The following is a 72,089-nucleotide window of genomic DNA, read 5'->3' as shown; positions in this document are numbered from 1 at the left end:
AACCCACGAGCACGGGTATGGTGCTGACAAACCTAGAAACATAATCGGGGCGAACCTGGATTCGAACCCACAACCATAGGGACGCAACTCTGCACAGCGAATCGCGGCGCCTTAGACGACTGGGCCACCCGTGCCCCCCGGTTTACAGTAACTGCGGAGTGGACATACAATAATTTCTCCGAAAGTATTATTCAAACAAGTTGTACTGGACATTCAGCAACAGATTCGTTTTTGTTGGCAAATACTTGACAAGAGCTTCTTCTGTTTTCGTGTAAAATTTTGTTTTTGAATTATCAGTACTCCCTCCTAAGAAATTATTGGTCTCTCAATCACTGATGCTGTTTGGAGATGAGCAGGCCTCTATTGATGTGTGATGCGGAAAACACTTGTTAGAAGACTCAGACACTGAGGTTTTAGTTTTGTTCCATCTATTGCACAACATAGTAATTATGACGACTTATGTACGTAGCGATATCGACCTTAATGTACCAATGGACCCTGGTTCCTGGGGCAATAGCCATCTGTTCTCATTGACCTTCGTCACGCGGACAACAGCAATCTTAATGTTCCTACGAACCCTCGTCACGGGGACAACAGCCATCTTAATGTTCCTACGAACCCTCGTCACGGGGACAACAGCCATCTTAATGTTCCTACGAACCCTCGTCACGGGGACAACAGCCATCTTAATGTTCCTACGAACCCTCGTCACGGGGACAACAGCCATCTTAATGTTCCTACGAACCCTCGTCAAGGGACAACAGCCATCTTAATGTTCCTACGAACCTTCGTCACGGGGACAACAGCCATCTTAATGTTCCTACGAACCTTCGTCACGGGGACAAGAGCCATCTTAATGTTCCTACAAACCCTCGTCCCAGGAACAACAGCCATCTTAATGTTTCTGTAGACGCTCGTCACAGGGATAACAGCATATACGCAGTCTGTGGAATCAATCAATACATGCATTTAATCGAAGGGTGTATACAAATACCACATCAGTCGTTTAATGAGTACAGTCATTACACAGCATATAGTGTAGAACAACACAAGCACGTATGTCACGTTTGTCACGTATGTCACGTGTGTCACGTATGTCACGTATATCACAGCTCACTCACTCATCAAACACGCGATACTCGCCCGCCACTATTCGCCATCGGTATTATTCCAGAAGTGGCAATCTGGCCGCCGCCATTGAATCCTGCCTTCAGAGAAGTGCCCGTTAAAGCAGGTAATTGACTGATTTGAAAAGTTTGAAATATGCTGATGTCCGACCACAGAACAGAATGAGAGGGGGGGATTCCGCTAAGCCGACCCTGCAAACGGGAGTGGGGGTAGGGTTGGAGGGGGTTGATTTGCTGTCGAGGTCATTGCGCATGTCTCTACACAACATACGTCATAAATCCACGTAAGTGATGCTTCCATTGTGCCGTATGTCCTCCAATACCAGGAGGAGGCGATTATTCCACCTCGCAGTCAGCAGTTTATCTACTTGCAGAAAATTTAAATTGGCAGCTTAGTATAGAGATGAATGTATGGCCTCGCTGCACGGAGTGTGGCGTGACTTGTGTAATGAAGAGACTCACGTCGATATGACTCGCGCCTTTACCGCGCATACTTCTACATCAGACATGAGTTACAGAAACCATAACCTTCAACTACACACTAGACCTGAACTGACCGTCCAACTTTCCCTCCTCCAGAATAACTGTTCTCTCTTTCGACCCATTATTCCCTTCGTGTTTACATTTCCCTCTTTATAACTTTTGTTTCCCATACTCACTGTTCCCCTCTTTACACCCACTGTTCCCCACTTTACACCCACTGTTCCCCTCTTTAGACCAACTGTTCCCCTCTTTACATCCACTGTTCCTCTCTCTAAACCCACTGTTCCCCTCTTTACACCCACTGTTCCCCTCTTTAGACCCACTATTCCCCTTTTTACATCCACTATTCCCCTCTTTACATCCACTGTTCCCCTCTTTGCATCCACTGTTCCCCTCTTTACACCCACTGTTCCCCTCTTTATACCCACTGTTCCCCTCTTTATACCCACTGTTCCCCTCTTTATACCCACTGTTCCCCTCTTTACATCCACTATTCCCCACTTTACACCCACTGTTCCCCTCTTTAGACCAACTGTTCCCCTCTTTACATCCACTGTTCCTCTCTCTAAACCCACTGTTCCCCTCTTTACACCCACTGTTCCCCTCTTTAGACCCACTATTCCCCTTTTTACATCCACTATTCCCCTCTTTACATCCACTGTTCCCCTCTTTGCATCCACTGTTCCCCTCTTAACACCCACTGTTCCCCTCTTTATACCCACTGTTCCCCTCTTTACATCCACTGTTCCCCTCTTTGCATCCAATATTCCCCTCTTTATACCCACTATTCCCCTCTTTATACCCACTGTTCCCCTCTCTAAACCCAATGTTCCCCTCTTTACGACCACTGTTCCGATCTTTGCATCCACTGTTCCCCTCTTTATACCCACTATTCCCCTCTTTATACCCACTGTTCCCCTCTTTATACCCACTGTTCCCCTCTCTAAACCCAATGTTCCCCTCTTTACGACCACTGTTCCGATCTTTGCATCCACTGTTCCCCTCTTTATACCCACTATTCCCCTCTTTATACCCACTGTTCCCCTCTTTATACCCACTGTTCCCCTCTTTATACCCACTGTTCCCCTCTTTATACCCACTGTTCCCCTCTCTAAACCCAATGTTCCCCTCTTTACGACCACTGTTCCGATCTTTGCATCCACTGTTCCCCTCTTTATACCCACTATTCCCCTCTTTATACCCACTGTTCCCCTCTTTATACCCACTGTTCCCCTCTTTATACCCACTGTTCCCCTCTTTATACCCACTGTTCCCCTCTTTATACCCACTGTTCCCCTCTTTACGACCACTGTTCCGATCTTTGCATCCACTGTTCCCCTTTTTACATCCACTGTTCCCCTCTTTATACCCACTGTTCCCCTCTTTACATCCACTGTTCCCCTTTTTACATCCACTGTTCCTCTCTCTAAACCCACTGTTCCCCTCTTTATACCCACTGTTCCCCTCTTTACATCCACTGTTCCTCTCTCTAAACCCACTGTTCCCCTCTTTACGACCACTGTTCCCCTCTTTGCATCCACTGTTCCCCTCTTTATACCCACTGTTCCCCTCTTTATACCCACTGTTCCCCTTTTCACATCCACTGTTCCCCTCTTTACATCCAATGTTCCCCTCTTTGCATCCACTGTTCCCCTCTTTATACCCACTGTTCCCCTTTTTACATCCACTGTTCCCCTCTTTAGACCCACTGTTCCCCTCTTTACACCCAATGTTCCCCTCTTTGCATCCACTGCTCCCCTCTCTATACCCACTGTTCCCCTCTTTACATCCACTGTTCCCCTCTTTATACCTACTGTTCCCTTCTCTACACGCACTGTTCCCCTCTTTATACCCACTGTTACCCTCTTTACATCCACTGCTCCCCTCTTTACACCCACCGTTCCCCTCTTAACATCCACCGTTCCCCTCTTTACATCCACTGTTCCCCTCTTTACACCCAATGTTCCCCTCTTTGCATCCACTGCTCCCCTCTCTATACCCACTGTTCCCCTCTTTACATCCACTGTTCCCCTCTTTATACCTACTGTTCCCTTCTCTACACGCACTGTTCCCCTCTTTATACCCACTGTTCCCCTTTTCACATCCACTGTTCCCCTCTTTACATCCAATGTTCCCCTCTTTGCATCCACTGTTCCCCTCTTTATACCCACTGTTCCCCTTTTTACATCCACTGTTCCCCTCTTTAGACCCACTGTTCCCCTCTTTACACCCAATGTTCCCCTCTTTGCATCCACTGTTCCCCTCTTTATACCCACTGTTCCCCTCTTTACATCCACTGTTCCCCTCTTTATACCTACTGTTCCCTTCTCTACACGCACTGTTCCCCTCTTTATACCCACTGTTCCCCTTTTTAGATCCACTGTTCCCCTCTTTAGACCCACTGTTCCCCTCTTTACACCCAATGTTCCCCTCTTTGCATCCACTGCTCCCCTCTCTATACCCACTGTTCCCCTCTTTACATCCACTGTTCCCCTCTTTATACCTACTGTTCCCTTCTCTACACGCACTGTTCCCCTCTTTATACCCACTGTTACCCTCTTTACATCCACTGTTCCTCTCCCTAAACCCACTGTTCCCCTCTTTACATCCACTGGTCCCCTCTTTACACCCAACGTTCCCCTCTTAACATCCACCGTTCCCCTCTTTACATCCACTGTTCCTCTCTCTACACACACTGTTCCCCTCTTTACACCCACTGTTCCCCACTTTACACCCACTGTTCCCCTCTTTAGACCAACTGTTCCCCTCTTTACATCCACTGTTCCTCTCCCTAAACCCACTGTTCCCCTCTTTACATCCACTGTTCCTCTTCCTAAACCAACTGTTCCCTTCTCTACACACACTGTTCCCCTCTTTATACCCACTGTTCCCCTCTTTATATCCACTGTTCCCCTCTTTACACCCACCGTTCCCCACTTTACATCCACTGTTCCCCTCTTTAAACCTACCATTCCCCTCTTTAGACCCACTGTTCCCCTCTTTGCACCCATCGTTCTCCTCTTTACACCCACTGTTCCCCTCTTTACATCCACTGTTCCCCTCTCTACATCCACTGTTACCCTCTTTAGACTCATTGTTCCCCTTTTATACCCACTTTTCCCCTCTTTACATCCACTGTTCCCCTCTTTATACCTACCGTTCCCCTCTTTACATCCACTGTTCCCCTCTTTGCACCCATCGTTCCCCTCTTTACACCCACTGTTCCCCTCTTTAGACCCACTGTTCCCCTCTTTGCACCCATCGTTCTCCTCTTTACACCCACTGTTCCCCTCTTTACATCCACTGTTCCCCTCTCTACATCCACTGTTACCCTCTTTAGACTCATTGTTCCCCTTTTATACCCACTGTTCCCCTCTTTACATCCACTGTTCCCCTCTCCACATCCACTGTTACCCTCTTTACATCCACTGTTCCCCTCTTTACATCCACTGTTCCCCTCTTTACATCCACTGTTACCCTCTCCACATCCACTGTTACCCTCTTTAGACTCATTGTTCCCCTTTTATACCCACTTTTCCCCTCTTTATACCTACTGTTCCCCTCTTTATACCGTTGTTCCCCTCTTTATACCCACTGTTCCCCTCTTTATACCCATTGTTCCCCTCTTTATACCCACTGTTCTCCTCTTTATACCCACTGTTATCCTCTTTATACCCACTGTTCCCCTCTTTACATCCACTGTTTTCCTCTTTATACCCACTGTTCTCCTCTTTATACCCACTGTTCCCCTCTTTACACCCACTGTTCCCCTCTTTATACCTATTGTTCCCCTCTTTATACCCACTGTTCTCCTCTTTATACCCACTGTTCCCCTCTTTATACCCATTGTTCCCCTCTTTATACCCACTGTTTTCCTCTTTATACCCACTGTTCTCCTCTTTATACCCACTGTTCCCCTCTTTACATCCACTGTTCTCCTCTTTAGACCCACCGCCCCCTCTCTAGACCCACTGTTCCTCTCTCTACACACACTGTTCCCCTCTTTAGACCCACTGTTCCCCTCTCTACAACTACTGTTCCCCTCTTTAGACCCACCGTTCCCCTCTTTACATCCACTGTCCCCCTCTTTACACCCACTGTTCCCCTCTTTAGACCCACTGTTCCCCTCTATATACCCACCGTTCCCATCTTTAGACCCACTGTTCCCCTTTTATACCCACTTTTCCCCTCTTTATACCTACTGTTCCCCTCTTTATACCGTTGTTCCCCTCTTTATACCCACTGTTCCCCTCTTTATACCCATTGTTCCCCTCTTTATACCCACTGTTCTCCTCTTTATACCCACTGTTATCCTCTTTATACCCACTGTTCCCCTCTTTACATCCACTGTTTTCCTCTTTATACCCACTGTTCTCCTCTTTATACCCACTGTTCCCCTCTTTACACCCACTGTTCCCCTCTTTATACCTATTGTTCCCCTCTTTATACCCACTGTTCTCCTCTTTATACCCACTGTTCCCCTCTTTATACCCATTGTTCCCCTCTTTATACCCACTGTTTTCCTCTTTATACCCACTGTTCTCCTCTTTATACCCACTGTTCCCCTCTTTACATCCACTGTTCTCCTCTTTAGACCCACCGCCCCCTCTCTAGACCCACTGTTCCTCTCTCTACACACACTGTTCCCCTCTTTAGACCCACTGTTCCCCTCTCTACACCTACTGTTCCCCTCTTTAGACCCACCGTTCCCCTCTTTACATCCACTGTCCCCCTCTTTACACCCACTGTTCCCCTCTTTAGACCCACTGTTCCCCTCTATATACCCACCGTTCCCCTCTTTAGACCCACTGTTCCCCTCTCTACAGACACTGTTCCCCTCTTTAGGCCTATTGTTCCGCTTTAGGTTCGCGGCCGCCCTTCTTTAACGCACAACGTTCCCCTCTTAAGGTTTACCATTCCCATTAAGGTACACCGTTCCCCTCTTTAAGTCAAAATGGGATCTTCGAGCAGCCTCGTCTTGTTAAAGTTAGCTCGTCAGTCCAAACATGTGTACATTGGTCACACACTGACTTAAGTGAACGTGTTGAACAGAGGTGTGGCATGTATGTGTGTGATACATTTAAATCTACCCCCACCTACAATTCCTCCCTTTCTTGGTTCGTGCGTTGATGAGATTAATCGAGGGAATCGTTTGTTGCTGTGGGTTTTTTTTACTCCGGCCATCACAAATATTCCAGCTGCATCACGGCAGCCTGTAACATGATGGAGTTTGGACTAGACAAGCCAGTGATGATATCATGAGCAGCATTCCAGTACCTACGTCACTGAGCCTGACCACCCGATCCGTAGGAGTCGCCTGTTTTGACGAGAAGTACTGACGACCCATTGTAAACCGGTCTTAGGGCAATGGTTCCTGGTAACTTATATCCTGGGACAATCGGCCCTTGTAGCTGATGTCCTGGGACAATGGTTCCTGGTAACTAATGTCCTGGGACAATGGGTCCTGGTAGCTGATGGTCCGGGACATTGGTTCCTGGTAACTAATGTCCTTGGACAATGGTTCCTGGTAACTAATATCCTGGGACAATGGGTCCTGGTAGCTGATGGCCCGGGACAATGGTTCCTGGCAACTAATATCCTGGGACAATGGGTCCTGGTAACTAATGTCCTTGGACAAAAGTTCCTTGTAACTTATGTCCCGGAACAATGGGTCCTGGTAACTAATGTCCTGGGACAATAGGCCCTGGTAAGTGGGTCTTTGTAAATAATGTCCTGGGACAATGGTTCCTTGTAAATAATGTCCTGGAACAATGGTACCTAGAAGCTAATGTCCCGCGACAGTAGGCACTGGTAACCTATTTCCTGGTTCCTAGATTGCATTAACCTACCCCAGACATTAAATGCTGGAATATTGCGACTACGACTATAATTCTTAGGCGAACACTGTGTCCACTGCAGGCATTTGAATTGATGCAAAACCCGATACTGACAGTGCCAGGCATCGGACCTTCATTTCGGAGGACCGACAATGTTTCCTGGTACCACATGTCCTTGGACAATGGTTCCTGGAAGCATATGTCCTGGAACAATGGGTCCTGGTTACTAATGTCCTGGTTCTAAAAGTCCTAAGACAGCGACCACTAGGTACAAATGCCCGGAACGACTTATACTAGGACATAAAGTCTGGCGGAATTTGCGTTGCTGTGGCATCCACGACACAGTGTGTGTACAGGGAGATAGTGTCGCGGTCTGTGATAGGTGTTAGAGTATATTGGTGCCATTGTTGGTTCGAGCAGCAATCTTTGCGCCCTTGTAGCCAACGGGCGAAAGCCCAAAATTGTGTTAAACCTGGACCATATTCGGTAAGAGATGCATGTGCTTATTGAAATCCTTCAAAAATCGGAACATGCAATGTTTTGGGCGAGATCAATTTTACTTGATACAAATGTATGTTTCAGGTAGTCCACCATTTGTTTTTATCCGTACCCAGGACCAGAGAATGTTTTGTCTTGTGTCGTCCTGTCGCATCCTATGATGAATCGACAGAAGCCCAATCAAATTTTAGTGGAGGTTCTTTGTTTCAAATTGTTTGAAGCCTTGACAACAAGTCAATGCGTTCCAGAAACTCGGGGCAACGACTGGTCGTTCTGTTCCGACTACAGCAAGGAATGTAATAAACTCTGCTTTGCCAACGAAACTGCTGTTTTCATGATCAGTTCTAATTTCCAGATCTTTTTGTTTCATTACCAGGCAGCATCTATTCAATGTCTTCTTTATTTCCAGTGAAGTTTTCTATCACAAGTGGGTTGCGAATGGTTAATAAGTGTCAGGTCGAGCACTTATTATAAAACTGAAATAACTTCAGTTAAGGGGAAGTGGCGTTAGTGTAGGCAGTGTACAACTCAGTGCCTTGAGGTAGGTGTCGGTGGTGTACAACACCATTGTCTTGAGGCAGCTGTAGGCGGCGTACAACTCCAGTGTCCTCAGGCACCTGAAGGTGGTAGACAACTCCAGTGCCTTCAGGCACATGTTGATGGTTACAATTCTAGTGTCTTCAGTTGTAGGCGGCGTACAACTCCAGTGTCTTCAGGCAGCTGTAGGTGGTGTACAACTTCAGTGTCTTCAGGCACCTGTAGGTTGTGTACAACTCCAGTGTCTTCAGGTCGCTGTAGGCGGTGTACAACTCCAGTGTCCTCAGGCACCTGAAGGTGGTGGACAACTCCAGTGTCTTCAGGCAGCTGTAGGCGGTGTACAACTCCAGTGTCTTCAGGCACCTGTAGGTGGTGTACAACTCCAGTGTTTTTTCAGGCAGCTGTAGGCGGCGTACAACCCTAGTGCCTTCAGGCACATGTAGATGGTTATAACTCCAGTGTCTTCAGACAGCTGTAGGCGGTGTCCAACTACAGTGTCCTCAGACAGCTGTAGGCGGTGTCCAACTACAGAGTCTTCAGGTCGCTGTAGGCTTTGTACAACTCCAGTGTCTTCAGACAGCTGTAGGCGCTGTCCAACTACAGTGTCTTCAGACAGCTGTAGGCGGTGTCCAACTACAGTGTCCTCAGACAGCTGTAGGCGGTGACCAACTACAGAGTCTTCAGGTCGCTGTAGGCTGTATACAACTCCAGTGTCTTCAGACAGCTGTAGGCGGTGTCCAACTACAGTGTCTTCAGACAGCTGTAGGCGGTGTCCAACTACAGTGTCTTCAGGAACCTGAAGGTGGTGGACAACTCCAGTGTCTTCAGGCACCTGTAGGCGGTGTACACCTCCAGTGTCTTCAGGCAGCTGTAGGCGGTGTACAACTCCAGTGTCTTCAGACAGCTGTAGGCGGTGTCCAACTCCAGTGTCTTCAGACAGCTGTAGGCGGTGTACAACTCCAGTGTCTTCAGGCAGCTGTAGGCGGCGTACAACTCCAGTGTCTTCAGGCAGCTGTAGGTTGTGTACAACTCCAGTGTCTTCAGGCACCTGTAGGCGGCGTACAACTCCAGTGTATTCAGGCAGCTGTAGGTGGTGTACAACTCCAGTGTTTTTTCAGGCAGCTGTAGGCGGCGTACAACCCTTTTGCTTTCAGGCACATGTAGATGGTTATAACTCCAGTGACTTCAGACAGCTGTAGGCGGTGTCCAACTACAGTGTCTTCAGGTCGCTGTAGGCGGCGTACAACTCCAGTGTCTTCAGTCATCTGTAGGTGGTGTACAACTCCAGTGTCTTCAGGCAGCTGTAGGCGGCGTACAACTCCAGTGGTGTACACATCTAGGCAGAGGGTGAAGGAGGCCATGGGATGATGATGGAAGTGGACAGTCTGGTCACCGCGGGGCTTGTCCAGTAATCCTGCCACTGTTTCACCGGACCAGCGTCAACATATATTTCCGTCTTTGTGTAAACTACAAGCCCCTAACAAAACACGCGTGGATTTAAACGGCCACTTTGAGACGCAATATGCGGCTTTCCTTCTTGAGAAGGTTTAATCCATATTTATTTTGTACGACCTCCGATGTCGGAAGTAATAGCACGTCCCGAGCGCGCCACGGCTATTGAACCATTCAAACCGACGAATCTACGCGCAGCGAGTTCCTATTAAACTGGATCTCAATTTTTAAGCATAAAAAAGAATTAAAAAAAAGAATAAGAAATTGATACCTTTGCAAGGTTCAATTAAATCTTGCCAGAGCCGATCGATCGGGAAAAGTACTTTGTTATTGTAGGGAAATAAACTGCTTAAGGCCGTAAAAAGGGCATTAATTTTATACAGTAGGTGTAATTGAACAAAATTATTTAGTGGTAAGAAAATTACGTCAAATGTCGTAGCCCAGAGACATACATGAATTAAAGATATGGCATCGTATATAAAATAGCAGGCATGTATCAGTACTGATGGGTATCTTCTGCGGCTTGACTGTCTTGTCCTGGGCTCACACACCGCCACACCACTCAATCAGCCCCTCCCTAATAGCATGCTGCGCCAACACAGGGCCCAGTTTGTTCGTGTGGCAGCTGTAGCCCCTGGCGAGATGCTGAGAAACAACTGTCAGGACGGGTCGGAAACTCCTGGAGTCACCGGCATAATGGTACAGAGAACGTGGAGTTGGTCAACTTTCAAACCAGTGTTGATGATATCCGAACCGTTAGTACCTATTTCGTAGGTTCCTGTGTCTTAGGTACCCGTGCTGTAGATACCTGTGTTGTAAGTATCTGTTGATAACAATCCTGAAGGTATCAGTATTATAGGTACCTGGGTTGTAGATACCTGTGTTGTTTGTAGGTACATTTGTTGTAGGTGCCTGTGTTGTAGATACCTGTGTTGTAGGTACTTCTGTTGTAGATACCTGTGTCGTACAGGACTGTTTTGTAGATACCTTTGTTGTAGGTACCTGTGTTGTAGACACCTGTGTTGTAGACACCTGTGTTGTAGGTACCTGTGTTGTAGACACCTGTGTTGTAGGTACCTGTGTTGTAGGTACCTTTGTTGTACGTACCTGTGTTGTAGGTACCTGTGTTGTAGGTACCTGTGTTGTAGGTACCTGTGTTGTAGGTACATGTGTTGTAGGTACATGTGTTGTAGACACCTGTGTTGTAGGTACCTGTGTTGTAGGTACCTGGGTTGTAGATACCTGTGTTGTAGGTACATGTGTTGTAGACACCTGTGTTGTAGGTACCTGTGTTGTAGGTACTTGTGTTGTAGATACCTGTGTTGTAGACACCTGTGTTGTAGACACCTGTGTTGTAGATACCTCTATTGTAGGTACCTGTGTTGTAGGTACTTGTGTTGTAGACACCTGTGTTGTAGACACCTGTGTTGTAGATACCTCTATTGTAGGTACCTGTGTTGTAGACACCTGTGTTGTAGATACCTGTGTTGTAGGTACCTGTGTTGTAGGTACCTGTGTTGTAGATACCTGTGTTGTAGGTACCTTTGTTGTAGGTACCCGTGTTATACGTACCTGTGTTGTAGATACCTGTGTTGTAGGTACCTGTGTTGTAGGTACCTTTGTTGTAGGTACCTGTGTTGTAGATACCTGTGTTGTAGGTACCTGTGTTGTAGACACCTGTGTTGTAGGTACCTGTGTTGTAGACACCTGTGTTGTAGATACCTGTGTTGTAGGTACCTGTGTTGTAGACACCTGTGTTGTAGGTACCTGTGTTGTAGACACCTGTGTTGTAGGTACCTGTGTTGTAGGTACTTCTGTTGTAGGTACCTGCGTTGTAGACACCTGTGTTGTAGATACCTGTGTTGTAGGTACCTGTGTTGTAGGTACCTGTGTTGTAGACACCTGTGTTGTAGGTACCTGTGTTGTAGACACCTGTGTTGTTGATACCTGTGTTGTAGGTACCTGTGTTGTAGGTACTTGTGTTGTAGATACCTGTGTTGTAGACACCTGTGTTGTAGACACCTGTGTTGTAGGTACCTGTGTTGTAGGTACCTGTGTTGTAGGTACCTGTGTTGTAGATACCTGTGTTGTAGGTACCTGTGTTGTAGACACCTGTGTTGTAGGTACCTGTGTTGTAGGTACCTGTGTTGTAGGTACTTGTGTTGTAGACACCTGTGTTGTAGGTACCTGTGTTGTAGACACCTGTGTTGTAGATACCTGTGTTGTAGGTACCTGTGTTGTAGACACCTGTGTTGTAGGTACCTGTGTTGTAGACACCTGTGTTGTAGGTACCTGTGTTGTAGGTACTTCTGTTGTAGGTACCTGCGTTGTAGGTACATGTGTTGTAGATACCTGTGTTGTAGGTACCTGTGTTGTAGGTACCTGTGTTGTAGACACCTGTGTTGTAGGTACCTGTGTTGTAGACACCTGTGTTGTTGATACCTGTGTTGTAGGTACCTGTGTTGTAGGTATTTGTGTTGTAGACACCTGTGTTGTAGACACCTGTGTTGTAGGTACCTGTGTTGTAGGTACCTGTGTTGTAGGTACCTGTGTTGTAGGTACCTGTCTTGTAGGTACCTGTGTTGTAGACACCTGTGTTGTAGGTACCTGTGTTGTTGATACCTGTGTTGTAGGTACCTGTGTTGTAGGTACCTGTGTTGTAGACACCTGTGTTGTAGGTACCTGTGTTGTAGGTACCTGTGTTGTAGGTACCTGTGTTGTAGGTACATTGTGTAGACACCTGTGTTGTAGACACCTGTGTTGTAGATACCTGTGTTGTAGATACCTGTGTTGTAGATACCTGTGTTGTAGGTACCTGTGTTGTAGGTACCTGTGTTGTAGGTACTTGTGTTGTAGACACCTGTGTTGTAGGTACATGTGTTGTAGGTACCTGTGTTGTAGGTACTTGTGTTGTAGACACCTGTGTTGTAGGTACCTGTGTTGTAGGTACCTGTGTTGTAGGTACCTGTGTTGTAGGTACTTGTGTTGTAGACACCTGTGTTGTAGACACCTGTGTTGTAGGTACCTGTGTTGTAGGTACCTGTGTTGTAGGTACCTGTGTTGTAGGTACCTGGGTTGTAGATACCTGTGTTGTAGGTACCTATGTTGTAGACACCTGTGTTGTAGGTACCTGTGTTGTAGGTACCTGTGTTGTAGGTACCTGTGTTGTAGGTACATTGTGTAGACACCTGTGTTGTAGACACCTGTGTTGTAGATACCTGTGTTGTAGATACCTGTGTTGTAGATACCTGTGTTGTAGGTACCTGTGTTGTAGGTACCTGTGTTGTAGGTACCTGTGTTGTAGGTACTTGTGTTGTAGACACCTGTGTTGTTGATACCTGTGTTGTAGGTACCTGTGTTGTAGGTACCTGTGTTGTAGGTACCTGTGTTGTAGGTACTTGTGTTGTAGACACCTGTGTTGTAGGTACCTGTGTTGTAGGTACCTGTGTTGTACGTACCTGTGTTGTAGGTACTTGTGTTGTAGACACCTGTGTTGTAGACACCTGTGTTGTAGGTACCTGTGTTGTAGGTACCTGTGTTGTAGGTACCTGTGTTGTAGGTACCTGGGTTGTAGATACCTGTGTTGTAGGTACCTGTGTTGTAGACACCTGTGTTGTAGGTACCTGTGTTGTAGGTACCTGTGTTGTAGGTACCTGTGTTGTAGGTACATTGTGTAGACACCTGTGTTGTAGACACCTGTGTTGTAGATACCTGTGTTGTAGATACCTGTGTTGTAGATACCTGTGTTGTAGGTACCTGTGTTGTAGGTACCTGTGTTGTAGGTACTTGTGTTGTAGACACCTGTGTTGTAGGTACCTGTGTTGTAGGTACCTGTGTTGTAGGTACCTGTGTTGTAGGTACCTGTGTTGTAGGTATCTGTGTTATAGATACCTGTGTTGTAGGTATCTGTCTTGAAGTGTATATACCCCAAACCCATCTAGATGATGGCATCTTTCAGCATCGGGTTATTTTTTAGCAGAGATACCCATCTTGTAGCAAAAGATGTCCTAGTCTAGAATTGTTGACCCTCTCCTAACGCTTGCTTCAGGCCACGTTTACAAACAAATCAACCAGGTCGTTCGTTATTTGGGCACATCCATGATATCCCAGCCGTTGTGACCAGTCGATACACATTCATTTCATATCCAACAATGGGTTGATAACGCACAAATGTGTTGAAGGAGAGAGCAGAGTCTCTTGTTATTACGAAGGACGACAGTCATCCTAACAATGGGTTGATAACGCACAAATGTGTTGAAGGAGAGAGCAGAGTCTCTTGTTATTACGAAGGACGACAGTCATCCTTAACAGTATATTAAGTATAATGATGGCCATGCTTATAGGCTGCATTTGAACCAAGTACACAACTAGGCAGCATATGTTTTCAGGCTTTAAAGTAACTAGGTATTCTCTGTTGAAGAAAGTTGACAAAATTATCTACCGCTATGCCATCAAGTATCTCCAGCTGTGAAAGGGCGAACTCCAACAGTCAAACATGCAGACATGGTGACAACTTTAGGGGATAATGCTCGTTCCTTAGACTAACATCTAGTCTCTGAAATGAACATATCGCACAGAAAAAACAGTTGTTCAGTTATCTTAATAAAAATATAATAAAAAGGGAGCCCAGTGATTCTCTTCATTTTCAGATACTGCGGTAATCTAGACTTGCCAAACATTATAGACTTGCATGGGCTGTATTTGATAGATATTTGTATCACGGCCTGTAAGACAGACTACTCCTTCCTTTGTCACGTCTAAGAAGTGGACAGTGGAGTGCAAGAGGGGATGACGGATCTTAAAGAGGATCCAAGATCAGGAAGACGTTCTACTGCCACCACTAAGGAACAAGCAAATACAATACATGATATGATTGTTATATACGACTCATCACATGTCCTATAGCCAATACGCTAAGCATACCCAACTAATGAACAACTAAAGCAGTGTAAAGGCACCGTTACCAGACTCCGGTCCACCAGTCCAGACCAGTTATGGCTAGCTGCTTCTGTATGTGGTGTTAAAAGTCATTTGTCCTCAAGCAAAGGCTACCTCTGGCTATGGTAAGGTACTGAAGATCATGGATGTCTTTGATGTTCAGGGCCCACTTGCACAAAGCGATCTTAGCGCTAAGATGATCGTAACTCCCATACTTTAACATAGGCTTACTATAGTCTTAGCGCTAAGATCGCTTTGTGCAAGTGGGCCCAGGTCAGGACACTTAATTTTTAGTAAGCCAAATGGTTGGAACATAACTTGGATCCAGAACCTTCCTATCTGGTAAAGCAGCCAATACTCTCTCGATCGTTTTGTTGATGAACAGCTATGAACAACTAAAGCAGTGTAAAGGCACCGCTAGCTGACTCCCGTTGGAAGACAGGTACTCACGCCATAACAGGCTCTGATATACAACAAAATATATAAATAAAAGAATGTATAATGTAATTACATATTCGCTCTTCTCGATGCAGACAGAATAACGTGCAATGTTTCTTCCAGGCTTCACCAGGGTATTCTAATAATAACAGTACGTGATTAAATACAATACAACCTAGTAATATATGAAATTGATTTACATTTTCCTGTTACAAGCAAACTATCTCGGTAGAAGTAAACATTGTTTATCTATTGTGCATTTTGATTTCATGTTGACTTATAACCATTTGCAATTTGTGTTGTTACTTGGAAAATATGGAAACTGAAATAAATTTTAAAAGCAGAGGCACTTTGAAAATTAAAGTTACGATATTAACATATCAACCAAAAGGCCGAATCTACGCATGACACGTGACATTCAAATCAAAGGAAAACAGCTGAACGTGACATATCTCCAACTGGCGATATCCCGGAATAATACTTGCCATCCTTCTCTCAACAAATTGACAAATGGTTGTTTAAAGCATCTGACCAGTATTAAAACAACACCTATCAGACTACACAGTTTCAGATTTCTTTTTCTGTACAGTTGTATCCGATTCCTGCTAGACTTTTATATGAACTGAAATCTTCACAAAAGTGAATTAGTGAGCTGGGTTTAACGCCGCTTTTAACAGTATTACAGTTATATCGCGGCGTGTCAGCATAATGTGGGAGGAAAGCCCGAAGTGATGCAGGTCTCAGACGTTTACCACTTCGGTGAAACCCACGAGCACGGGTATGGTGCTGACAAACCTAGAAACATAATCGGGGCGAACCGTGATTCGAACCCACAATCATAGGTTTCTGGCGTGCCCAAGGGACGCAACTCGATTTGGGGTTGGGGGTGGGCACGGGTGGCCCAGTCGTCTAAGGCGCCGCGATTCGCTGTGCAGAGTTGCGTCCCTTGGGCATGCCAGAAACCTATGATTGTGTGTTCGGACCCCGGTTCGCCCCGATTATGTTTCTAGGTTTGTCAGCACCATACCCGTGCTCGTGGGTTTCACCGAAGTTGTAAACGTCTAAGACCTGCATCACTTCCGGCTTTCCTCCCACATTAAGCTGACACGCCGTGAGGTATCTGGAATACTGTTAAAAGCGGCGTTAAATCCAACTCACTCACTCACTGAAGAGCATGGATATCTTTGATGCACAGGTCAGGACACTTAATTTCTAGTACCTTCCTTTCTGGTAAGGCAGCCATCCAGGGGCACTTGGGGCTGATGGATATGCCATAGGGATAAATATTGATCATATCATCCTTTCGCTTGAAATTCAGTTTTTGATATTACCTACATCATGCTTAAAGAATAAACCAGTGATGGTCACAAACCACATGAATTAATACCAGAGAGTGTGAAGTCTATAGAATCTGTGTACCAGTTAAGTCTATATCATCAGTAGATATATATTTAAACCTTTAATGAGATTATTCGGAAGTATTCGTCCCCTGGAGTCAATGCTGTTAACACGCATCTATACAGTTAAGAGTCAGAATGAAACAAAAGTATCTCATTCCAATGTACACTGAAAAATCAACTCATACAAAAAAAACTTTTCCCTTTTAGCCTCAGTGATGATTGACTGTAGTGGAGGCCCTCAGTTTTTGGGTATAGTTTTCAGGATCTGAATACAGTATTGAGGCATATTGATTTCATAATTATAACTTTGTAATAATAATTGCATGTTAGCTGTCTGATGTGCTTGCTGCTGCTTCCATACTATTAGGCACATTCTAGACACAACTGTTGATTTTAATTATTTCCTTTTTTTTCATATTTTATTTCTCTAATTTGGGTGTAGTTACTCTGTGGGTTGTCAATCTCTTCCACTTCTTGACTGCAGCCTAGTGGTTTTCTGTATCTTCACAGCATCCTCCTTGGCGACACACGGCGACTCCAGCAGGGTAGTCTCAGACTCATTAGTGGCATGGCTGTTAGGATTGCCCCCAGTCTTGACACTGTTGAAGGAAGGTCTGGGAACAAAACCATGACGTGCCCACAGCACCAACTCTGGCCAACTGCCAGACAGTTCATACTCACTGGCTTACGATGAAGAATAACCTGCACACTTATATTATTATAGATAGTGAGTGATTGAATGAGTATGGTTTTACGCCACTTTTAGCAATATTCCAGCAATATCACGTCGGGGACACCAGAAATGGGCTTCATACATTGTACTCATGTCGGGAATCGAACCCGGGTCTTCGGCGTGACGAGCTAACGCTTTAACCACTAAGCTACCCGACCGCCCTATTATAGATAGATTTTGAGATACATTCGCACACGAATATCGTGTAGGGATTCATGTGTCTGACGTAAACGATAGCACCAAGCGACAGCTGTCATCACAGGAAGCTGAAGATTGGTATGAATAATTTCCACCTTTAATGAATTAAGATGAACATTTTTACGAATGGATACAGTTTGCCTATTAAGGTTTTAATGGTAAACTCAAAAAGCAAACTTCGCCGTCGTGTGGGCCTTGCCTGCTGTCTGAACTGGTTGACCTTGGACAGAGAGTGAAACTTGCAGGAATATTCTTTGCTGTGTATGCACTCCTGATGTGTATAATGACTCTGGATTTATATGGATTTATTACAACTTACAATGACCGATAATATTTAACATACGACGTTGCGTTCATGTAAATATGATCACTTGCACGCACATTCATCTGAGATGGTCAACGTGACCTGTCAAAGTGAAGCGACCGTCAAATTGGTAGAAAAGAATGAGAAACTTACTCTACAAGCTGGATATGAAACCCAGCTCTGGTATCGGAGTCATTTGAGAAGTTCCATCACTCCTGAAATTAAGTTGAACAAAGTTCTCCACTCATGAAAATATGATGTGTGGTACTCGAGTCAAAGTCGCTTCCGAGAATTTTTGTTTTGGCGCAATGCTTAAAAGCCTCGTTTTGGATTACTTAATAACTTTTCATTTCACTGTCAAGGGACAAAAGATTTGGAACGCCCTCCGTATTCACCAGATTTTCAACATCCTCCGTATTCACCAGATTTTCAACATCCTCCGTATTCACCAGATTTTCAACATCCTCCGTATTCACCAGACTTTCAGCATCCTCCGTATTCACCAGATTTTCAGCATCCTTCGTATTCATCAGATTTGAAACATCCCCCGTATTCACTAGATTTTCAACATCCTCCGTATTCACCAGATTTTCAACATCCTCCGTATTCACCAGACTTTCAGCATCCTCCGTATTCACCAGATTTTCAGCATCCTTCGTATTCATCAGATTTGAAACATCCCCCGTATTCACTAGATTTTCAACATCCTCCGTATTCACCAGATTTTCAACATCCTCCGTATTCACCAGATTTTCAACATCCTTCGTATTCACCAGATTTTCAACATCCTCCGTATTCACCAGATTTTCAACATCCTCCGTATTCACTAGATTTTCAACATCCTCCGTATTCACCAGATTTTCAACATCCTCCGTATTCACCATGTCTGGCGACCCGTGAAGATCCGGGGAAGAATACGCCTTCAGCAAGCCATGCTGGTCGTAAAAGGCGGGTGATCAGGCTCGCTGACTTGGTTGATGCATGTCATCGTATCCCAATTGCGTGGATCGATGCTCATGATATTAATCACTTGATTGTCTGGTCCAGACCTGATTAATTACAGACCGCCGCCATATACCTAGAATATTGCTGAGTGCGGCGTTAAACAAGAAACAAACAAACAAACAAACAAACAACGAACCAGCTTTGGCACGGCTACATTTCCATTTCCACCTCAATTTGGAGAAGGCACTATCTTGCAAGCATGATGCAAATGACGAAAATACTCAGCAACCAACGGATTGTATGATAGGTAGGTTCCGAACTGGTCTGCTTCGTGCCGTGAGGGTGGACGGAAGCACCCCCAGGTGGAAATTCGAAATACGATGACATCATGACGGTCGGGTAGCCTAGTGGTTAAAGCGTTCGCTCGTCACGCCGAAAACCCGGGTTCGATTCCCGACATGGGTACAATGTGTGAAGCCCATTTCTGGTGTCCCCCGACGTGATATTGCTGGAATATTGCTAAAAGCGGCGTAAAACCATACTCACTCACTCATGACATCCGAATTCGCCATTATTAGGAAATCTTCATATCCGTGCTCGTTGGTTTCACCTAAATAGTGAATGTTATGACCAGTGTCTCTTAATGAAGCTGACATGCCGTGAAATATCAGAAATAATAATATAAAATTAATATAAAAACTGATATATAAAGTGGCGCTAAACCCAACGTTTTCAGCCTTCTCTGACCGAAACGTTTCCCAGGGGAAGATAACTCGCACCACAACCTACTTCTGAACAATATTTAATTTATTGTCCTAGTCATTGAAAAAATAAACGGAGTTTATAAAAAATGATTTGATAAAACTCTTTTAATGCATTCAATGAAAACAATATCCAGTTTAATAAGCAAGTTCAGCACTACCCACGTTATTAGCCCCGCAGTCTCGTAGATCAAAGAGACAATCTGCTTTATACAACAGACGGCAGTTGAGATCGATGGAATATACGTCAAATATCGGGAGCTATAAAGGTAGAAATATTCCAGAATAATGTCGGGACGAATCTCCACCTCAAAAGTAAAGATATGAAAGATGTCTTGAGAAATAAGTGGCGCACCATTCCATCTGAAACCGGAATTACGGCGATTTCAGTTGCCTAATTTGAATAATAAGTGGAAAGGAATCGACTGGCCCCTGTATAATCGGCACTATTTCCTCCCTTCTCCGTCAGGAGCAAGAAATCTGAACGTAAACCTCGGCGTGCCTTCGCTATTGATGGCAGATACTGCCAAATGGTTATGGCATTTTAATAAGCTTGTCTGCCATGACTATCATTCCCCTGCTATGAACATTCCAGAATAAATATCTAAATCGCTTTGTAATACGTTTCGATTCATATCCGTCGTTCAATCATCGAGATGTTCTTATCTCAAGTTTCGTGGTAAGTTAGCGGTTTGGGTCTATGGGCGGGGACGGCAGAAGCGGTGTGAACGACTTCACTTGAGAGCAGCGTCATTAGTGGCATCGGAAGCGACACATGCCAGCTGATATCTCTGACAATTACGACGGGAAGTTTTTGCTAACGATCCTAAGCTTCTTCAGATTATTCGATATTTGACTAATTCGAGAGGGTATTTGACGCAATAAGGAAAGACACCCAGGGCAACACGGAGATGGTGGCATTGAGTGTATCTAGGGAGGGTGACTCTGTATCAGGGGATGGTGACACTGTGTCAGGGGAGGGTGACACTGTATCAGGGGAGGGTGACACTGTATCAGGGAGATGGTGGCATTGAGTGTATCATGGGAGGGTGACTCTGTATCAGGGGAGGGTGACACTGTATCAGGGAGATGGTGGCATTGAGTGTATCTAGGGAGGGTGACACCGTATCAGGGGAGGGTGACACTGCATCAGGGAGATGGTGGCATTGAGTGTATCTAGGGAGGGTGACTCTGTATCAGGGGAGGGTGACACCGTATCGGGGAGGGTGACACCGTATCAGGGGAGGTGACACTGTATCAGGGGAGGTGACACCGTATCAGGGGAGGTGACACCGTATCAGGGGAGGTGACACTGTATCAGGGGAGGTGACACTGTATCAGGGGAGGTGACACCGTATCAGGGGAGGTGACACTGACACCGTATCAGGGGAGGTGACACTGTATCAGGGGAGGGTGACACTGTATCAGGGGAGGTGACACTGTATCAGGGAGAGGGTGACAATGTATCAGGGGAGAGTGACACTGTATCAGGGAGAGGGTGACACTGTATCAGAGGAGAGGGTGACACTGTATCAGGGGAGGTGACACTGTATCAGGGGAGGTGACACTGTATCAGGGGAGGGTGACACTGTATCAGGGGAGGTGACACTGTATCAGGGAAGGGTGACACTGTATCAGAGGAGAGTGACGCTGTATCAGGGAGATGGTGTCATTGAGTGTATCAGGGGAGGGTGACACTCTATCAGGGGGAGGGTGACACTGTATCAGGGAGAGAGTGACACTGTATCAGGGATAGAGGGACACTGTATCAGGGGAGGGTGACACTGTATCAGGGGAGGGTGACACCGTATCAGAGGAGAGTGACACTGTATCAGGGAGATGGTGGCATTGAGTGTATCAGGGGAAGGTGACACTGTATCAGGGAGAGGGTGGCATTGAGTGTATCTAGGGAGGGTGACTCTGTATCAGGGGAGGGTGACACTGTATCAGGGGAGGGTGACACTGTATCAGGGAGATGGTGGCATTGAGTGTATCAGGAGAGGGTGACACCGTATCAGGGAGATGGTGGCATTGAGTGTATCAGGAGAGGGTGACACCGTATCAGGGAGATGGTGGCATTGAGTGTATCAGGGGAGGGTGACACTGTAGTAGGGAGATGGTGACATTGAGTGTATCAGGAGAGGGTGACACCGTATCAGGGAGATGGTGGCATTGAGTGTATCAGGAGAGGGTGACACTGTATTAGGGAGATGGTGGCATTGAGTGTATCAGGAGAGGGTGACACTGTATCAGGGAGATGGTGGCATTGAGTGTATCAGGAGAGGGTGACACTGTATCAGAGAGATGGTGGCATTGAGTGTATCAGGAGAGGGTGACACCGTATCAGGGTGATGGTGGCATTGAGTGTATCAGGGAGAGGGTGACACTGTATTAGGGAGATGGTGGCATTGAGTGTATCAGGAGAGGGTGACACCGTATCAGGGAGATGGTGGCATTGAGTGTATCAGGGAGAGGGTGACACTGTATTAGGGAGATGGTGGCATTGAGTGTATCAGGAGAGGGTGACACCGTATCAGGGAGATGGTGGCATTGAGTGTATCAGGGGAGGGTGACACAGTATCAGGGAGATGGTGGCATTGAGTGTATCAGGAGAGGGTGACACCGTATCAGGGAGATGGTGGCATTGAGTGTATCAGGAGAGGGTGACACCGTATCAGGGAGATGGTGGCATTGAGTGTATCAGGGGAGGGTGACACTGTATCAGAGAGATGGTGGCATTGAGTGTATCATTGGAGGGTGACACCGTATCAGGGAGATGGTGGCATTGAGTGTATCAGGAGAGGGTGACACCGTATCAGGGAGATGGTGGCATTGAGTGTATCAGGGGAGGGTGACACTGTATCAGGGAGATGGTGGCATTGAGTGTATCAGGAGAGGGTGACACCGTATCAGGGAGATGGTGGCATTGAGTGTATCAGGAGAGGGTGACACCGTATCAGGGAGATGGTGGCATTGAGTGTATCAGGGGAGGGTGACACCGTATCAGGGAGATGGTGGCATTGAGTGTATCAGGAGAGGGTGACACCGTATCAGGGAGATGGTGGCATTGAGTGTATCAGGGGAGGGTGACACTGTATCAGGGAGATGGTGGCATTGAGTGTATCAGGGGAGGGTGACACTGTATCAGGGAGATGGTGGCATTGAGTGTATCAGGAGAGGGTGACACCGTATCAGGGAGATGGTGGCATTGAGTGTATCAGGGGAGGGTGACACCGTATCAGGGGAGGGTGACACTGTATCAGGGAGATGGTGGCATTGAGTGTATCAGGGGAGGGTGACACCGTATCAGGGAGATGGTGGCATTGAGTGTATCAGGAGAGGGTGACACCGTATCAGGGAGATGGTGGCATTGAGTGTATCTAGGGAGGGTGACAATGTATTAGGGGAGGGTAACACTGTACCAGGGAGAGGGTGACATTGTATCAGGGAGAGAGTGATACTGTATCAGGGAGAGGGTGACACTGTATCAGGAGAGGGTGACACTGTATCAGGGACAGGATGACACTGTATCAGGGACAGGATGACACTGTATCAGGGAGAGGGTGACAATGTATCAGGGACAGGGTGAGACTGTATCAGGAGAGGGTGAAACTGTATCAGGAGAGGGTGACACTGTATCAGGGACAGGATGACACTGTATCAGGGACAGGATGACACTGTATCAGGGAGAGGGTGACAATGTATCAGGGACAGGGTGAGACTGTATCAGGAGAGGGTGAAACTGTATCAGGAGAGGGTGACACTGTATCAGGGAGAAGGTGAGACTGTATCAGGGAGAGGGTGACACCGTATCAGGGAGAGGGTGACACTGTATCAGGGGAGGGTGACACTGTACCAGGGAGAGGGTGACACTGTATCAGGGAGAGGGTGACACTGTATCAGGGAGAGGGTGACACTGCATCAGGAGAGGATGACACTCTATCAGGGGAGGTGACACCATATCAGGGAGAGGGTTACACTGTATCAATGAAGGATGAAACTGTATCAGGAGAGGGTGACACTGTATCAGGGGAGGGCGACACTATATCAGCGAGAGGATGAAACTGTATCAGGAGAGGGTGACACTGTATCAGGGGAGGGTGACACTGTATCAGGGGAGGTGACACTGTATCAGGAGAGGGTGACACTGTATCAGGGGAGGGTGACACTGTATCAGGAGAGGGTGACACTGTATCAGGGGAGGATGACACTGTATCAGCCTTTCAGATTCCAGATGAAAGATTTTTTCACGACTGTTTGGAAGTCTAAATGTCTGAACTCACCCACGTGTATCCAATGATGGCAGTAATACCTACACTGCAACCATGTGTTAGAGAAATGTAGATGCTCTTTTTGGTAAATGAACAAGCAACCATGTGTTTAGCTGTGATTGGCTGCATTGTTAAACGAGGCTTTGCTTGACGTAGGGTTATTAGTGTATGTGAGCATGCATTTTGTAAATCACACCTCAGACGGCTGGTCAATTCGGTAGCCCAACAATCGCCATCATTGCCGTGTTTGATGTCTGTGTCAGGCAGGGGCACATTTAATACATGGTTGCGTGGCCCCAGACGGGCGAGATTGCATTGTCGGAGGATATTATCGTAATGATATTCATAGCGTAGTGTCGAGTGACAGGCCAGGCCAATCGAGGTTCCATTGACACTACACGTTACTCAATGATCATAGAAAATGAGAAAATATAATTGATAAGTTCCAGATGCTAACTACACCAAACACAGACAATGTTATTTATCCCCGGCTGAAATGTTCACTGTTGCTAGTATTAACTCATGGAATGCCTGTGTCCATCTTAGTCGTTGCCTTTTCTTTCTTTGCAGTGAGGGGTTAGCCCTGTGGTTCGTGTGTTGGGTTAGCATCTGAGCAGGGGTTCGAGTCTAAGCATGAGTTCTTATTGTTTTCCAACGTGTTTCAGCTGTTTGACCAAGAAGCCGCAGTTCGCTGTTTAGAGTTGCCTCCCTTATGCATGTAAGGATCCTGAAATCATGGGTTCGAATCCAAGATTCGCTCTGATAATGATTCGCGAATCGCTGTGTAGAGTTGCGTGTCTTGGGCACGCCAGAAACTTATGATTGTGGGTTCGAATCCCGGTTAGCCCTGATTATGTTTCTAGGTTTGTCAGCATCATACCCGTGCTCGTGGGTTTCACCAAAGTGGTAAACGCCTGAGACCTGCATCCCTTCGGGCTTTCTTCCCACACTAAGCTGAGACGCCGTGATATGGTATGAATACTGTTAAAAGCGGCGTTAAACCCAACTCACTCACTCACTCAGTGAGTATGCATGTCTCAATGTGGTGATATCCTCATTTTGTTGCAACTTACCCATCACTATGGTTACCTTCCGTCGCGTGCACAGTACATGATACTTTCCACACCACCATGAACACCACTTCATAACTTCTACTGACCAGCTAGAACCGACTCTCTTCATGACAATCTTCTCCATCAACTGAACAGTAATTAGGCATCTTAAAAGTCGTCTGTCTTGTGTGTCACACGCAGTAGATCTATTAGTGCACAGCCTGGAATGTCCCCCGATCCGAGTGTCGTCTGCGAGCTGTCTAATACCGCCGCCATCTTGAATCAGACGATAGTGAAATCAACGAAACCTGTAATTATCCAAGTTTACACTGCTGCATGTGGTCGGGGTCGGCAGCGGCATCATTACAACCCCGGCGTTCCATCACAGCCGTGGCAGGCAACATGGTATTGTTGGAGATGCGTAATAGTGATCACAGAGTCCCGGTCACAGACACAGAAAGGGCGTGGCCATCAAGGCGTCATGGCACGCCGGCAGCAGGCAGAGAGCTTAGACGGGCGTGCATGACGAACTTGTGCAGGTGAAGATTGCATCAATGGTTCCAGTACATTTGCTTTCTGATCACATTTCCCGACAAAGGGGACTAAAATGTTTGAAAGGTTTAACGGAATATACCATTTAAGGCAGGGATAGCGGAATCGTGTTTTTTACATAATTAGATTGTCATATCAGAGTTCTGTATGGCGTCATTCCGACACACTATAACCTATTTGACATGCCAGCAGGAGCCGTGAAGATTCGGGGTAGAATCATCTTCCCGAGGCAAGAGGGTTAACTGACTTAAAAAGTCCAGTTACCACCCTTGCCGAACTTGACTGGAATCACTGGGCTCGAACGTAGCGCCACCAGTGGCTATTACAAGTCCCTTCTAAGCCTCTCCTATTGACCAATCAGATTCCACCTCTCGTATCACTTGCGTTTGCTTCACACAAAATGGTGGCGCCTAGTCAAGACGATCTGATCGATAATCAAGATCTGTATTGTGATAAGACGGGTCTTACATCGCGAAATGCATCAAATCATGTGAGCACCTTGATTAAGAACATGATAAGATTTGGAAATATCTGCTGACACCGAGTTGGCGGTGCACATGCTTTGCAAATCCTGCAATCGACCGCAATCTGCACGACAGTTTATGAACCGGATTTCGGTTTCGGTGCACGATTTTGATTGGACTATGCATAGACTCGTTAGTCCAGCCAAAATTTAACTCCATAATACCAGCCTAGTTCGGCAAGGGTGGAAACTGATCTTTATAGTCAGTTAACTCTCTCGCCTAGGGAAGATAGGGTAGATTAGGTTTTCTGCAACCCATGCTTGTCGTAAGAGGCGACTTTGTTTGTCGTTAGAGGCGACAAATGGGATCGGATGGTCAGGCTCGCTGACTTGGTTGATGCATATCATCGTATTCCAATGATCGATGCTCTTCATATCAATCGCTGGATTGTCTGGTCCAGACTCGATTATTTACAGACCTCCGTCATATAACTGGAATATTGCTCAGTGCGGTGTTTAACAACAAGCAAATACACACCAAAAACATGCCAGCGGCTGTCGTTTCTATCAGGGGGTAAACATTTAGCGACTTGTCATAACCACTTTCCTTACAAACTTATTCAACAGCTATGTTTAACTGACATCTTATTTAAATGGACATGTTTTTGTCAGCAGCCCTGAGATCTCTGTTCAAAATGAAAAAAGATATATAGTTGAATATTCTTTTTTGACGTTTTCCAAGGTTTCCATCGCAACGGTACGTCAACTTATGTTTAGTTGCCATGCAAAGCCGTCTCACATTTTACTTATGCCTTTCAATACAAGACCTGCCTCACCATGACAGTTTTGTCATGTGTGGTATGGCATTTGTCATGTCTGATAAGTTGGTGAAATGTGTGATTTGTCGTGTGTCATGTTTGATTTGTCGGGTGCTTTGTCATGTGTGATATGGCATTTGTCATGTGTGATATGTAAAGTGAAATGTGTGCTTTGTCATGTGTGATATGACATTTGTCATGTCTGATACTTAGGTGAAATGTGTGATTTGTCATGTGTCATGTTTGATATGTCGTGTGCTTTGTCATGTGTGATATGTAATGTGAAATGTGTGCTTTGTCATGTGTGATATGACATTTGTCATGTCTGATACTCAGGTGAAATGTGTGATTTGTCATGTGTCATGTTTGATATGTCGTGTGCTTTGTCATGTGTGATATGGCATTTGTCATTCGTGATATGTAAAGTGAAATGTGTGATTTGTCGTGTGTCATGTGTGATATGTCGTGTGCTTTGTCATTCGTGATATGTAAAGTGAAATGTGTGATTTGTCATGTGTCATGTTTGATATGTCGTGTGCTTTGTCATGTGTGATATGGCATTTGTCATTCGTGATATGTAAAGTGAAATGTGTGATTTGCCGTTTGATTTGTCATGTGGTATGTGTTATTTGTCATTTGTCATTCGTGACATGTAATGTGAAATGTGTGATTTATCGTGGGTCATGTTTAATGTGTTGTGTATCATTTATGATTTACAATGTGTCGTGTCTGATTTGTCATGTGTCGTGAGGAATGTGTAATAATTGCACTTTCGTATCAGGCGTGATTTATCATGTGGCATATGGCAAATGTGAATTGTCGTGTCATATGTCATTTGTCATGTGTGATTTGCCGTGTGTCATGTGTCATTTGCCGTGTGAATTGTCATGTGTGATTTGTGAAATATCATGTGTGATTTGTTGTGTATCATGTGTGATTTGTCTTGTGTCATGTGTAATTTGCCGTGTGTCATGTGTGATTTGTTGTATACCATGTGTCATTTGTCGTGTGTCATGTGTAATTTGCCGTGTGTCATGTGTGATTTGGTGTATATCATGTGTCATTTGTCGTGTGTCATGTGTAATTTGCCGTGTGTCATGTGTGGTTTGGTGTATATCATGTGTAATTGCCTTGTGCCATGTGTCATTTGCCGTGTGTCATGTGTGATTTGCCATGTGTCATTTGCCGTGTGAATTGTCATGTGTGGTTTGTGAAATATCATGTGTGATTTGTTGTGTGTCGTATGTGATTTGTTGTGTGCCATCTATGACTTGCCATGTGTCGTGTGTGATTTTCCATGTGTCGTGTGTGATTTGTTGTGTGTCGCGTGTGATTTGTTGTGTGTCGTGTGTGATTTGTTGTGTGTCATCTATGACTTGCCGTGTGTCATGTGTGATTTTCCATGTGTCGTGTGTGATTTGTTGTGTGTCATGTGTGATTTGTTGTGTGCCGTGTGTGATTTGTCGTGTGTCGTGTGTGATTTGTCGTGTGTCGTGTGTGATTTGTCGTGTGTCGTGTGTGATTTGTCGTGTGTCATGTGTGATTTGTTGTGTGTCATGTGTGATTTGTCGTGTGTCGTGTGTGATTTGTTGTGTGTCATGTGTGATTTGTCGTGTGTCGTGTGTGATTTGTCGTGTGTGATTTGTCGTGTGTGATTTGTCGTGTGTCATGTCTGATGTGTCGTGTGTCGTGTGTGATTTGTCGTGTGTCATGTCTGATTTGTTGTGTATCATGTGTGATTTGTCGTGTGTCGTGTGTGATTTGTCGTGTGTCATGTGTGATTTGTCGTGTGTCGTGTGTGATTTGTTGTGAGTCGTGTGTGATTTGTTGTGTGTCATGTGTGATTTGTTGTGTGTCATGTCTGATTTGTCGTGTGTGATTTGTTGTGTGTCATGTGTGATTTGTCGTGTGTCGTGTGTGATTTGTTGTGTGTCATGTGTGATTTGTCGTGTGTCATGTGTGATTTGTCGTGGGTCGTGTGTGATTTGTTGTGTGTCATGTGTGATTTGTCGTGTTTCATGTGTGATTTGTCGTGTGTCGTGTGTGATTTGTTGTGTGTCATGTGTGATTTGTCGTGTGTCGTATGTGATTTGTCGTGTGTCGTGTGTGATTTGTCGTGTGTCATGTGTGATTTGTCGTGTGTCATGTGTGATTTGTCGTGTGTCGTGTGTGATTTGTTGTGTGTCATGTGTGATTTGTTGTGTGTCGTGTGTGATTTGTCGTGTGTCATGTGTGATTTGTTGTGTGTCATGTGTGATTTGCCATGTGTCGTGTGTGATTTGTTGTGTGTTATCTATGACTTGCCGTGTGTCGTGTGTAATTTGTCGTGTGTCACGATCATGTGTGATTTGTTGTGTGTCATCTATGATTTGCCATGTGTCGTGTGTAATAGTACATGTTACGTTTCGGGTGAGATTTGTGTGTACCGGCACTTTGTGGTCATTTCTTACGCTCCGTCGACGCTCCATCGAAAACTGAATAAACGACAGGCGATATTACCCAAGGGAGTTGATTCAGTATATCTCTCTGGCCTCCTGATAATGAGGGGGGCAGAACATGTTCTAGGAATTTCTATATGCTGTTACTCATTCAGCACCTGTGTCTTCAGCACCTCATTGCTGGTAGTGAGGGGGACTCTTCTTCATCGAGTGGCTTGTTTGTTTGTTTGTTTCTAGTTTAACACCGCACTCAGCAACCCCGGCTATATGACGGCTGTCTGTAAATAATCGAGTCTGGACCAGACAATTCAGTGATTGACATCGTGAGTATCGATCGCAATTGAAATACGATGACATGCATCGACCAAGTCAGCAAGCCTGACCACCCGATCCCGTCAGTCGCCTCTGACGACAAGGATAGTCGCCTCTTGTGACAAGCATGGGTTGCTGAAGACCTATTCTACCCCGGATCTTCACGGGTCTCTACTCTGTGGTTGGCTTGTTACGTGTCATCGTGTTCCAAAAGGATGAATCTTGCTCAAGCTTTCACTCACTGATTTGCCCGATCACGACTCGACCTCTTCCAGCGTCATCACAGCGACCGTCGTCGTCACAGCTAAAACATTCCCAACTGCGGCGTTAAACAACATTCACTCACCCACTTGAGTTGTGGATACATCCTGCCCCAATCCAGTGGGTGAGTGGTGACAGTTGACACGTTGGTCGGGATCAGAGGGGATCGGCGAGTTAAGGTTGCCTGGTTACGTGTGACCAGACATAAGACCCCCCCCCCCCCCCCCCCTCCCTACACCCTTACGCTGCCACCCATACCCGACCTATTGTCTGTCAACTGTGTTTACCACACCATCAATCCCTGTTTAATTCCTTTCTTAGTGCTCACGCTCGGTTAGGTAATTTCTCCAGTGTTTTTTGTTGCTTACAGCTGGGTTGACGCGAGTATTTTCGAGCGCCCCTACTTGAGTGTCACTCCGTTACGTAACATAGTATGTGTATTTCAAGATGGCTGCCTACGGAGGGTCATCCATCTTGTAATTGGTAGTACTAGACGCACAACTAATCAGTATATACCCCGAGGGGGTCAGCGTGGAGTGGGTGTGTTCATTGTGGCGAAACAATGACCGAAGTATTGAGGAAACACTTAAGTGAAGCGTTTCTTCTCGGAGATTTTAAATAATGGATGGTTGGATTTTTATGGGATTGTCGATCAAAGGTTTTCAGTTATGATGAATTCTCGTCTCATTCTCGCAAACAATACCCTCTGTAATCTCGCGACAATGGATGACGGGGTCTGGCAAGTTTCATATATCTTCATTTAGTGAGTATTTGCATACTGATCTGTCTGTCTAAGTGGGTATGAGACCATCGTTTAACAAAGGATTCCAGAGGGAACAGTTACCTTCAGAACGAATTACATTCCCAGACCTCGTCATAGTCATCCTGTAATATGTTGGATACGTTTGGAAAAAAAGGCGGTTAAAAAACTTAAATGATTTGTATTAATTGCATCAATAGTAGTAGTAGTAGTAGTAGTAGTAGTAGTAGTAGTAGTAGTAGTAGTAGTAGTAGTAGTAGTAGTAGCAGCGGCAGCAGCAGTGGCAGTAGTAGTAGTAGTAGTGGTGGTGGTAATGGTGGTAGTAGTAGTAGTAGTAGTAGTAGTAGTAGTAGTAGTAGTAGTAGTAGTAGTAGTAGTAGTAGTAGTAGTATTTATTGATTTATATTGCATTCAGGTGGAATTCGTTTTAATGTATCGACACTGATGGAATAAATACATATATCAGTCTCTGGAATGTCTTTTTGTCTCCCCCCATGCTTGCTGTAAAAGGCGACTATGCTTGCCATAAAAGGCGTCTCTGCTTGTCGTAAGAGGTGACTAACGGGATCGGGTGGTCAGGCTCGCTGACTTGGTTGATGCATGTCATCGTATCCCAATTGCGTGGATCCATGCTCATGATTGTGAATCACTGGATTGTCTGGTCTAGACTTGATTATTTACAGACCGCCATCATATAGCTGGAATATTGCTGGGTGCGGCGTTAAACAACAAACAAACAAACAAATACACAGTGGCGGGACTACTTGAGGTTTTACAATGACAACAACATCTGGATTACCTACACGGGGCCTTGTGTTAACACAGTGCTGGTTTATTGACAAGCTAAGGTTGCCTATAATGAAAGTTTGTATATTAGAGAGAGTAGAGAGAAACGTTGCTTGTTTTTACATTGCGTTGGACTAGCTCATACGCCCTTAACCAACACTGCTTCCCTTCAAACGTGAAGATCCAGGGTAGAATAGGTCTTCAGCAACCCATGCTTGCTGTAAAAGGCGACTATGCTTGTCGTAAGAGGCGACTAACGGGATCGGGTGGTTAGCCTCGCTGACTTGGTTGATGCATGTCATCAATCCCAATTGCATAGATCGATGCTCATGGTATTAATCACTGGATTGTCTGGTCCAGACTCGATTGTTTACAGACCGCCGTCATATAGCTGGAATATTGCTGAGTGCGGCGTTAAGCAACCAACCAAACAACCAACCCTTCAAACGTCTCTTTTAACTTCGGCACCAACTGATTGTTAACAGCCGTAGATGGGCTTTAGAGGGAATGGCTTAACTGCCGTATCCCTGCAGGTGCACGGTGCCACACGGAGCCGGTAATAGCGCGGTAATCACCGTATCAATAAATCTGTTCATATTTCCACAAGAAATATTTACATTTTACTTTGTTTGTGATAAAAACAAAGAATAAATACATCCACGCATATAACCAATGCGTCGCTCTGCAAGCGCTAAACGCCATCATACCATATTGACATAAAAACGAAACTGTTTTTTTCAGTTCGATAATGTTTGTTTCCAGTTACACTCAACAATTAAGTATCGATAATATTCCACAATAAATCTCCGGTGCTTTTGTTAGCAATTACAACAAGCGTCTGATCGCAGTTTGGGCTGACCACTTCCACCTGTCTGGGACGACGAATTGTACGTGTAACGAACCATGCACAAAAATCCCATTAAGTCAATCGAAGGAACGAACAATGCGGCTTTTCATGGATTATTAAAGATCGATCGGGGGTATTTGACTTTAATATACCTCTTTGTAATACCTTAAACCGCCACTACAACGCCGGTATTTTCCTAACGACTAATAACAAACGATCAATTTTCTCTACGAGCTTTACAGGACTCTGTGAGCGCACACTATACGGTGTTCTGCTGCATTCCGCCAGTTCTCAGACCGGCAGCACCTTCCGAAGTTACCAACGTCGGGGGGGGGGGGGGGGGGGGGGGGGAGGGAGGAATGAGTGTGTGACACAAACTTCAAAGAAGCCTGTTCCGCCTTGAGAGAGGCCGTGTCGGAAACAAGCCTTGAATATTGTGTCAGTTGGGAAATGTGTAGTAACGTGACATTATGATTGATTTTCGGCAAAACCGAACTTGTCACTGAGACACCCCTCCAGTGTTTCTGTTGAAGAGTGACTCTGTCGTGCTGTATGAAGGGGTCCTGGGTCTCGGGTCTCACACTGTCCAGCGTGTAATCCATGATATTGCTGTTGAAGAGTGACTCTGTCCTGCTGTATGAAGGGGTCTCGGGTCTCGGGTCTCGGGTCTCCCACTCTCGCGCGTGTAATCCATCATGTTGCTGTTGAAGAGTGACTCTGTCGTGCTGTATGAAGGGGTCCCGGGTCTCGGGTCTCACACTGTCCAGCGTGTAATCCATGATATTGCTGTTGAAGAGTGACTCTGTCCTGCTGTATGAAGGGGTCTCGGGTCTCGGGTCTCCCACTCTCCCGCGTGTAATCCATCATGTTGCTGTTGAAGAGTGACTCTGTCGTGCTGTATGAAGGGGTCTCGGGTCTCGGGTCTTACACTGTCCCGCGTGTAATCCATGATATTGCTGTTGAAGAGTGACTCTGTCCTGCTGTATGAAGGGGTCCCGGGTCTCGGGTCTCCCACTCTCCCGCGTGTAATCCATCATATTGCTGTCGAAGAGTGACTCTGTCGTGCTGTATGAAGGGGTCCCGGGTCTCGGGTCTTACACTGTCCCGCGTGTAATCCATCATATTGCTGTTGAAGTGTGACTCTGTCGTGCTGTATGAAGGGTTCTCGGGTCTCCTACTCTCCCGCGTGTAATCCATCATATTGCTGTTGAAGAGTGACTCTGTCCTGCTGTATGAAAGGGGTCTCGGGTCTCCCACTCTCCCGCATGTAGTCCATCATATTGCTGTTGAAGAGTGACTCTGTCGTGCTGTATGAAGGGGTCTCGGGTCTCCCACTCTCCGCATGTAGTCCATCATATTGCTGTTGAAGAGTGACTCTGTCGTGCTGTATGAAGGGGTCTCGGGTCTCGGGTCTCGGGTCTTCCACTTTCCGCATGTAGTCCATCATATTGCTGTTGAAGAGTGACTCTGTCGTGCTATATGAAGGGGTCTCGGGTCTCCCACTCTCCCGCGTGTTATCCTTCATATTGCTGTTGAAGAGTGACTCTGTCGTGCTGTATGAAGGGGTCTCGGGTCTCACACTCTCCCGCATGTAGTCCATGATATTGCTGTTGAAGAGTGACTCTGTCGTGCTTTATGAAGGGGTCTCGGGTCTCACACTCTCCCGCATGGAGTCCATCATATTGCTGTTGAAGAGTGACTCTGTCCTGCTTTATGAAGGGGTCTCGAGTCTCGCGTCTTCCACTCTCCGCATGTAGTCCATCATATTGCTGTTGAAGAGTGACTCTGTCCTGCTGTATGAAGGGGTCTCGGGTCTCGGGTCTCACACACACCCGCATGTTATACATCATATTTCATCAGCACCATTAAAATTGCAATGCAACATTTTAAGTACGGCACCCTTCCGTACTTGAACCCGTTTTGAAATTGATGTTTCTATTAAAACTGTATCACATTTTGTTCTGAAGATGTAGCTGTATTTAATCACCTTATAATAGCGACAGAATAATGTTTTGTGCAGTTTGAAAGGTTTGGTCGCTGTAACTGGGAGTCAGCGTGATGACTGTATCAACACGTCCACTGGCGGCAACATCTACACGACACGTTGACATGTTCAGGATCCCTTCCACGTTGATGTTACAAGCAACGTTGACAGCGACACCGTACACTAATACAAATCTATATACGTGCAATACAAATAACATGATGACCCTTCTGCATTGCAGTTCCGGTGCTGTCTGCGGCCTGAGAGTACTGGTATCTTTTCACAGAATTCCTGACAGTTTGTTAAACCCTTATAGAAATCGCTGCCGCACGTGATCCGTGTGACGTTAACGGCAGAAAGCACCCAGTCGGTAATGTAAAGTCCCTACCTTACCTCTCCTGCTTGCGTTATATCACTCATAGTGCATCAATCTCGTGCATTGTGACGTGACAGATTTTCCTAAATAAGTTCCCACTGTACATGTTGTACAGAGACCCCTATACTGTTGTATACACACTGTACCGGGCTGTCTGTGCTGTACAGAGACCCCTACACTGTTGTATACACGCTGTACCGGACTGCCTGTGCTGTACAGAGACCCCTGCACTGTTGTATACACACTGTACCGGACTGTCTGTGCTGTACAGAGACCCCTACACTGTTGTATACACACTGTACCGGACTGTCTGTGCTGTACAGAGGCCCCTGCACTGTTGTATACACGCTTTATCAGACTGGCTTGTACATAGACCCCTACAATGTTGTATACGCGCTGTACCGGACTGTCTGTGTTGTACATGGACCCCTACGCCGTTGTATACACGCTGTACTGGACTGTGTGTATTGTACAGAGGCTCCTACGCTGTTGTATACACGCTGTACCGGACTGTCTGTCTTGTACAGAGGCTCCTACGCTGTTGTATACACGCTGTACCGGACTGTCTGTGTTGTACAGAGGCCCCTACTCTGTTGTATACACACTGTACCGGACTGTCTCTGTTGTACATAGATCCCTACACTTTTGTATACACGCTGTACCGGACTGTCTGTGTTGTACAGAGACCCCTACACTTTTGTATACACGCTGTACCGGACTGTCTGTCTTGTACATAGACCCCTGCACTGTTGTATACACACTGTACCGGACTGTCTCTGTTGTACATAGATCCCTACACTTTTGTATACACACTGTACCGGACTGTCTGTCTTGTACAGAGACCCCTACACCGTTGTATACACGCTGTACCGGACTGTCTGTGTTGTACATAGGCCCCTACACCGTTGTATACACGCTGTACCGGACTGTCTGTCTTGTACATAGGCCCTTACACCGTTGTATACACGCTGTACCGGACTGTCTGTGTTGTGCATAGGCCCATACACTGTTGTATACACGCTGTACCGGACTGTCTGTTTTGTACATGAACCCCTGCACTGTTGTATACACGCTGTATGAGACTGTCTTGCACATAGACCCCTACAATGTTGTATACACGCTGTACCGGACTGTATGTCTTGTACATAGACCCCTGCACTGTTGTTTACACGCTGTACCGGACTGTCTGTGTTGTACAGATATCCCATGCACTGTTGTATACACCCTGTGCCGGACTGTCTGTGTTGTACATAGACCCCTGCACTGTTGTATACACGCTGTGCCGGACTGTATTGTACATAGACACCTGCACTGTTGTATACACACTGTACCGGACTGTCTGTCTTGTACATAGACCCCTGCACTGTTGTATACACGCTGTATCAGACTGTCTGGTACATAGACCCTTACAATGTTGTATACACGCTGTACCGGACTGCCTGTGTTGTGCAGAGGACAGAAGAGTATTGTTTGTAAGAAGATTTCATAGACTAAATGTAAGTCTACGTAGCGCTGTGCAGTGGTGTATAAAATATTTCTTAAATAAGACAGTGTCGTTCCCCATGTTTTCACATGGATGCCTTGCTTCTGCGTGGTCGTGCACATGCATATTGTCCAACTGTGCACGTGAAACTATACTGCGAGGCATGACGGCCTTCATTATTTCTCGATTCTGTGGACATGACTGGGGTTTAAATCGACGAGAGTCAATAAAGCGCATTCCGGCTGCCCACGCGCCCGATGCACCTAATAACTCGACTTATTTTTGACTCGATATATATCGACGATTACCTTCAATCTTTATCGACACTATGTTTTAAAATGGCATGACTCCGCGGCTGTCACTCGACCGCCGACCACCTCTTCAAGTATTATTGCGCATGAGTTGAGCTGAAGTGCGCCTTTAACAAGAGAGAGGAGCGGATGGTTCGCTAGGTTTACATAAAAGTGTCAGATGAATCTAACTATCCCAGGCGGTGGCGTGGATCCTATGAAACTAAACCATGGCGGAATAACGACGTTCCAGGTGAACAGGTTAAATTGCCTGAGTCCCGCCATTCTAGCTCCGTCACCGTCCCATATAGCCTCGAGCCGGGGGCGATATTGTCCTCGATGCACTTCAAACGTTGTCTTCGTTCCACTTGAAGCTTTTGTATTTACAAGTTATCAATATAAAGGTGTACAATCGACCATTTATAGACATCAAGTTCATTGATGCTAAATGATGCTCTATGACGCTCTGTGAATTATGGGTACAGAATCCTCGCCGTGCCTGTCTTGGACCGCAGTTGACGGCATCGCTGTGGCCGACGTCAGACAACGCCTTTTTACCACAAATTTAATACATTATCACTGTGAAAGTTTTCTACATTATCACAATGAACTCTTTGAAGAAATTTTATGCTCCAATTTATAGAATACAAATATAATAAAATCGGTTTGATAATTGTCAGCCGCGCGATTTTATCTATGAACTGATTAACGTACTTTTTTTGTTTCAATCATAAACTTATACACTTCACTAATAAAATCAGCGATGTCCACGCGGGGGAAATCTCTACACAAGCCCTGTAAACTAATCAAGTTCACGCGGAACACGGCCAAGTACAGCCACAAGTACAACAAGAAGTACATGAATTAGATTCCACGTTTATACCAGCCTGGAACGAGATAAATCGGCGGAGTATGTATACAAGTTTTTTTTAACAATGAAAGGATACATGCGTGCATACCGTCTCTGCCTTCAGCAGCCTGCAGGTTGAGGTGCAGCGGGATCATCCAGTCCGGTCCGAGAACTTCAGGCGAGTGAGGAACAAGTAGGTGCTTATTATTTAGCTGCATAAGCGAGCGTTCAACTGGGAGCGACAAAACGGTTGCGCATGACAGCTCCAGCCTTTGAACTCTAGTGGCAAGCCTCGATGTGGCGGCGCGCGTTGTGAACGTACCGTCATTTAGGTCCTACTCTCAGCTGTGGAGAGAGTGAGAGAAGAAGGAGGTGTAGGTCGCTCTGTCTATCAACGTCCATTATGTGTATCGGATAAGCGTTCCGTCTGTCAAGACGCTGTGAAAGCTGTCGTGATACAGAGGAAAGTTAGATCAGCGTACCTTCTTAGGAAGTCGTGTGGGATATACCCGTGTTATAAGCTTCGAGCGATAGGTGCTCATTTACGTGACCCTCCTCCGAAATCGGGAGTACCGGGGTATTTCGGAGTTGAGGAAGCGCGCGTGAGTTTGTGAGCGTCTCAAAGTTTATTTTGTGGAGTAAAACAGATTTGCCCCGGCCATGGAGGGGCGCTACCTGTCTGTGATCTTCCTGATCGTGGCGTGTGTCACCTGCATTGTCTTATCCGAGGGAGCTGAGAAGCGAGCAGAGATCGAACAAAACAAGATCCGTGTGACGGACCACCAGCGGGTCCGGACAGACACTAGAGCCAGACAGAACTCCGACAGACGGAGGATGACGTATAACTCACGAGCTAGGCAACATTTAGAACGCCAGAGACAACTCCGGCAACGACAGTTAGCTCGGCAACGTCAAGATTATAGATATAAACAAAGATTAGGGTCGAGGAATCGTCAAGCTGACGCACGCCGTCAGCAACAACAACAACAGCAGCAGCAGCAGCAGGATGGTCGGCAAAGACCAACTTACAAGTACAACCCCTTAAAACCCCCGACAAGACAAACCATACCAAGACAAAGGCCTGTAAGACTTCCGGTCAGACAAAATCAGCCAAGACAAACCCCAGTCAGACAAAATCAGCCAAGACAAACCCCAGTCAGACAAAGTCAGCCACGTCAATTATATAACCCAAGACAAACTTATAATTCTCGGCAGCAACAGGGCTATATTGCTCGCCTCCCGCAACCAGCTCCTTTCAGACAGGAGCTCCGTGACGCCTCACCACCGACGCAGGAAACCAAGGGTTCGCCTATGCCAGATTCAAACCCAGGCTTCGTGCTGCAAACTGGAATGTAAGTAGCACCTTTTTTTGTATAACCACAACGTATATAACGGCAGGAACTAGGGCTAGAAGCCACAATATATTCATACATTCATTATATTTCACGCTATTATTTTATCAAAATAAGACTTGGGACATTATTTTGTTTTTAAATCATGTTCGTGAAATGTGACATTCCACACGTTGTGTACAGAGGAGGGAGCGAAGGCTGGGGGTGGGGGGTGGGGGGGATGACTGTCAAAAAGGTAGAATAGTGCCTGTGAAATTCGGCTCGAGGGCTTGAATGTCTCACAATGAATATATTATGACCTAATATTATCTAATACCGTTACAGGTTGACATTGTTTGCTTGCACATATCATAACGGTCTTAACAAAGAAAGCGCAAGGCCACACAATCTCGAGCGACAGCTAACGGGGTCGAGCGTCCTGCTGGTGGTTTAATAAACACGGACACCTTATAGAATAGTATTTAACATCAATACCGTGTTTAAACACACATTACTGACTTGTAATGAAGCATAATGTCGCCTAATAATAGCAATAAGAAGAAGAAGATTTATTGTACATAAACACCCACAGGGGGCAGGGTACAAAACATGAACATGTCTAGTTATAACAGTAAGTTTATAAAATTGATATTACAAAGGAATACAAATATTGCTATTATGGCCTAGTAAAGAGATGCACATTTTCTGTGCATAAACATTTTGTGAATGAAATAAGATCAAGATCAAGATTTTTTAATTTACAAAAAAACCTTGTAGGACAGGTACAAACTATCTACATATGGGAATAAATATAACTATAAACATGAGAGGTATACATTATATATGTAGATATTACATATTATTTTCATTCGTAGTGTATAAACATTTATATACATGTATATCACGAGCAGGCTGCAGTGTACACTTTAATAAGTAGATACTGTATTGATAAGACACAACAGTTGTAAATATGAGATAAATGTTGCAGAAGGCGCTGGTAGATTTACTAGTATTTTAAGTGATAGTGGGTGCATAGCTAAGGCGGGTATATGCGTATATATCCAATATAACTCCAAGAAATAGCCAGGCCTGACAGGCTGGCGTATAATCATCTAACGTCAATAATGAAAATGAAAATAGAATCAAAATTTCTCCTTCCCCATGCAAATGTCACAAGCCCTTCTCTCCCTCCCGACATATAATACTTAATCATCCGCCCCGTCCCCCTCAATAATCAAGCGTTCTCTGATCGCCGCCCCGGGACAAGCCAGTAATATGTGTGTGCCTCAGCGCGCCCCAAACACGACTGACATAGTTTACAAGTCTTATTATTCAACTTTTTTTCACCTATCTGACAGTGTAAGCCTCAACGTGAAGGATTTCTTTCAAGTTTAAATTGACCTGTATTGAAAGTTGTGGGCTTTCACGCCGACTTAAACTCCCGTCCCTACCTTGTGGTATGCGGGGCTGTGGCCGCCTACTAGTACTAACATTCACACAGATCACACCGGCCATATAACACACACACACACACACGGCCATTACATGTTAAGTGTAAATCATAACTTGACACATACCACTGTCTATTTGCATCTGGCCACTCGAGTATGAAAATGAGAGCAGTATTCTCTTTAAGAGGGTTCGCTCTGAAAGGTTTGACTCCAACTCACAAATCTATGTAACGTCCCCGCGTCACGCACGATGAACACTGGCAAAACATAACTTCATAAAAATGATATGTAGCAAATCGTTGATATGCCATATAATTTGTATTCACCGGGCCGACCCAGTGGAAACAATCCCCTCGAACGCCAGTCCACGGTGGCGAACTGGCGGGCGCTCTACCGACGCACACAGCCTCCTCGCAGAGTGGGTTCCCCGAGTAAAAACGCGCACCTGTTTAAATCTATCGCCTTACTAAACACAGTTCACATCGTGGCTAAATGAAGACCTTCAATCGAATAAGAAGCCCTAAATCTGAAACTTGTTGCCGCTATTTTAGACGGGTGCCTTTCTACTTGGGTAACTATATATAACATCCAACCACACCGTTCTACCCGTCTGTAAATGACACCTGGCCTGGAATGTGAAGATAATCAGATCGGTGACACAGATATACGTCCTCCTCGAGTAAATGACGTTAAATAATTTCTAATATTTCATGTAAACCCTGTAATGTGATCGCGAGGCATCCAGGTTGTCTCTGTAGCTCACTTCTTCAGCCAGAGCACACGCGGCAAACCCGTGTCTATTTATGAATGAAACTGTTGACATTTCGGCCTCGCGTGTTGACCTCGCGTCCTGTAGTTGACTGTCATGTGATTTCAACATTATTACAACTTGTGAAATGCGGATTCCCATCTGTACTCTACACAGCTATTGCCCTGGTATTTGCCTTGATTGAATAGAGGCTGTAGCAGCGTTGCGAATATACCCCAAACCTCAAACCCGCAACCTCGCGCCGTCCTTTACAGCGAGTTTTCCGTGTTGCAGCTTCTATAGGCATCCAGCACGGGCAGTAATTATACTTATTAATGAGCGGTGGGGTAGGGGTTGAGCGCGAGGGGACGCAGGTCTGGGGGGAGTGAAGTCTATGAATGTAACACCATGTCCTCACGAGGCCCACAGACGGAACCTTCATCAGGAGACTTCTCAATTTACAAACCTCCGTGACAACTGGATATAAATTTTAATTATTTTCCAAAGGTGGTGACGCATTAGTGATTTATCCAGGCATTCCCCCTCCCAGACCAGACCTCGCAGGGGGAGGGGGAGGCGGTTGGGTGGAGGGGGAGGAGGTGGGGGGTTAATAACTCTGTTCTCAACAAAACACATGTCTTAGCTGGGCACAAAGTTAAATACCTTTCTAAATACCATAGCTAAAAAAACAACGTTGAATGCCTTATTAAAATATAAATAAGGTCTAACATTCATGTGGAATATCAAGCTGTGATACATCACTTTGAGTTCCTTTGTCCTTGTTGAATTAAATATATACCTCACACGCAACACGCGCGTGCAACACTGCAGTGAATTTCAATTTAAATACGTTGATAAGTTACACGTCAAATTACGAATATTCCCAGCAATACCATGAAAACCATGTTTGGTACCATATTTAATATTGTGGCCCAAACTCATGATGAATACCATCATATCTAAAATACTGTAATTATTGTTGGATATCATGTTAAATGCCACGATACATGCCATGCCAATCTCTCCAACAGACCCCAGAACATATATGACAAAACGTGCCTCTATTCTCTCTCATCGCCTTGTTCACCGCATATTTCAGTTCTAAAATTATGGAGGCGGTCAGGTAGCCTAGTGGTTAAAGCGTTCGCTCGTCACGCTGAAGACCCGGGTTCGATTCCTGACATGGGTACAATGTGTGAAGCCCATTTCTGGTGTGCCCCGCCGTGATATTGCTGGAATATTGCTAAAAGCGGCGTAAAACATAACTCACTCACTCACTCACTCTAAAATTAAGCAGAAACTTAATGGTTCCTTCATAGAATTAGTTTATTTGACCCTTATACATAACTTTATTTTGGGACTATATTTTACTCTTATAGCTTGTCTGAAATCCATTATGGATTCAATATTATATGCAATATCTAAACTCATGTTGATATATAACGCGCTATGAGTGAGTGAATGAGTGAGTGGGTATGGTTTTTCGCCGCTTTTAGCAATATTCCAGCAATATCAATGCGGGGGACACCAGAAATGGGCTTCACACATTGTACCCATGTCGGGAATCGAACCCGGGTCTTCGGCGTGACGAGCGAACGCTTTAACCACTAGGCTACCCGACTGCCCCCTTATGTTCTATGACGTGCGATAGATCGCGCTGTTTAATTTGCCTGTAACACGATGTTGCCCGATTGTGTATAAAATCGCCAAGTTCCCTGTTGAAAACTTGAAGTTATATAACGAATACCTCAAGTAATACCATAAGTAATACCATATCGAATATCATGTTGAATGCAATTTTCAAAATTATGCTGAATACCATATTGAAATCTTTGCAGAAAAAAAACATATCGATACATCAAATACCATGTGGAATGTTGTGTCTCGAAGTCAAGCTTAGTACAGTATAAATAAAGATGTTGAATATGATTCATAATTCCCCGCACCATGCTCCCCATTGAATTAGAAGATTTTTTTTATATTTATTAATATCAAGAATAATACCAATAACAGTGACAAAAAAGTGTTTTCTTTTTTTTCTTTTGCAAACTAATGAGTGAGTATGGGTTCACGTCGCTTCTGATGATATTCCAGAAATATCAGGGCGGGTGACACCAGAATTGAGCTTCATACATTGTATCCATGTGGGAATCGAACCCGGGCCTTCGGCGTGACGAGCGAACGCTTTAACTACTCGGCTACCCAGCGCCCCGTTACTTACACCGGGCGTTATGTATTGCATACCCACAATGACAATGAAAATAACACCCATGTTTTTGAGTTTGTACCAACAGAAATAGACAATAATGTCTTTATTGTCTCACATTTGTTCACTACGTAACACTTAAACAGTAAGATTTCCCACTATCTACTGTGTATAATACAATTAAACAGAGTTATGTGACGGACCACATGTTAGGCATGGTTGCACATCTTCAACAGACTATTATGCACAGACGTATAAACAGGAAATTTAGTTTTCATTGTCTGCAATAATTGTCCTCCTATAGCCGCCAAGAAACGGGGACGCCAGGGCGTACATCCCATCTGTACGTAGACGTCGAGTGTGGTGGGAGGACTACTGTTTTGTGACCCACTCAATCCTTGGACAAACGCCCGGCCTAACGTTTAGTACAAGGCACAAGGATTGAAACAAAACTGCGAAAACCTTATGCAAATACCTCAAGGCTGAAAGCCCGCCCCATCGAATAAGCGGCGGGTTTGCGCACACGATGACGAAAGAATAACATAACGTTAAAGAAAAGTAACGATAAATTGACTAGGTTTTGGCTAACAAACGCAAATTGTTTCCCGAATTCTTTCCAGTCTTTATGTATACATTTAACAGCATTACTTACTTACTTAAATTAGGAACTTAACGTGCGCTTTCCGACATATGCGTATTTCGCGCACGGGCCCGCCAGGCAATTTGGTGTTTGGTCGAAAAGGGTATGTCCGAAAAAGTGAGGGCTGCTTACTTAATTTGGAGAACAATTTTTTTAAATTTTTTTTTGGGGGGGAGGGGGAGGGGGGAGGCGGGGCTGTAGACTAAAAGGAGTTTGTGTGTTTTTATAGGTTAAGAATTTTAGGGTTTATTGGCAGCTTGTTTGTTGTACTTTTATTTTTAAATGCGGCCGAGTAGCCCTGTTTTGATTACATGTATGCCTAGTGCTTTAAAGGTTTGTAAGTCATTTAGGGGGTTTAGTACCGTTGCTAGTGTCATTTGATTGTTGCAATTTAGTGTGGATTGGAGTGTTGTTCTGTGTTGTTGGTAATGTGTGCAATATAGTATTACGTGTTCAGGCGTTTCTTTTAAGTTGCAGTGGGGGCATTTACCGGTTTGGTGTTTTTTAATTTGGTGTAGGTGGGAGTTTAACTTAGTGTGGCCTGTTTGTAGTTTAGTTATTACTCTGTCAATTTTTTGGTTTAACAGCATCGCACCCCAACCTGTAAATGTATTGGAGAAAGAGGGTTTGATTATTGTTAACGGGTAGTTCAATGAAGTGTTTCCTGTCCGTTTACGGGGTATTCCTATCAAGTGTCAGATAATTGTTAACGGGTAGTTCAATGAAGTGTTTCCTGTCTGTTTACAGGGTATGTCTATCAAGTGTCAGATAATTGTTAACGGGTAGTTCAATATAGTGATTCCTGTCTGTTTACAGGGTATGTCTATCAAGTGTCAGATAATTGTTAACGGGTAGTTCAACGATGTGTTTAAAAAAATGTTTACGGGATATTTCCATGAAGTTTCTAATATTTGTTAACGGCGCATTTCTATCACGTGTCTGATAATTGCTAACGGATATATCAATGGGTTTTTTATCATTGTTTACGGGGTATTTATTTCTATCAAGTGTCCGATAATTGTTAACAGGAAGAAGAAGAACAGTCACGGTGATGCAGTTGTGAATACAATACTGTACACTTCCCGGCCAACTGTCCGACCGAAATATACACAAACCAACGAACATATAAAACTTAAGTAGTTAAATGAGACTTTCTTCGTCTAAGCATTCTAGATATGAGTTCGGCGAGGGGCTTGCATATATCAGAGTTGAGCATTAGATATTTAAACTGGTCAACTGGTGATTGGTGTAGAAAAGATGGAAATAATACTGTTACATCGTTCCAAAAGTCATACCTTAAATCAGAATAGAATGAACAACAGGGAATTTTTATCACATGTTTATTCATTGTCAACGGGTACTTCAGTAATGTGTTTGATCAATGTTTCCGGGGTATTTCTATTAAGTGTTTGTTAATTGTTAACGGGTATTTTTCATTGATGTTTTTGATCATGGTTTACGGGGTATTTCTATCACGTGTAAGATCATTGTTAACGGGTATTTCAGTTATGTGTTTGATCAGTGTTGTAACGGAGTATTAATATCACATGTTTGATCATTGTTAACGGGTATTTCAGTTATGTGTTTGATCAGTGTTGTAACGGAGTAGTTATATCACATGTTTGATCAATGTTAACGGGTATTTCAGTTATGTGTTTGATCAGTGTTGTAACGGAGTGTTTATATCACATGTTTGATCAATGTTAACGGGTATTTCAGTTATGTGTTTGATCAGTGTTTTCACGGAGTATTTATATCACATGTTTGATCAATGTTAACGGGTATTTCAATGATGTGTTTGATCAGTGTTGTAACGGAGTATTTATATCACATGTTTGATCAATGTTAACGGAATATTTCTGTCACGTGCTAACGGGAAATTTCTATCATGTGTCTGATAATTGTTAACAAGGTATTTCTACGATGTGTCTGATCAATGTTGTAACGGAGTATTTATATCACATGTTTGATCATTGTTAACGGGTATTTCTACGATGTGGCTGTTCAGTGTTGTTAACGAAGTATTCATATCACATGTTTGATCATTGTTAACGGGTATTTCTACGATGTGGCTGTTCAGTGTTGTTAACGAAGTATTTATATCACATGTTTGATCATTGTTAACGGGTATTTCTACGATGTGGCTGTTCAGTGTTGTTAACGAAGTATTTATATCTCATGTTTGATCATTGTTAACGGGTATTTCTACGATGTGGCTGTTCAGTGTTGTTAACGAAGTATTCATATCACATGTTTGATCATTGTTAACGGGTATTTCTACGATGTGGCTGTTCAGTGTTGTTAACGAAGTATTTATATCACATGTTTGATCATTGTTAACGGGTATTTCTACGATGTGGCTGTTCAGTGTTGTTAACGAAGTATTTATATCACATGTTTGATCATTGTTAACGGGATATTTCTATTATCACCTGCGCAGTGTACACAGACCATACTGCACTTCTGTAGTACATGGATTGTATATCGTACAGGGTCTGAGGAAGACACCGATTCCACATAGCGTTTAGTGATAGCTTTGCAGTGGGAATTAAGTCGTCACTAAACCTGCGTGTTCACTATCCATACAGATATCATAAACCTCCTGGTTTCCATATACCCGAGTTCTTTTTTCATCAGCAGCAAGTGGGTACCCGGCAGGATGAGATTGTTCAACCTTCCAGCCGACTAGATAGTAGTATACTCCCTAGGAAGATAGGAATGAAATTTATTTACACACAGATACGTTCCCCAGGACAGCTATGTCACTACCTTGTGTTTTAAATAGCCCATTTTTACTACTTTCGCTTATAACTACGTTCAACTTTCGTGTTTAGGAATCTATGAGGCAACACGTATGTCGGAATGTAAGTTTTGGCCCTCGCTTCTTCTGCAGCTCAGGAATAGATCCTAACGAGTTTAAGTCAACTTCAAACTTTACAGTTATCTAGGAATAGTGAGAAAGTATGTAGTATTTGGTGATGTTGCCATGTAACCCATGGTTAACAGATGATTCCTAAGATTACTGAGGAGGCAGTTTCCCCCACCTCCCCCCAACCCCCTTCGCGTCACTCAACCCCTCAACACCTTGACGGTTTTGTATCCTCTTCACCATATCACTTCCGTGGTGCGACGGGACTGTGCAGAATGCATCTATGTGGGTTTATGGAGTTTCTGTCTTTTATGATGCGGTACGTGTTTACAGAGGTACCTATTTAACATACCACCAACACGGCAACATCTCCCGGGCCCAAATACTGGAGCCTTGAATTGTCATCAACCACCACCATCCCACAGCCTCGAACTGAACTCTTCACAATCTTCGACATCAGCAGCATTGAAATATTGAGTATTTCAGCTATATATGCTCGACACATAGGGTATTTTTAACCATATGCACGCGACACATAGGGTATTATTTACTATATACATTCGACACATAGGGTATTAATTACTATATACATTCGACACATAGGGTATTATTTACTATATAAATTCGACACATAGGGTATTATTAACTATATGCACTCGACACATAGGGTATTAATTACTATATGCACTAAATACATAGGGCATTATTAACTATATATACACGACACATAGGATATCATTAGCTATATATACTCAATACATAGGGTATTATTAAGTTATATACTTGACACATATCATTAACTATATATGTTCGACACATAGGGTATTAATAAAGATATATCATTGACACATTTTATTAAATACATAATGTAAATAATGTAAATAATGTAAATGATGTCCTGATAATTTTGTTGATGTTGAGAAGAATACACTAGCTATGGCGAAACCGCTTGTTTAGAAAATAAATGAATTATGAAACATTCATATAAAGAAAACAACAGATATTTAGAATCCTATGGATAGGACACACAAACTGGACAAAATGCATATTCTGGCTATAAAGAATTAAACACAAAGAATATAAACCAAATATATATCATATACTGCTTAGAATGAATGAACTGCGTATTTTTTAAACACTGGTCATAAAGTAGATTCTGGTTATAAAGTATATCCTGGTTATAAAGTAGATTCTTGTTATAAAGTATATCCTGGTCATAAAGTAGATTCTGATTATAAAGTATGTCCTGGCTATAAAGTAAAATATGGTTATAAAGTATATCCTTGTTATATGTAGATTCTTGTTATAAAGTATACACTGGTTATAAAGTAGATTCTTGTTATAAAGTATATCCTGGTTATAAAGTAGATTCCTGTTATAAAGTATATCCTGGTTATAGTGGATTCTTTTAATAAAGAATATCTTTGTATATAAAATATACTGGTTATAAAGTCTAAATCATGTCTGTAACACCAGGTGTTCGTGAACGGATGTTCAATGGTCCAGTTACGTGTGCGATGCCTGTGCGGCAGTGTCGACAATTCTTTCGCACCAACTTGTTCTCAACTAGAAGAACGTGAAGACATGTTAATAGTTTTCAATGATACCACCGCATTAATCTTCATGTTAGTAGAATCACCGTGACTCTGTGAAAATAGGTTTCCTGATGTCGGGGAATTGGCTTGAACACAAAACTACAACAGATGACACGAGCCACAATTATGTGTGTACAGTCAGCGACTGTAGAAGGGAGATTCACTATTACACCGACTGTAGAAGGGAGATTCACTATTACATCGACTGTAGGAGGGATATTCACTATTACACCGACTGTAGAAGGGAGATTCACTATTACATCGACTGTAGGAGGGAGATTCACTATTACATCGACTGTAGGAGGGAGATTCACTATTACATCGACTGTAGAAGGGAGATTCACTATTACATCGACTGTAGAAGGGAGATTCACTATTACATCGACTGTAGGAGGGAGATTCACTATTACATCGACTGTAGAAGGGAGATTCACTATTACATCGACTGTAGGAGGGAGATTAAAAATTACACCGACTATAGAAGGGAGATTCACTATTACACCGACTGTAGAAGGGAGATTTACTATTACGTCGACTGTAGAAGGAAGATTCACTTTAACATCGACTGTAGAAGGGAGATTCACTATTACACCGGCTGTAGAAGGGAGATTCACTATTACATCGACTGGGGGAGGGTGATTCACTATTACATCGACTGTAGAAGGGAGATTCACTATTACATCGACTGTTGAAGGGAGATTCACTATTGCATCGACTGTAGAAGGGAGATTCACTATAACATCGACTGTAGAAGGGAGATTCACTATTACATCGACTGTAGGAGGGAGATTCACTATTACATCGACTGTAGAAGGGAGATTCACTATTACATCGACTGTAGGAGGGAGATTCACTATTACATCGACTGTAGAAGGGAGATTCACTATTACATCGACTGTAGGAGGGAGATTTACTATTACGTCGACTGTAGAAGGAAGATTCACTTTAACATCGACTGTAGAAGGGAGATTCACTATTACATCGACTGTAGAAGGGAGATTCACTATTACATCGACTGTAGGAGGGAGATTCACTATTACATCGACTATAGAAGGGAGATTCACTATTACATCGACTGTAGGAGGGAGATTCACTATTACATCGACTGTAGAAGGGAGATTTACTATTACGTCGACTGTAGAAGGAAGATTCACTTTAACATCGACTGTAGAAGGGAGATTCACTATTACACCGGCTGTAGAAGGGAGATTCACTATTACATCGACTGGGGGAGGGTGATTCACTATTACATCGACTGTAGAGGGAGATTCACTTTCACACCGACTGTAGAAGGGAGATTCACTATTACACTGACTGTAGAAGGGAGATTCACTATTACATCGACTGTAGAAGGGAGATTCACTATTACATCGACTGTAGGAGGGAGATTCACTATTACATCGACTATAGAAGGGAGATTCACTATTACATCGACTGTAGGAGGGAGATTCACTATTACATCGACTGTAGAAGGGAGATTCACTGTTACATCGACTGTAGGAGGGAGATTTACTATTACGTCGACTGTAGAAGGAAGATTCACTTTAACATCGACTGTAGAAGGGAGATTCACTATTACATCGACTGTAGAAGGGAGATTCACTATTACATCGACTGTAGGAGGGAGATTCACTATTACATCGACTATAGAAGGGAGATTCACTATTAAATCGACTGTAGGAGGGAGATTCACTATTACATCGACTGTAGAAGGGAGATTCACTATTACACCGACTGTAGAAGGGAGATTTACTATTACGTCGACTGTAGAAGGAAGATTCACTTTAACATCGACTGTAGAAGGGAGATTCACTATTACACCGGCTGTAGAAGGGAGATTCACTATTACATCGACTGGGGGAGGGTGATTCACTATTACATCGACTGTAGAAGGGAGATTCACTTTCACACCGACTGTAGAAGGGAGATTCACTATTACACTGACTGTAGAAGGGAGATTCACTATTACACCGACTGTAGCAGGGTGATTCACTATTACATCGACTGTTGAAGGGAGGTTCACTTTTTCATCGACTGTAGAAGGGATATTCACTATTACACCGAATGTAGAAGGGAGATTCACTATTACATCGACTGTAGGAGGGAGATTAAAAATTACACCGACTGTAGAAGGGAGATTCACTATTACACCGACTGTAGAAGGGAGATTTACTATTACATCGACTGTAGGAGGGAGATTCACTATTACATCGACTATAGAAGGGAGATTCACTATTACACGGACTGTAGGAGGGAGATTCACTATTACATCGACTGTAGGAGGGAGATTCACTATTACATCGACTGTAGGAGGGAGATTAAAAATTACACCGACTGTAGAAGGGAGATTCACTATTACACCGACTGTAGAAGGGAGATTTACTATTACGTCGACTGTAGAAGGAAGATTCACTTTAACATCGACTGTAGAAGGGAGATTCACTATTACACCGGCTGTAGAAGGGAGATTCACTATTACATCGACTGGGGGAGGGTGATTCACTATTACATCGACTGTAGAAGGGAGATTCACTTTCACACCGACTGTAGAAGGGAGATTCACTATTACACTGACTGTAGAAGGGAGGTTCACTATTACACCGACTGTAGCAGGGTGATTCACTATTACATCGACTGTTGAAGGGAGGTTCACTTTTTCATCGACTGTAGAAGGGATATTCACTATTACACCGACTATAGAAGGGAGATTCACTATTACATCGATTATAGAAGGGATATTCACTATTACATCGACTATAGAAGGGAGATTAAATATTACATCGACTGTATAAGGGATATTCAGTATTACACCGACTATAGAAGGGAGATTCACTATTACATCGAGTATAGAAGGGAGATTCACTATTACATCGACTGTAGAAGGGGATTCACTATTACATCGCCTGTAGAAGGGAGATTTACGACTACATCGCCTGTAGATAATGTGTCTATGTTTGGCGGAGAAATGGGCAATCATACTTTACACCAAATACTCAGTGGTCAGTGGCCCGACATCGGATCGGAGTAGGATACGGCCGTCTGACCAGATTGTATGTGTCTACGGACACCATTGTGACGGCCACGTTCACTGGCGTTACGACGCTAACGACACCGTCTGATGGTTCCACACTCCAGACGACCATGTCCTACATAACGTCTATGTTGACACAATAACAGATTAAACAGGTTCTTATGTAGCAGAACTAGTTGGAGATAAGAAACATTCCTCCCATGTGGCTCCAGTGTGAATCTAGAGGTTTCTTGGCCATGTCTAACTCCAGGTTTGACCTTGTCAGGATCGACTTGTATCTCACGCCTCTCTACGCCAAGTGGTCGACCATTTGAGTGAGTGAGTTGGGTTTAACGCCGCTTTTAACAGTACTCCAGTTATATCACGGCGTGTCAGCTTAATGTGGGAGGAAAGCCCGATGTGATGCAGGTCTCAGACGTTTACCACTTCGGTGAAACCCACGAGCATGGGTATGGTGCTGACAAACCTAGAAATATAACCGGGATTAGAACCTACAATCATAGAATTCTGGCGTGCCCATGGGACGCAACTCTGCACAGCGAATCGCGGCGCCTTAAACGACAGAGCCACCTGTGCCCCCGTCGTCCATTTGATGATCTGGGGGCGCTGGGAATATTCTGAAAAAAAATAGTCTGTTCCAGAAAATCATGGAAAAATATTTGTCCTTTGGTTTTGCTAAAACAGAAATCGTTCACTGGACATGCTGGGCGTTCTGTAAAATAATGTGTTGATTAGAACAACGTCTGGATCCCCCATTCATAGAACACAGTGTCGTCTTTCTCCTAGCCTTGCTACAAGGCTGTACTGAAAGATAAGTCCATGGATAGTAAGGACTCCAGTCTTTTAAAGGGACAACTTGTGTTTCTTATTTACTTAATCTAGAAATTATGATTTAAGCTAATAATTATTTACCTTAGAGACTTGTGAAAGTCCATCTTTCTCCAAAACCCTAGATAATACATTTAAAAAAGGTCCATCTCAAGTCTATGGAGATTCGGCAAGTCTCGGCTCTTTGAAATTAAGGACTGTTCTGGGCTTATATTATTTTTATTTTGTAGATATATATTTTAAATTAAGATGACTTTATTTCTGGGACTAAATGACAGTCTAACGTTGTGCCAGCTGGTGATCTCCTCTTGCAGTGGCCACACCATCACCAGGGGTTGGCCATGTGGGCTCGGTAAGTGTAGCGACTTAATATCACATTATAGGAAGATCCCAAGAACCTGGATTCCGCCAGAACCATCACACAGTGTTTACTTTCCCCAGCAGTTGGAGGCTCGGGGTACTTGAGATTCTCTTCACGCGTCATTATTGCAGCTAACCATGAACATCTGGTAATTGATCGCCACCTCCTCTCGTGTGCCTGACCGCGGGGCACAGCTGACTCGCTCACACACCCCTTACTACTGGAACCATTACCGGCAACCTTACCCCTTGTTGTCGCTCAGGCGACTAGGCGTGGATGGCATGTACTAATGGCCCTGTTACTTCCCCGTCACCCTAACGCCACCTCCATCCTCCACCAGACAACCGTGGACCATCTACCAGTGCTCATCCCGTCGACTCAAGCCTACTCAATCAGCTCTATTCCATTGTACCATATTCACAGGATCGACCCCTAACCCTTCACCTCTCAACCCTACACCTCGGCCTCAACCATAACGTTATGTTCGCGCTACCTATTCTCATCATGCATGACACCCCACACCCGATACATCCATGCCACCCTCACACCAGATACATCCGTGCCACCCTCACACCCGATACATCCATGCCACCCTCACACCCGATACATCCATGCCACCCTCACACCCGATACATCCATGCCACCCTCACAGCCGATACATCCATGCAACCCTCACAGGCGATACATCCATGCCACCCTCACAGCCGATACATCCATGCCACCCTCACACCCGATGCATCCATGCCACCCTCACACCCGATTAATCCCTGCCACCCTCACAGCCGATACATCCATGTCACCTTCACACCCGATACATCCATGCCACCCTCACAGCCGATACATCCATGCCACCCTCACACCCGATACATCAATGCCACCCTCACAGCCGATACATCCATGCCATCCTCACACCCGGTACATCATGTCACCCTCACACCCGATTAATCCCTGCCACCCACACACCCTCACACCCGGTACATCAATGCCACCCTCACACCTGATACATCCATGCCACCCTCACACCCGATACAACCATGCCACCCTCACACCCGGTACATCCATGCCACCCTCACACCCGGTACATCCAAGTCACCCTCACACCCGATACATCCATTCCACCCCCACACAACTGCCTCCACACACCCGATACTTTCGTCAATTTTCGTCAACTAGGGGGTAGCGGACTGTCGAGTACAATATCGCAGCTTCTAACGGTATTATAATGGCAACTGATAATCGATTTACGGTGAAGGCTCATCAACTGCAAGGCGATAAAAACGACAGTCCCTGCCTTAAATCGGTCTGCCCAAACACAGCACGAAGACTGTTACAGCCGCGCCAGACAAGCGCCCGCCAGCATTTCCGTCACATCAGACCCCGTGGTCCTCAGGTTCCCACGACTGTCTGTGACTGGAAATTACTGGGTAGCTGTCTTGACAAGCATTGGGACATATCTACCCTGGAATCCCCGGGTAGCTGTCTTGACAATAGGGACATATCTACCCTGGAATTACCGGGTAACTGTCGTGATAAAAGGGACATATCTACCCTGGAATTACCGGGTAACTGTCGTGACAATAGGGACATATCTACCCTGGAATTACCGGGTAGCTGTCATGACAATAGGGACATATCTACCCTGGAATCCCCGGGTAGCTGTCATGACAATAGGGACATATCTACCCTGGAATCCCCGGGTAGCTGTCATGACAAGCATGGGGACATATCTACCCTGAAATCCCCGGGTAGCTGTCACGACAACCATGGACACACGTTCCTGGAGTCCCGCCAACGGGCTCGCCAACCGCTATTTCTGACAATACACCTGTATACTAGCTACCGTCACACTGAATGAGAACTCGAACCCATTCCTCGGCCGTGCCTAGGTGAAACTTGTCCTAATGTGCCACCAAACATGGTTGTGTGAGCATTTCTTAAACGGTCTAAACTGCAAGCTATTTTTCTAAAGAGTTTGAATAATTTCTCCCGATTTGCAGCAGAATGGGAGCAGTGTTCGCCAGGATATCTATCAAATATACACAAGCGTCCCACGCCGTGCATCAAGTCGCTAATTGTGCCCACTGCAGGGAGGCTATTGTTCCCGGTATGCTGCGTGATGATGATATGAAGTATGTTGTCGAGTTCACCTGGTGCAGTAGGTACAGGATTAAAGAGGGCACCTGGGATCTGCCATGCTTAACAATACACCACACACTGACGGGCATGAGTCTACATACATACCTCCAGTGAAGCCACTGAGTTTGCGTACCGCTAGTGAAAGAGTGAGTTTGCAAACCGCTAGTGAAATAGTGAGTTTGCATACCGCTAGTGAAACCAGTGAGTTTGCATACCGCTAGTGAAACCAGTGAGTTTGCATACTGCTTGTGAAACAGTGAATTTGCATACCGCTAGTGAAACAGTGAGTTTGCATACCGCTAGTGAAACAGTGAATTTGCATACCGCGAGTGAAACCAGTGAGTTTGCATACCGCCAGTGAAACCACAAGCTCCCTCTCAGCGCGTGACACCGCTAGTGAAACCAGTGCGTTTGCATACCGCTAGTGAAACCAGTGCGTTTGCATACCGCTAGTGAAACCAGCGGAGCCCTCATCACGTTTCATCATTATGAAACCTTGTCTTTGGCCTGCAGAACGAACATCACGTGCTGCACGTGACCCTTGCTCTCTTCGAGGGTAAAAACATCTATCAGCCAATCCTTCTGGCAGCGATGAGGAGCAAGAGGAAGCCCACCATTATCCTCGATATGTTTGTACAGAAAGGATATATTATACAACATAGCTTGAATCTACCATACCTGACTGCGCATGTCTAGCACGTGACGGCGTGGGTGGCGCTATCTACACACACGGAGTTTATTTACATATCGTCTATGTGTGTGTGTTTGGATGTTGCTGATATACATAATGATACAGTGACATCTCCAATCTCCTCTTCATCCGACAATCAGTGTCGTCATCGCCACCGCATCACCCTCCCTAAACGCCCTGAAAGCCACGATACGACGACGACCATGGCGATTGTGCATTAATCTCCTGCTGTCGTTGTTGTTTTTGTAGCCGCTCCTAATGCACATCACACAAGCATGAGGGCTTTATCACATTCACACAATCACCACAGAGAGCTCGTGAGAGAACCATGTCTTCGTTCGTTTGTTTGTTTGTTGTTTAACGCCGCACTCAGCAATATTCCAGCGATATGACGGCGGTCTGTAAGTAATCGAGTCTGGACCAGACAACCCAGTGATTGACAACATGCCCGTCGACCCCAATTGGGGTCGATGACATGCGTCAACCAAGTCAGCGAGACTGACCACCCGATCCCGTTAGTCGCCTCTTATGACAAGCATAGTCGCCTTTAACGGCAAGCATGGGTTGCTGAAGACCTATTCTACCCCGGATCTTCACAGGCCCATGTCTTCGTCTAACATCTTTAGGGGCGGTTGGGTAGCCTAGTGGTTAAAGCGTTCGTTCGTCACGCCGAAGACCCGGGTTCGATTCCCGACATGGGTACAATGTGTGAAGCCCATTTTTCTGGTGTCCCCCGATGTGATATTGCTGGAATATTGCTAAAAGCGGTGTAAAACCTCATTCACTCACTCACTCACTCTAACATCTTCACGGCTAATGATAATATGTACATCGGCGCCGTAAGATGTGGTGTACACTGCATGTGTTGGATGCACGTGCAGGAGCAGGACATGCACCTAACACATGCACACGTACACGGAATTCTCACACACCCCTCCTCAGCTTCAAATTGGCTGCACTTTGATGTGCAAGGGCGTGCATGTGTTCTGCAAGCTGCGCGCGTGATGCGGGGACGGTGTTTTCCTGCAAAGCGTATTTCAACCTTTATTGTGTGCGCTGCGTCTTCTGAAGAATAATATCAGTGGGTGGGGATATTCACAGCAGCCAAACTCCACATGTACAGGGGAGTGGGTGGGTGGGTGTGGTGTGTGTGTGTGTGTGGGGGGGGGGGGGGGGGGGGGAGGTGGGGGGAGTGGGGATATAGGGTTCATGCTGCATCACCAAACCGAATTTTAAAGCAATGATGCTAATCCCTCTCATCTATGGCAATTGTTGTTACTGTTAATCCTCCACCTACTATATATATTATGTACCATATTCGTCATTCAGTCGACCGCCTCCGTGGTCTAGTGGTAGAGCGTACGCCCGGAGAGCGGAAGGTCCGGGGTTCGATCCCCCCATACCAAAAGACGTTAAAAGATGGTACTTATTGTTACCCTGTCTGGCGCTCGGCATTAAGGGGCTAAAACAAGGACTGGTCGGCTCGGAGTCAGTATACTGTGTCTGAGTGGGGTATTCATGTTAAATTGCGGCATGGTATCTAAATGTGCTAGCACTATAAATCGGCAGCCACACAAACACACAAGCAGCCACACAAACACACACACGTACATGCACGTCGCTATATAAGTGCAATAATCTTGGACGCGACGTTAAACCCAATTTCACCTCACCTCACCTATTTTCAGCAATAATCACTTAGCGTTATAATCTTTTGCTTCACGTTGATTGGTTCGTTCGTGCCAATTGTTGAACTGTTTTCATCGTTTGCAAAGAGACTGACGTCATGTAAACACATTGTCGCATTAATGATTTGAACCACCTGCGCTGTGCATCTCTCGGTGTATGGTCCAGTCTACGCAGTAAGGAGTTTGAACCACCTGCGCTGTACGTCTCTCGGTGTATGGGTCCAGTCTACGCAGTAAGGAGTTTGAACCACCTGCGCTGTGCATCTCTCGGTATATGGGTCCAGTCTACGCACTAATGAGTTTGAACCACCTGCGCTGTGCATCTCTCGGTATATGGGTCCAGTCTACGCACTAAGGAGTTGGAACCACCTGCGCTGTGCATCTCTCGGTATATGGGTCCAGTCTACGCAATAAGGAGTTCGAACCACCTGCGCTGTGCATCTCTCGGTATATGATCCAGTCTACGCAGTAAGGAGTTTGAACCACATTCGCTGTACGTCTCTCGGTGTATGGGTCCAGTCTACGCAGTAAGGAGTTTGAACCACCTGCGCTGTACGTCTCTCGGTGTATGGGTCCAGTCTACGCAGTAAGGAGTTCGAACCACCTTCGCTGTACGTCTCTCGGTGTATGGGTCCAGTCTACGCAGTAAGGAGTTCGAACCACCTTCGCTGTACGTCTCTCGGTGTATGGGTCCAGTCTACGCAGTAAGGAGTTAGAACCACCTTCGCTGTACGTCTCTCAGTGTATGGGTCCAGTCTACGCAGTAAGGAGTTCGAACCACCTGTGCAGTACGTCTCTCGGTGTATGATCCAGTCTACGCAATAGGGAGTTCGAACCACCTGCGCTGTACGTCTCTCCATGCATAGGTGCAGTCAACGCAATAAGGAGTTTGACCCACGTGTTTGTTTTGTAGTATTGCGTTACCCGAAGAGAAATGTCTCAAATATTTACCTGAACCCCACGAAACCTCCCAGCCTGCATACCTTCACCGCGGGTACGTGTGCATCTAGCAGGGTACTTTGGGACCGTCTCCAAAATATTTACATCTGCTAATAATAGAAACGGTTTACGCACTAACAGACTATAATTAAGGTCGAGGGGGGTTTCTTATTCGTCTTTAATGACAAACACTTTCTTCATTTTCCTTTACTTAACTGGGAGGAGCGTGCGCGTCAAAGTCAACACACTGCACTTGCGTAAACAGACCGGGAATTGCCGAGACGTCCACTGTCAGCTGGAAGCCGCGATATCGGCAGTATCAGCGATATGGGGGCCTCGCGGGTTAGTGTTGTGAGTTATTAAATATGTGAGGGTAGGGGCTGGGGGTGGGGTGGTTTGTGGCTTTTTGAAGTTTTAATAATGTGGGAAATTATGGTGGGAGTAATGCAAGGTGGTTCTTTAGGTCATACTCTTTTCTAACTAATTGCTCAAGTTTAAGTCAACATAATTATAATAACATCTCCAGCTTTGTTATGACAAATATTTCACGTCGCCCTGAACACTGACTACAAAGGTTTAAGGACGAATATGAGACGTCGACTCAAATTCATTCAGTTATTATTAAGCACTAAACGAGAAATAACGAGGTTTATTTTCCGATTGAAGGCACGTACACATGCATGGCCCTTGCAAGATGTTCTTGTTTTTACGATGGTAATTATGAATAACAGCAATACAAGGATTCTAAATATCTATATCAGTGGTGAAGACACCGTGCTCGTGCCTACTGATGGACAATGATGAACTCTAGCAATAGTGAGAGCTCTATGTACCAATTTGAACCACACGATCTTTGAGGAAGCCGCGAGCAGTTATAAGTTGATGCTGTCGTTCCTGTCGTCCCCCTTACCAGTAGCCCATGGTCACGTCACCACTGTAATGACATGTCCCGGCCGATCAATGCATCCTGTCTGGCGCGTGCAGCGTCGGGGTTGAGACTGGAGGGTGTAGTCAGTGCACACAGTAGACTCGGGAAGTGGGAGCGATCAGCACTACAACCAGTCACGGCATGTCACGTTTTTCCTATCTTTGATTGCTCACATCAGCTGTTCAGGCCTCTTTAACAGACCTCAGATCACAAATTCCATATTCCTTTCCATCCCATTCTCAGCTCTAATGTTGTTCCTGTGGAGGCAGGACAAGAATGTTGTTCATCTCTGAATGTAGGACGAGAAACGGTGTTCCTCTCTGGAGGCAGGACCAGAGCGTTGTTCCTCTCTGAATGTAGGACGAAAAACGGTGTTCCTCTCTGGAGGCAGGACCAGAGCGTTGTTCATCTCTGAATGTAGGACGAAAAACGGTGTTCCTCTCTGGAGGCAGGACCAGAGCGTTGTTCCTCTCTGAATGTAGGACGAAAAACGGTGTTCCTCTCTGGAGGCAGGACAAGTGACGATGTTCCTCCCTGAAAGGCAGGACAAGTGACGATGTTCCTCTCTGCATGGCAGGACGAAAAACCGGTGTTCCTCCCCGAAAGGCAGGACAAATGACGATGTTCCTCTCTGAAAGGCAGGACAAGTGACGATGTTCCTCCCTGAAAGGCAGGACAAGTAACGGTGTTCTTCCCTGAAAGGCAGGACAAGTGACGGTGTTCCTCTCTGCAAGGCAGGACAAGTGACGATGTTCCTCTCTGAAAGGCAGGGCAAGTAACGGTGTTCTTCCCTGAAAGGCAGGACAAGTGACGGTGTTCCTCTCTGCAAGGCAGGACAAGTGACGATGTTCCTCTCTGAAAGGCAGGACAAGTAACGGTGTTCCTCTCTGAAAGGCAGGACGAAAAAACCGGTGTTCCTCTCTGAAAGGCAGGACAAGTGATTGTGTTCCTCTCTGAAAGGCAGGACAAGTGGCGGTGTTCCTCTTTGAAAGGCAGGACAAGTGACAGTGTTCCTCTTTGAAAGGCAGGACAAGCGACGGTGTTCCTGTCTGGAGGCAGGACAAATGACGTTGTTCCTCTCTGAAAGGCAGGACAAATGACGATGTTCCTCCCTGAAAGGCAGGACAAGTGACGGTGTTCCTCTCTGAAGACAAGTCGAGAGAAGATGTTCCTCCTGACAGAAAGTGATAGAGATGGACTCATCAGACATTGAAAGAACGTATTACATATCTACCCAAATGTGCAGAAACAGTTAAACAGATTCCCATAATTTGTAAATTTTTAACGAGATATTTTCACAGGACATTTGCAGAGGGATACCTGCACCTGCCAACTAGTTGAGTCATTTCGGGCACGTCCATCTCGAGCTGAAGGAATGCTCCTGTAAATCTACAAGGTGCCGTGCAGTCTTAATATTAGTTAAGTTGTAAATCACCATGTTCACCACAATTCCACCTGGCAGAGGAAATCCTCGATTTGTTTGAGTTACGTTAGTGAGTGTCTTTACCATTACAGACGTGCCAGCAGCAACGTGTCTGACCGGCATCCGACATACAGCAGATTACTCAACCATCTCGACAACATACACTTTCCCATCCAAACGTCGTTGTTGATATCGATGAGGGGCGGTCGGGTAGCCTTGTGGTTAAAGCGTTCGCTCGTCACACCGAAGACCCGGGTTCGATTCCCGACATGGGTACAATGTGTGAAGCCCATTTCTAGTGTCCCCCGCCGTGATATTGCTTGAATATTGCTAAAAGCTGCGTAAAGCCAAACTCACTCACTCACTGAAATCGATGTACAACCCGTGCTGTTCTTTCGGAACCAAAAATTTCAGCATCAGTGACCCGGGGGTGGATTAATGTTCTGTTATTTCTACGTTCTCTCATGATACACACCTGGGGTCCCACCTGGCCCCACACGTGCTCGCCTCGGCCAGGTGTATCACACAGACCAAACTGAAGTGGATGGCATTTGTCTCTGCACAGATTTGCGTCTTAAGCTTCTCATATATTCTGGTGTTGTTTGTTTTTGTGTGTTGTTTAACGCTGCACTCAGCAATATTCCAGCTATATGACAGCCGTCTGTGTAAAAAATCGACTCTGGACCAGACAATCCAGTGATTGATATCATGAGCATCGATCCACGCTATTGGGATCGATGACATGCATCAACCAAGTCAGCGAGCCTGACCACCCGATCCTGTTAGGCGCCTCTTACGACAAGCATAGTCGCCTTTTACAGCAAGCATGGGTTGCTGAAGACCTGTTCTAACCCGGATGTTCACGGGTCACATATTCTGGTAGACGCTGTGGTCAATCGGCATTGTACAATCAGATGGGAGGAGTGTGGCAGGGAAGGTTGTTAGCGTCGATCTGTGAAGCTAATCCTCGAAACAAAAAGCTTTGTATAAGGTGTAATGATAAATAAAACGAACCCCTCCTGTATTCGTAATCGTCACTATCTTGTATGAACTAGTACTGACGTATTGACTATGGTATTTAGAGCTGAAAAGGGACACGGGTGGCCCAGTGGTCTAAGGCGCCGCGATTCGCTGTGCAGAGTTGCGTCCCTTGGGCACGCCAGAAACCTATGATTGTGGGTTCGAATCCCCATTCGCCCCAGTTATGTTTCTAGGCATGTCAGCAGCATACCCGTGCTCGTGGGTTTCACCGAAGTGGTAAACGTCTTAGACCTGCATCATTTCGGGCTTTCCTCCCACATTAAGCTGACACGCCGTGATATAACTGGAATAATGTTAAAAGCAGCGTTAAACCCAACTCACTCACTAGAGCTGAAAATAGGATGGGAATGAGTTGCCAGGGATGAGTTGCCAGGGCCGACAAGAGGGTGTGTTTGTTTTATAAATTATGTTCTACAGTTTGTTAGAGAGGCAAGGCCACAAATATGTACAGATAGCCTTGTGCGCGTGGGCCCGAAGCTCGCGTTTCAATGCCGGCAGTTGTTAACTGAAAGACGTTTAGTGTTATTATCAGGGTCTTACAAAGAATGTCTGTGTCTTGTTCCACTTAGATAACTCCATACCCAGGACATGCCGTAACCATTACAGAGCTTAATGGTTGCACTAATACGACAGTTAGTGCTGTTCAAGCTGCACGTGCAGCACGCGCTTCCGCCATGTTTCGCCCGTGCAGCACGTGCACCCACCTCCCCCATATTTCGCCCGTGCAACACGCGCATCTACCTCCCCCGTACTTTCCCTGTGCCGCGATAACTGTATCTCCTTAATCAAGGAACAATTCTGGTCCAAGTCGGTTATACCCAGGAAACATTCTTCTAGCCTCATGTTATATTTTGTAGAGTTCTGTACGAGAACACATCTGGATACAGTTATGTAGACTTACATCTAGTCTCTGAAATGAACATATCGTACAGAAAAAAATGTTCACTTATCTTAATAAAAATATAATAAAAGGGAGCCCAGTGACTCTCTTCATTTGCAGATACTGCAGTAATCTAGACTTGCCAAACATTATAGACTTGCATGGGCTGTATTTGATATATATTTGTATCAGGGTATGTAAGACAGACTAACAGTTAGGCAGAAACAACAATTGTGACAACCTTGTTCCCTGTTAGTCTGCTCTGTGAGCAAAGAGCTCTGGAGACCATCACTGTCCCGGAATCAACACAGGGAGACAAGCATGGAGAACTGGGGACCTACTTTGTCCCCGCCCCGCCGAACAGCTCTATCCTTATGCGTACTGTTAACACTGACACTGCGTTATTGATGGAGCGTGACTGAAACCAACACGCTGTCCATGAAGGAACAGGTAGATGTTGTGAGAGATGCGCCCACTCATGGATAGACCCGTGAAGATTCCGGGGTAGAATAGGTCTTCAGCAACCCATGCTTGCCGTAAAAGGCGACTATGCTTGTCGTAATAGGCGACTATGCTTGTCGTAAAAGGCGACTAACGGGATCGGGTGGTCAGGCTCGCTGACTTGGTTGATGCATGTCATCGATCCCAATAGCATGGATCGATGCTCATGATATTAATCACTGGATTGTCTGGTCCAGACTCCATTATTTACAGACCGCCGTCATATAGCTGGAATATTGCGGCGTGCGGCGTGCGGCGTGCGGCGTTAAACAACAAACCAACAACCAACCAACCCACTCATGGATAAGACCTACCAGTATGTTCCCGCCACCTGACACACGACCCACATGCTGTTGACACTCAACCTACATACCCCCCACCCCTACCCCTACCCCATCCCCACCCCCACCCCAACACACACACGACTCCCAGTGTTTGCAGGTTACGATCAGACGTGTCTGTATATTGTATATATATGTACATGATCCTCCCACCACCGTCATTACAAGGGCTTATTCAAGGTTTACAGATAGCTGCACTGCCCTGTATGTTATCGCGCTCTGAGATCAGATTCACTGTTATCTGTGACCGCCTCTGTGAAACTGTCTACCGAGTTTATCTGTGTCAATATCAAACACGCATTTGCCAACATTAAAGTCATGATGGGCTCTTAAACTCAAGTCACCTCCTTGCAGTAATATCCGTATGTCAGATGTGGGAGTTGTAGTGTCGGGGGATTCCGACGGTGTCTATCTCGGCATCAGGCACTCGAAGAACAAAGGAGGGTATTTGTTCACACCTTCTCCATTAGGTATCATAATATATATCATTGTGTGCAGTCAGCATAGTGGGCGTACCCTGCCATGTACCTTATAACAACATGGTCGGAGACCTTACTCTAAGACGTACAGGGTCGGATTCCTTACTTGTAGACATACCGGGCCGAATTCCTTACTTGTAGACATACCGGGACGGATTCCTTGCTTGTGGACGTACCGGGCCGAATTCCTTACTTGTAGACATACCGGGACGGATTCCTTGCTTGTGGACGTACCGGGCCGGATTCCTTACTTGTAGACATACCGGGTCGGATTCCTTACTTGTGGACGTACAGGGTCGGATTCCCTACTTGTAGACGTACAGGGCCGGATTCCTTACTTGTAGACATACCGGGTCGGATTCCTTACTTGTAGACATACCGGGTCGGATTCCTTACTTGTAGACATACCGGGTCGGATTCCTTACTTGTAGACATACCGGGCCGGATTCCTTACTTGTAGACATACCGGGTCGGATTCCTTACTTGTAGACATACCGGGTCGGATTCCTTACTTGTAGACATACCGGGCCGGATTCCTTACTTGTAGACATACCGGGCCGGATTCCTTACTTGTAGACATACCGGGCCGGATTCCTTCCTTGTAGACATCCATAAAAGGCGGCTATGCTTGTCGTAAGAGGCGACTAACGGGATCGGGTGGTCAGGCTCGGTGACTTGGTTGATACATGTCATCGTATCCCAATTGCGTGGATCGATGCTCATGATGTCAATCTCTTGATTGTCTGTCCCATTCCAGACTCGATTATTTACAGACCGCCATCATATAGCTGGAATATTGCTGAGTGCGTCGTTAAATAATTATAACAAACAAATCAAATCAAATCAACTTGTAGACATAGGTGGACGTGGTCGGTACCTTACTTGTAGACATGATCGGATAACGAGGCTGTCGACATTGCAAGACATGGTCGCATAAACTGGTTGACGAAAGTGTACATATGTCAGTGGGGGTTAAGTCTCTAACGCAGCAAGCCACTAATGCCAGTTCAGGACGTTTTATTTTTGATTGGTCATCGTTCTCTCCATTGTAAACATCGTTCCTCAGGTGCATCGTGTGTGTCCGTCCACAACCATGACCCGTGTGTACAAGGCAAGGTTGCGCCATGCTTGGCAGATCGTCTGTTGCTAAGATCTGACTGATTGAGCGTGAAATGGACATTCATGGGTTCCGATAATCAAACACCTTCCTGTACAACAGGATGTTTGACCGCGCCGCTGTTGTTTCTGTTGACTCCTACAACCTACTGTTGAGAATCGGTTTATCACACACATTCTTTATTCCCTCAGAATGGTTTTATATATCTTGGTCGTGGTTCAAGGACGTTGGGGTCAAGGTCACTACGGGTGACGTAATGGCAAAGTGTAATTATTTCCTGGCACACCGTAATAAGGTCAACTTGGCCATATTCACCGTATTGCCCATGAGAACAGGTTAATAATGAAGAACAAAATAACGATTTGCCCCAGAGAGCCCATTGAGTTTGGTGCTCTTGAATACCATTAAAGTGGTTCAATTATCTTCGGTCCATGTACGTCTTGACGACAGATATTTTTAGAATCTCCAGCTGTCAATGTCTTATTTCCGGTGAAGATCAAAAGTGGGATTCCGGAAAAAGATTAAATATCGATGGCATATCTGCAGCGGATCCTTATCAAGCGCGGACAACCCTTCCGGAGAGCGAGAGGGGCTTTGATAACGACTTTAGTCACAGGTGCAAGATGAATGCAAATATTATGCGAAGTATATTCTGACAGTCGTTGAGAAAGAGGATGCACGTCTGTACCGACTTCTCACACACACACACACACACACACACACACACACACACACACACACACACACACACACACACACACACACACACACACACACACACACACACACACACAAATTCCCCACTCATGGAAATGCGTGTCCATCGTCCACACAGACACACACGCACGCACACACGCACGCACGCACGCACGCACATTCCCAACTCGTGCAAATGCGTGTCCATCGTCCACACAGACACACACACATGCACGCACATTCCCCACTCATGCAAATGCGTGTCCATCGTCCACACACACACATACACACACAAATGCATACATACACACCACACAAATTCCCCACTCGTGCAAATGCGTGTCCATCGTCCACACACACACATGCACGCACGCACGCACGCACGCACATTCCCCACTCATGCAAATGCGTGTCCATCGTCCACACAGACACACACGCACGCACGCACGCACGCACGCACGCACGAACGCACATTCCCAACTCGTGCAAATGCGTGTCCATCGTCCACACAGACACACACACATGCACGCACATTCCCCACTCATGCAAATGCGTGTCCATCGTCCACACAGACACACACACACATGCACGCACGCACGCACGCACGCACGCACGCACGCACATTCCCCACTCACGCAAATGCGTGTCCATCGTCCAATGTGAATATCCTTCGACGTGACATGGCCTGATAATTTCTAATAAGGGCAACACACCCAATTCACTGAGCCACTCTGCTCGGCAAAACCCTGGAGTTAGCCACGTACAGGGTTGGATGAACCAATCCTTGAAAGAACCTTTGATGGGGTAGCCTAGTGGTTAAAGCGTTCGCTCGTCACGCCGAGGACCCGGGTTCGATTCCCCACATGTGTGCTGCTCATTTCTGGTGTTCCCCGCCGTGATATTGCTGGAATATTGCTTAACGCGGCGTAAAAGCATTCTCACTCACCTAATACAGAGATGAGAAGGGGAGGCGACTGGGAATGGCAGGATGGGGATGGGGAGACTGCTGTATCAGGTAGAGCACCCACTCTAGAGTCTGTAAAAGGGACCACAGCCACAGTCAACAGAACGCACCAAGTGATACATTTACCGCACGACAATATTTAGTCGTAAAGGTCAGTATTACAAACAGCTGACCTTTCCCCTACGCTTGTTTGACAGAGAGTACAGCGTGCTCATAACATCTGTCTTTCAAATTAGGTGAGCTATTTGTATGATTGATGAGGGGAAGACCTGCCACGCTTGTTTATAGATTGAAGGGGAGGTCAAGTACCACGTTCTGTGCGGGCTGTTTGACCATATTTGGAAGTAATTCATTGATAAACGAGAATTTATAATAATGATCTTTAATCCCGTGACATAATTACCATGGCAGTGGATTGAGTTGATGGGCGGTGAAACAGTTCTCAGATTGTTGAGACTATTAAGAAATAATTGATTTGATTAATGATCGATTTATTTCGTCAAGTCAGTTGCTTAATTTTAAGATTAATCGTCTTTTCTCAAGTAATCCCGGGCACTGCATTACGAGGCATTAGGCGCATGTCTACACTTTCCAGTCACACTGACTGTAACTAAACATTAAAGTTTAGATGACACTGAGGTGATATAACATTTATATTGACCGAACGCTGCTGGGGCCTTCTACACAGTGAGCCCGCCACACAGCCATGACTCCTTCTTAACATGCCGCAGCGCAAAGACAGACGATAACCAGAGAGAGAGAATTTATATACAGAAAAAGAGCCCTACTACGGCCTGTTACTCCTTCACCGCTCTCTTATGGGAACGAAATGTTACTACTGTACAGCGCTGTAGAAATTCAGTGTGCATATATTGTGGCCCTGGAGAATTCCACACCCACGGAGCATTTAGGATAGTGGGATATGCGAAATACAATCTACAGAAAAAAATGCCATTCTTTGGGCAAATCGGAGCTTGCGCATTTAGGTCTTCATCCGTGATCAGATGTGGTAATAATTCTGCCGGGAGTCATGAAGTGAATCGTTCGATCTGTGGAGGGGGAGCGTTGTGTTGACACATAGATGGTGTATAGACGGGATTGGATGAGGGAGCGTTGTGTGGAAGCAGAGATGGTGTATAGAGGGGGGGGGGGGGGGGGAGTTGTGTGGAAGCAGAGATGGTGTATAGAGGGAGGAGAAGGGAGCGTTGTGTGGAAACAGAGATGGTGTATAGAGGGGGGGGGGGGGTGCGTGGAATCAGAGATGGTGTATGGAGGTGGGAGAAGGGAGCGTTGTGTGGAAACAGAGATGGTGTATGGAGGTGGGAGAAGGGAGCGTTGTGTGGAAACAGAGATGGTGTATGGAGGTGGGAGAAGGGAGCGTTGTGTGGAAACAGAGATGGTGTATGGAGGTGGGAGAAGGGAGCGTTGTGTGGAAACAGAGATAGCGTATGGAGGGGGGAGGAGGGAGCGTTGTGTGGAAACGGAGATGGTGTATAGAGGGGGGGGGGGGGTTGTGTGGAAACAGAGATGGCGTATAGAGGGGGGAGAAGAGAGCGTTGTGTGGAAACAGAGATGGTGTATAGGGGGGGAGAAGGGAGCGTTGTGTGGAAACAGAGATGGCGTATGGAGGGGGGGGAGAAGGGAGCGTGGTGTGGAAACAGAGATGGCGTATGGAGGGGGGAGAAGGGAGCGTTGTGTGGAAACAGAGATGGTGTATGGAGGTGGGAGAAGGGAGCGTTGTGTGGAAGCAGAGATGGTGTATAGAGGGGGGAGAAGGGAGCGTTGTGTGGAAACAGAGATGGTGTATGGAGGGGGGAGGAAGGTGTGGGGCGTGTTGTGGCAACAGAGATGGTGTATGTCGTCTAGCATGATTGGCACCTGTCTGTCATCCGCTTCAGTTTTATGTAGTGTGATACAAGTTCTTTGGTGTTTCCAAACCTGAAACAAGTAATAAAAACGTGTGACCAACATGGTGAGAGTATGACAACACCTTCTATGAACAGAGCGGCCATGTATTATTCATAACGCCGACAGGGGATAAGGGACTGTACAGTCAGCTGTAATTACACCGCCCCCGGGCCCTGGGGTGCGATCTGACTATGACGTCACTCACGTGGGTCCTGTGTTGAAACTCATAGCCACAGAAATATGTATGTCATGTGACCAGCTATGCGAAATAAGTGGTCGGAGCTAATTGATCGGCAAATTCCAATTAATCAGACTGAGTTGAAAACTGTTGTAATGAATTAATTCTGAATTAAACAACGGGACTGCTCCCTCTCTGAAAATGTATCATGGGGAGAGATCTGGGTGGTGTTGTGAATATATGGGAGAGTTAGGGGACCGTCCATTTGATATTCTAGGCGGGGTTGGAGCTGGGACGGATTCTTGAAAAAAATATTTATGTCTCAGGTTGTTGTAAAAAAAGAAATTGCCCGCCATAAAAAGTCCAATCTGCCACAAAAAATCAATCATTGCAAGTTGTTATTCCTTTAAAGAAATGAGGGTATTTGTGTTATATATAAAACTATATGGTATTTGTAGCTGCAGCTAAAAAGATATCTAATCTCTATACCAAACCCACCAAACCCCTTACCCCCACACCCCCACACCCTCACACCCCCACACCCTCACACCCCCACACCCACACCTCAAATGGAAGGTATACCTAAACCCTCCGGTGTTCAACAACAACAAACAGAGTATATCTCGTTTATACAACTGTATATATCATGTGTTTCCACAACTGTATATATCACTGGTGTATACAACACTATATATTATGTGTGTATACAAATGTCATGTGTTTATATAACAAAACTATTTAAAGTGAAGTTTACACGAAAAAAGTCGCGTCCATTGGTCATATGATTGCGAAGCTGACGTTCATAAGCGTCAGATATGTCTACTCCCACGTTCCAGGGGATATCCCTGGTGATTTCCTAGCAAGAAGCTTTGTTTTTTATCATTTAGACACTTTAATCTCGAACTCAGTGTTTTGGCGTACATTGAGAAACGTCCGAGTGTTAGACTGCATGCTTTTGATTGTATACCCTCGTTAGGACCTATCCTAGTGAACAAAACGATGAAATGCACGCCTACATTATTGACACGATCTGTCTCTAGACTGACAGTGACTGTCATCAGCATTCTGCAACAATCTATGAAGTTACTTCAGTACCTATTTGACACATCTTTCTCATCACCCCTGATAGACAGGTCAATTGAGAATAGATGACTAACGCATAATTGCCACAGGTTCATTAACAAATTCCGAAAGCTCCCAATCACGTTAATTGTGTCGGCCATTTTGATGGCCAATATTCCAGGCCCAACGTGTGCCCCACCAGATATATAACTTGTTATCCTATATTCCAGGCCTAACGTGTGCCCCTGCCAGATATATAACTTGTTATCCTATATTCCAGGCCCAACGTGTGCCCCTACCAGATATATAACTTGTTATCCTATATTCCAGGCCTAACGTGTGCCCTACCAGATATACAACTTGTTATCCTATATTCCAGGCCTGACGTGTGCCCCTACCAGATATATAACTTGTTATCCTATATTCCAGGACTAACGTGTGCCCCTACCAGATATATAACTTGTTATCCTATATTCCAGGCCTAACGTGTGCCCCTACCAGATATATAACTTGTTATCCTATATTCCAGGACTAACGTGTGCCCCTGCCAGATATATAACTTGTTACCCTATATTCCAGGCCTAACGTGTGCCCCACCAGATATATAACTTGTTATCCTATATTCCAGGCCTAACGTGTGCCCCTACCAGATATATAACTTGTTATCCTATATTCCAGGCCTAACGTGTGCCCCTACCAGATATATAACTTGTTATCCTATATTCCAGGCCTAACGTGTGCCCCTACCAGATATATAACTTGTTATCCTATATTCCAGGCCTAACGTGTGCCCTATCAGATATATAACTTGTTATCCTATATGCCAGGCCTAACGTGTGCCCCTACCAGATATATAACTTGTTATCCTATATTCCAGGCCTAACGTGTGCCCCTGCCAGATATATAACTTGTTATCCTATATTCCAGGCCCAAAGAGTGCCCTACCAGATATATAACTTGTTATCCTATATTCCAGGCCCAACGAGTGCCCTACCAGATATATAACTTGTTATCCTATATTCCAGGCCTAACGTGTGCCCCTACCAGATATATAACTTGTTATCCTATATTCCAGGCCCAACGAGTGCCCTACCAGATATATAACTTGTTATCCTATATTCCAGGCCGAACGTGTGCCCCACCAGATATATAACTTGTTATCCTATATTCCAGGCCCAACGAGTGCCCTACCAGATATATAACTTGTTATCCTATATTCCAGGCCCAAAGAGTGCCCTACCAGATATATAACTTGTTATCCTATATTCCAGGCCTAACGTGTGCCTCTACCAGATATATAACTTGCTATCCTATATTCCAGGCCTAACGTGTGCCCCTACCAGGATGTGGAGATGGTGATGGTGAGACAGCCATGTGTTCAAGCCTTCACTCGCCTCGTCAAAGTATGGAAGCCAAACTGCGGATACACCCACAACTGGTGTGTTGGATACGAACGAAGGTGAGCTACCCAATGCATGTCATACACCATATATACACCATCATGTCTGCCATGTATACTACACACGGCTAAACACAACCTGTGCAAGTCTTCATCCTAAGACGGCAGTCGATGTATGTACAAGACGACGATGTCAGATGTCAGATATTGGTTTAGAGCGGGCAAGACAATCTTCAGTAGCTAAATATACCAAGAAACAAACATCTTGCATAACGGATCACGTCCCGTTAGTTCGGAGCTGTAAGTGTGACGTGTTGACGATTACTTAGTGATCAGTTACTGACAAGAATACAAACAAATCGTGTAGAAGGTAAACACGCGCTAACCGCCAATACCGCCGTTAATACCCAGCGTTAGCTGCACGTGCATCACGTGCTGACTCAGTCCCGACTAGTGCCGTCATGCGGCCATGGCTGGCAAATTGACAGCGCAAGTGTTTGTCTATTTCGTGTTGTTTGTTGAAGAAGCAAACTAGAAACCCATCCATTCATTTTCCACAGCTGGAGAAGAACTCGGGGTCTGTCCGTGAATGGGTTTGCTGAGAACCACATTATCACAGTATTTCAATGAATAAATATTACAGTGAGTGGGTTGGGGTCAACGCGCATTGAACAGTGTATATCACGTGACAGCTTAATGTGTCGGAACCCCGGAAGTGACGCAGGTCTTTGACGTTTACCGCTTTGGTGAAACCTATAAGGAACGGGAATGATGCTGTGTACCTAGATACATTATCAGGGAGAATCTTTACGTGAGTTGCTGACTACCGAGGTGACAAGTTGCATATGTATTTGTTTGTTTGTTGTTTAACGCCGCACTCAGCAATATTCCAGCTGTATGACGGCGGGTTGTAAATAATCGAGTCTTACGACAAGCATGGGTTGCTGAAGACCAATTATAACCTTAACGGGTCGCGTGAGTGAGTTGGGTTTAACGCCGCTTTTAACAGTATTCCAGTAATATCCCGATGTGATGCAGGTCTCAGGTGTTTACCACTTCGGTGAAACCTACGAACACGGTGCTGACAAACCTAGAAACATAATCAGGGCGAACCGGGATTCGAACCCACAATCATAGGTTTCTGGCTTGGCCAAGGGACACAACTCTGCACAGCGAATCGCGGCGCATTAGACGACTGGGCCACCCGTGCTCCCCTTTACGGGTCAAAAAGTTGGAAAACTTGGACAGAGATATGACGAAAGTTGACGTGTTTCATTGTGGACTTCAGCCGAGTTGTAATGACTTCATACAGCATTCGGGTAATGAGGGACGACCTGTGCATCATGTTTTCCATATCACGGTATTACATAATTAGTTGAGGAGCTCGGGAGACCGCACAGGGAGATGAACCAGTGACGGGGCATGTGCAGGCTCGTTATTGATAATAAACAACGACTTGGGTAT

General features: G+C 45.3%; 3 protein-coding genes across 3 annotated transcripts; 1 reads left to right on the top strand and 2 right to left on the bottom strand.

Moving 5' to 3' along the window:
- Positions 1 to 6,969: 6,969 nt before the first annotated feature.
- LOC139473110 (variable charge X-linked protein 3B-like) lies at positions 6,970 to 8,600 on the bottom strand. Its single transcript, XM_071255632.1, has 3 exons — positions 8,481 to 8,600; positions 7,562 to 7,651; positions 6,970 to 7,314 (listed from the first exon to the last, which is right to left on the bottom strand). Exons 1-3 carry the CDS (start codon positions 8,598 to 8,600, stop codon positions 6,970 to 6,972), a joined length of 555 nt encoding a protein of 184 aa, XP_071111733.1.
- A 25-nt stretch (positions 8,601 to 8,625) lies between these two features.
- LOC139473109 (uncharacterized PPE family protein PPE21-like) lies at positions 8,626 to 18,829 on the bottom strand. Its single transcript, XM_071255629.1, has 8 exons — positions 18,301 to 18,829; positions 12,960 to 13,094; positions 12,197 to 12,586; positions 11,702 to 11,941; positions 10,813 to 11,566; positions 10,494 to 10,613; positions 9,264 to 9,566; positions 8,626 to 8,845 (listed from the first exon to the last, which is right to left on the bottom strand). Exons 1-8 carry the CDS (start codon positions 18,827 to 18,829, stop codon positions 8,626 to 8,628), a joined length of 2,691 nt encoding a protein of 896 aa, XP_071111730.1.
- Positions 18,830 to 37,478: 18,649 nt separating this feature from the next.
- Positions 37,479 to 70,685, top strand: LOC139473108 (protein FAM170B-like; the record flags this gene model as incomplete). The annotated part of the gene is made up of 2 exons (XM_071255628.1): positions 37,479 to 38,546; positions 70,548 to 70,685. Coding segments are annotated over exons 1-2 (830 nt in total), but the record flags the coding sequence as incomplete, so codon positions are not given.
- Between the last annotated feature and the right edge of the window lie 1,404 nt (positions 70,686 to 72,089).

Source organism: Haliotis cracherodii, unplaced genomic scaffold (assembly GCF_022045235.1).
Source record: "Haliotis cracherodii isolate W230 unplaced genomic scaffold, xgHalCrac1.p SCAF_27, whole genome shotgun sequence".
NCBI lineage: Eukaryota > Metazoa > Mollusca > Gastropoda > Lepetellida > Haliotidae > Haliotis > Haliotis cracherodii.
The sequence above is the reverse complement of the archived record's forward strand: the minus strand, read 5'-3'. Positions and strand labels throughout refer to the sequence as shown.

What these genes read in the sequence shown, in the direction of transcription:
- LOC139473110 (XM_071255632.1), bottom strand. Translation starts at nt 8,600, where the DNA reads ATGTGCCTGAAGGCACTGGAGTTGTCTACCACCTTCAGGTGCCTGAGG. An exon ending in CCACCGACACCTACCTCAAG is followed by an intron (nt 7,652 to 8,480) that starts GCACTGAGTTGT and finishes CCATTGTTCCAG; the next exon opens with GACATATGCTTCCAGGAACC. An exon ending in AAGGTCCGATGCCTGGCACT is followed by an intron (nt 7,315 to 7,561) that starts GTCAGTATCGGG and finishes CCCACTTACCAG; the next exon opens with GGCCTATTGTCCCAGGACAT.
- LOC139473109 (XM_071255629.1), bottom strand. Translation starts at nt 18,829, where the DNA reads ATGGTGAATACGGAGGATGTTGAAAATCTGGTGAATACGGAGGATGTT. An exon ending in TGTACCTACAAACAACACAG is followed by an intron (nt 10,614 to 10,812) that starts GTATCTACAACC and finishes CGGTGACTCCAG; the next exon opens with GAGTTTCCGACCCGTCCTGA. An exon ending in TTCAGGTTCCTGAAGACACT is followed by an intron (nt 8,846 to 9,263) that starts GTAGTTGGACAC and finishes CACCACCTACAG; the next exon opens with GTGCCTGAAGACACTGGAGT.